This window comes from Brachyhypopomus gauderio, chromosome 4, assembly GCF_052324685.1.
Source record: "Brachyhypopomus gauderio isolate BG-103 chromosome 4, BGAUD_0.2, whole genome shotgun sequence".
NCBI classification, from domain to species: domain Eukaryota; kingdom Metazoa; phylum Chordata; class Actinopteri; order Gymnotiformes; family Hypopomidae; genus Brachyhypopomus; species Brachyhypopomus gauderio.
Genome location: NC_135214.1, coordinates 6928414 through 6999805, shown reverse-complemented (window position 1 = coordinate 6999805; position 71392 = coordinate 6928414). Strand labels below are relative to the sequence as shown.

General features: G+C 44.9%; 5 protein-coding genes and 1 long non-coding RNA gene across 15 annotated transcripts in view; 2 read left to right on the top strand and 4 right to left on the bottom strand.

Annotated features, from left to right (window-relative positions):
• Nucleotides 1-9006, bottom strand: part of nck2a (NCK adaptor protein 2a) — a 28228-nt gene extending 19222 nt beyond the window's left edge. The window contains exon 1 of one of the 2 annotated variants that reach the window (XM_077001885.1): nucleotides 8828-9006. The gene's annotated coding sequence lies outside the window, so the exon portion shown is untranslated. Of the gene's footprint in view, nucleotides 1-8297; nucleotides 8755-8827 lie in introns of those variants that run through there. The other variant, XM_077001889.1, reaches the window with a different exon arrangement.
• Nucleotides 9007-9151: 145 nt separating this feature from the next.
• Nucleotides 9152-10503, top strand: LOC143512027 (uncharacterized). Its single transcript, XR_013130339.1, has 3 exons — nucleotides 9152-9347; nucleotides 9690-9875; nucleotides 10322-10503. It is a non-coding gene; the product is annotated as an uncharacterized LOC143512027 (long non-coding RNA).
• A 13418-nt stretch (nucleotides 10504-23921) lies between these two features.
• fhl2a (four and a half LIM domains 2a) lies at nucleotides 23922-30484 on the top strand. Of its 4 annotated transcripts, XM_077001883.1 has the most exons (7): nucleotides 26821-27045; nucleotides 27130-27275; nucleotides 27630-27793; nucleotides 28254-28428; nucleotides 29408-29577; nucleotides 29911-30097; nucleotides 30264-30484. In XM_077001883.1, exons 3-7 carry the CDS (start codon nucleotides 27638-27640, stop codon nucleotides 30413-30415), a joined length of 840 nt encoding a protein of 279 aa, XP_076857998.1. In that variant the 5' UTR covers nucleotides 26821-27045; nucleotides 27130-27275; nucleotides 27630-27637; the 3' UTR covers nucleotides 30416-30484. The 4 variants fall into 4 exon arrangements, with proteins under 4 accessions (XP_076857995.1, XP_076857997.1, XP_076857996.1 ...); XM_077001880.1 differs by lacking the exons at nucleotides 26821-27045; nucleotides 27130-27275 and adding an exon at nucleotides 23922-24081; XM_077001882.1 differs by lacking the exons at nucleotides 26821-27045; nucleotides 27130-27275 and adding an exon at nucleotides 23929-24081 and having other exon boundaries at nucleotides 27576-27793.
• A 236-nt stretch (nucleotides 30485-30720) lies between these two features.
• Nucleotides 30721-36315, bottom strand: c4h2orf49 (chromosome 4 C2orf49 homolog). 2 transcript variants are annotated; one of them, XR_013130338.1, is made up of 5 exons: nucleotides 36118-36315; nucleotides 34937-35103; nucleotides 34433-34799; nucleotides 32380-32498; nucleotides 30721-31744 (listed from the first exon to the last, which is right to left on the bottom strand). XR_013130338.1 is itself a non-coding variant. In XM_077001884.1 (4 exons), the coding sequence occupies exons 1-4, from the start codon at nucleotides 36298-36300 to the stop codon at nucleotides 32445-32447; spliced, it is 771 nt and encodes a 256-aa protein (XP_076857999.1). In that variant the 5' UTR covers nucleotides 36301-36315; the 3' UTR covers nucleotides 30721-32444. The 2 variants fall into 2 exon arrangements, 1 of the variants encoding a protein (XP_076857999.1); XM_077001884.1 differs by having other exon boundaries at nucleotides 30721-32498.
• An 80-nt stretch (nucleotides 36316-36395) lies between these two features.
• On the bottom strand, nucleotides 36396-42383 carry gpr45 (G protein-coupled receptor 45). Of its 2 annotated transcripts, none has more exons than XM_077001879.1 (3): nucleotides 41242-42383; nucleotides 39500-39627; nucleotides 36396-39229 (listed from the first exon to the last, which is right to left on the bottom strand). In XM_077001879.1, exon 3 carries the CDS (start codon nucleotides 39140-39142, stop codon nucleotides 38012-38014), a length of 1131 nt encoding a protein of 376 aa, XP_076857994.1. In that variant the 5' UTR covers nucleotides 39143-39229; nucleotides 39500-39627; nucleotides 41242-42383; the 3' UTR covers nucleotides 36396-38011. The 2 variants fall into 2 exon arrangements, with proteins under 2 accessions (XP_076857994.1, XP_076857992.1); XM_077001877.1 differs by having other exon boundaries at nucleotides 42009-42383.
• Nucleotides 42384-52645: 10262 nt separating this feature from the next.
• pou3f3a (POU class 3 homeobox 3a) lies at nucleotides 52646-55867 on the bottom strand. Of its 4 annotated transcripts, XM_077001876.1 has the most exons (3): nucleotides 55739-55867; nucleotides 54007-55160; nucleotides 52647-53744 (listed from the first exon to the last, which is right to left on the bottom strand). In XM_077001876.1, exons 2-3 carry the CDS (start codon nucleotides 55123-55125, stop codon nucleotides 53637-53639), a joined length of 1227 nt encoding a protein of 408 aa, XP_076857991.1. In that variant the 5' UTR covers nucleotides 55126-55160; nucleotides 55739-55867; the 3' UTR covers nucleotides 52647-53636. The 4 variants fall into 4 exon arrangements, with proteins under 4 accessions (XP_076857990.1, XP_076857991.1, XP_076857988.1 ...); XM_077001875.1 differs by having other exon boundaries at nucleotides 52646-53744; nucleotides 53967-55851; XM_077001873.1 differs by having other exon boundaries at nucleotides 52648-53744; nucleotides 54007-55850.
• Between the last annotated feature and the right edge of the window lie 15525 nt (nucleotides 55868-71392).

Below are 71392 nucleotides of genomic sequence, written 5' to 3'. Positions count from 1 at the left end.
GTAGAAGAGGAGAAGAGCAGGAAGAGGGAGGAGAGAGAGGAGTGAAAGGTATGAGGGGTGTGAGCGAGCTGCGAGAGTGAGCAAGAGGAGTGAGAGGTATGAGGGGTGTGAGCGAGCTGCGAGAGTGAGCAAGAGGAGTGAGAAGTGAGCCAGGCAGAGAGGCAGCGTTGGCAAATCTCCGCAAAGATGACAGGAGGGTTATGTGTACACACGTGTGTGTGTGTGTGTGGGGGGGGGGGGGGGGGGGGGGGTGTCTCTGAGTCTCTATACCTGTAGCATGAGCACCAAGAGACCCAACTCCACCCCCCCACACCACCACCACCCTCCCGGATGCTGCTGGTATTAGCATGAGACTCAGAAAGATAGATCTCTTCACTTCTGGACTACCATTCCCACCACCGGTGACTACGCCTTCATTCCCAGCTCTGGCCAAACACCCAACACTCCCCTTCCAACCAAGCGCTTCAGTGCATATCACTGTAATGTTTTTCAAAATAAAAGCATACCAAAATCTTGTAATCCACACTGAAGCACATATTATTCACATAAAAACATTCTGCTGCCAACACACCACACACACACACACACACACACACACACACACACACACACACACACACACACACACACACACAGCAAAGCGCAGGGCCAGGGAGGAGTGTGAAAGTTGTCTTAATTAAGCAGAGGCAGGTCCGCCCCTCCACGGCCAGCAGCCCTGAAGCATGTCCGATAACCGTGACTGCCTCGGCCGCCAGCCAACACGGCCATGCTGCCTCATCAGCACATCTCTTCACCCGCTAATGGGCTGGAGGGCCAGGAGTGGGTCAGGAGGACGTGTCTGGGCGGAGAGGTAAAACCCTGCTTTGCCTACAGGACCCAATCAGTGACCTCTGTGCATCTGTGGAAAAAGAGAAAAGAAACCTCATGCATAAACAAGAGCTGGTCAGCACACTCAGCAGATGTGGAATTCACACGGCAGCATGTCCTCAGTAGAGCAAACACCGCAGGTACGTACCACATCGGTGGGGGGGGGGGGGGGGGGGGGGGTATACCTTCACACCCAAGACATGTACCACAGGTCATTAATGGGGAGTACATGTTCATTAGCAGGACGCTACCAGTCGACTCTTCTATAATAGCTGGTATTAAGAACTCCATAACTAAAGCCGGGTCGGCACACTCAACCTCCAAAAGGTCTGGGTCACTATGGTCCGAGACACCCTGCCATTAGCCACCTCACACATTAAAGCGAGAGTCACGCTAAACCCTCACACGCACTTGCCTGTCTGGTGAGGAGGTCTGTAGGAGCTTTAGCAATCTGGTATGCTTGAAGAACAGTAACAAAGGTATAATAAGTAGGTCTCCTTAGAAACTGTCGCACAGCAACAGTAATCTTGTAATCATAACCTCACCCATGTTCAAAGGTCATTGTGAAGAGATGGAAGGTGTCAGGTGGGTTACATCATGGTCCTCGCCGGCTGCACTAATGTGGTTCATTGGTAGATCCACTTCCTCATGTGCAACTCTCCAGTTCCAATGTGTTCCTGAAAAGTTAGTCACTGAGGGCAAAACGCGAGATTTTGGAATGAGCCTGCATTCCCTTAGGCAAGACCCCCCACCCCCACCTCCAGAAACACACACATAGACACACACACACACACACACACACACACACACACACACACACACACACACACACAGACACACCTGCATAGTTCGATAAGCACTTTTTTAGTGCAGTGCAGTTCTGGATAAGAAGCAGCCTGTATGGTGATCTTCTCTTTAGTCATATGCTGGCTCAAGAGAGGAGAGAATATGGGCTAGGCCTCCAGCACAGCACAGCACAGCACGGCATAACGCAGTATAGCACAGCATAACAGCGCAATGCAGCACAGCACAATGGAGTCCCTCAGCACTAATGTGGAAAGAGCCAAGCTTCAGCAGCCTGGGTGTCTCTAGCTCTTTGACCACCTCAATATCCATCACGAATGCCAATGTGCTTTGTGTGCGTCTTTGTCCTTTAAGAGACTCTCGAAGTCATTCTCCTCTTCTGTCTCTACGACAGTCTAAACATATGGTCATGACCTTTACCTCCAAGGCTGACTGGGAGTAGTTATGCTTTAGAATCTCTCCCTCTTTCAGTCTCTCACACACACACACACACACACACACACACACACACACACATCACAGAACTTAAACACGCACCTCCATCAAACAGACAGTTAATCATCTCCTTCTCTCTTTCTTTCTCACACACACACACACACACACACACACACACACACACACACACACACACACACACACACACACACACACACACACACACACACACACACACAAATAAAACCAAAGACTCATCTCTTCAGACGTGCCTGCACACTGATGGCCTCCGCTCACACGGACCAGCGCCCAGCTGTCCAGGCGCTCTGGGGTCATGGCGGAGTGCAGGGGACTGTGGCTGTGTGAACTCTGCTCATTTGTGGTGTGTCAAGTGCAGGGAGGATGGACCTGCGAGGCAGAACCCCTCCGGCTGGCCTCGTTCAGAGCTTTCCAAGCTGGTGTTACATTTCACTCCCCTCGGTCTCACGCCGCCCTACCCACGTGCCCCGGCTGCTGTGGAGAGGAAAGTCGAACCCAGCCAGGCAGTTTAGAGAGGGTGCGAGGCTGTGATCAACCCTTCACTGCCCTCTTAATGAGGCTTTCAGAGGGTGTTTGTAACTGCAGAATGAATGAACAAGCATCCTGTTCTCCAGAGGAAAAGGAGGACTGCTGTATCAGCCCAGACCGAAGACACACCTCAAACCACGAGAGCTCCCCTCACCTCGTGGAGCACAAGGTATGGCCCACCAAAAATGCTGTTCGCAGTACACATTTGTGTGTGTGTGTGTGTGTGTGTGTGTGTGTGTGTGTGTGTGTGTGTGTGTGTGTGTGTGTGTGTGTGTGAGGGAGAGAGAGAGAGAGAGAGAGTGATCAAGAGACGGAGGGAGAGGAATGAAGAGAGACGGGGGGAGTGGAATGAAGAGAGACGGGGGGAGAGGGAGAGAGAGAGAGAGAGTGAGAGAGAGAGGGATGAAGAGAGACGGAGAGAGAGGGGGAGAGATTACACACAACAGAGAAACATGGCAGCTTTGCTCTCAGAAGGAAGATTAGGCCCACTGCCTGCCGCAGGTATTAGGACACAAAAGCCCAGAATACTGGAGTGGGAGACGAGGAGGCAGCCCAGTTAGGGTGAGACGGGCAGACGTCTCGGGCTCGGAGACATCCGAGGGACGGAGACATCAAGAGAGGGAGAGAGCGGCAGGCAATGAGCTGAGGGGACAGAAGACGTGGGAACGGGACAGGAGTTGGACATGGCGGGACAGGACAGGAGTTGGACATGGTGGGACAGGACAGGAGTTGGACATGGGGCATCGTGCCTGAGGGTACAGAGGGGCTACAGACAGGGCCCAAATCCTCACAGCCCCATCTCCCTCCAGTGCTTATCCCCACGGCAACATTTCACAAACTTCCTTAATCGTCCCATAATGGTGATCAGTACGCGGATTAGTTGCCATGTACACAAGGAACAACCTCCGTTTTCCTTTCCCAAAGTACGACAGCAGCGGTACGAAACGAGTGGGGAAGAGAAGAACGTTCAGTCTGCAACAAGGGTGGTAAACTCACCCCTCATCTTCAGAAAAAACACTGCCATATTTAACTGCAACAAAACACCTACGATAAGACACTGCACATCGGTGACTGTGAACTGAACTGCTAACTCCAAGCAGGATGTGACTTATTACCATGCCTTGCTGATCCATTCGGCAAACAACATTAAACATTTGACATACGAGCTACACCTTGGGGTGCTGGTGCGCTCACTGGTCCATGAGCAAAACCCTCAGACATTCATGGGAAATGAACAACATACAAACCACCTACCTAGTAGCATTGACCCTGCACTTTCCCAGTACTCTCAAACAATTGAAACAATAAAGAGACGTTTCTGCTGATCTGGAAGAACGGAAGGCTCGGAAGGCGAGGGAGTCATGGTCACTGATGGCTTTAACGGGCGACCACCTCCACACGCACCAAACCCCACAGCAGAGGGACGCGTGTTCACACAGCCATTAATGTACACAGGCCCACTGGCCTGTTCCTGGATCATAATCACCCGTGTCATCCGTTAGGACCACAATCACCCGTGTCATCCGTTAGGACCACAATCACCCGTGTCATCCGTTTGGACCACAATCACCCGTGTCATCCGTTTGGACCACAATCACCCGTGTCATCCGTTTGGACCACAATCACCCGTGTCATCCGTTTGGACCACAATCACCCGTGTCATCCGTTTGGACCACAATCACCCGTGTCATCCGTTTGGACCACAATCACCCGTGTCATCCGTTAGGACCACAATCACCCGTGTCATCCGTTAGGACCACAATCACCCGTGTCATCCGTTTGGACCACAATCACCCGTGTCATCCGTTTGGACCACAATCACCCGTGTCATCCGTTAGGACCACAATCACCCGTGTCATCCGTTAGGACCACAATCACCCATGTCATCCGTTAGGACCACAATCACCCGTGTCATCTGTTAGCACCACGATCACCTGTGTCATCCGTTATGACCATAGTCACCTGTGTCATCCGTTATGACCATAGTCACCTGTGTCATCCGTTATGACCATAGTCACCTGTCATCCGTTATGACCATAGTCACCTGTGTCATCCGTTATGACCATAGTCACCTGTGTCCCTCTCTCTGGTCAGATTTACATTTACTGCACATGGAGGTGGTCACAAATAGGCAATTTCTCCACTTCAAGGCACAAAATTGGTTTTGTGATACGATACTGTGAACTCAAGCTCCACCCCCCACCATGGCACTGTCCATCTGAAACTGTGAACTGAAGCAGTGACATTTGGTTGATTCTGGTTAATTAAATCAGTCATGGTCAGACATGTCTGCGGTTTTTAATAGCATCTCACTCTTAACACAGGATTTGCAACCATCGGGAGACTTGTTTTTGTTTAGTTCTGGTTTTCTACAAGACATGCATCTTGTGATGTAAAATGCACACCCTTGGCTGCCAACATGTGATAAAATCAATACATTTACAAAATCCTGACCACAGACTGTCTGGAGCTAAAGGCATCGCCAAGCTCATAAACGCTGTAATTACAGGCTTTTCTACAGACACTGAGAGTAGTATATTTAGGCTAGGGCACATCGAGAGGCGGTCATGGAGAGAGCAAGCTAGCTGCAAAACACACAAAACACAGACCTTGCAGAATTCAGGACTGGCAGCTCTAAGAGTGGACATACACTATAATTTTACACACATGATGACACGGCATGTTAATTCACCTTTTTAATTTGTTTTTAACTTAGCCAAGGTCTTTCTTGGCTCCACCAAATGCTTACGTCTCATTCTTACTGTAATCTTTCCTACTTACTAGAATCTTCCATGAGAGCACTTGGCTGGGTTAGGGCACGTCTGTAGCGGGGGAGTGGGGGAGACCTAAGGCCCGGCTTCACACACTGTTATTTCAGGTACGGTGGGGTTACGAATTGCCCATCCTGAGATTCATACAGCTTGCGTATCATGGGTGGAGCTGAAATTACTCTACACAATGCAATCGTAGTTCACGAGGCAGGCTGGGGCGTAAAACCGTATGAGCGGCTCTTTGTCTGCACTGGGTGACTGGTACTGAGAGGCAGCAGCAGACAGAAATTCCAACGCTCGGACCCAAAACGCTAGCAACTCCAGCAGCAGGATTAAAAGCCCCAACAATGGCACCACACAGTGGGGATTTAGGACAGCTTCCTTACTGGACCAGAGCAGGAAAACAGGTTAACGTATTGGTGCTGGGAACCTCAGGTCTCCTTATGTCTCAGAGTTGAACCTCTCACCCAGTGTCAGAACACAGACTTGTCACCCGTACCATGAAATGCTCTACGAAAGATCAGTTCTTGTTCCAGTGTGTATGACTAGTGAAGAAACAAGTGCCACATGATTTTCCAGCTATTCCTACATGAGACGGCGGCTTGGAAGTTCTTTCCATACTCTTGATGTTGACCCTGGTTGGGATTTTGGCCCCATCAGTTTCTGCCTACTGTACGTGAGACTTAAACACCTCCACGCATCACAACTGGGAGATGATTCAATTTGTCATGTCCAGTAATCTTATTCACGTTTTATTTACTTTCCACTGTGCTGAAAAAGGGCTGTCATGTGATATACAGTTACAGAATATTGTTTACAGTGTGGCAACTGGAATTCTTGAGTATCCTGTTAATGGGTTATGTACAACAGATGAAATGGCGTTTTCTTGTCCGACTGAACAGGGCAGAACATGACCTGAACAGGAACTGAGAATACTATCTCCTTTCTAAAATAGTAATAATTAATCATATATAATAATTATATAATAATAATTAATCATTAGAAACACCTGTGCATTTGTCAGAAATTGACAAGATCACGTCACTCACACCAGAACAATCATGTGAGTAGTGGGAGAGGTTCAAGCAGTGAGGATGCAGGGAACCTCCACCTGCCCGCCTACAACTGGAGGAGACAGGCCACGTCGGACGGGAGCGGTCCACGCAGACAGGTCACGTCGGACGAGAGCGGTCCACGCAGGCTGGCCATGTAGGACGGGAGCGGTCCGCGCAGGCTGGCCATGTAGGACGGGAGCGGTCCGCGCAGGCTGGCCACGTCGGGCGGGAGCGGTCCACGCAGACTGGCCACGTCAGATGGGAGCAGTCCACGCAGACAGGTCACGTCTGACGGGAGCGGTCCACGCAGACAGGTCACGTCTGACGGGAGCGGTCCACGCAGACAGGTCACGTCTGACGGGAGCGGTCCACGCAGACTGGCCATGTAGGACGGGAGCGGTCCACGCGGACAGGTCACGTCGGACGGGAGCGGTCCGCGCGGACAAGCATAACCTCGCCCACAGTTCACAAGAGCTCAATTGCTAAGATGCACATCAACAACCTTTAGGCGGTATGGGATTGGCAGGAGTGAACTTGCACTCTGCAGCTTTGCTCCTGAGCAGAACTTCATGGTGGATGGCAGCACTGTGCAACGCTCACAGCAGTCAGTCGCGTCTTTGACTCCTTTTGATGGAAGTTGCCAGCAGATTTTTGTAGCCTAAGATACCCTCAACCCATACGCCATGGCAGTAAGAGTGTGTGTGTGTGTGTGTATTATATATATATATATATATATATATATATATATAAATAAAACACACACACACACACACATATGCACACATATACGCACATACACATTTTAAGTGTGTGCTTCAGCAAAGCCCCACTTCAATTCCCAATCTAGGAAGTGCTGAATTTCACTTGCACATAATACCTCCTCTCCATTTATGCACATTTAAATGCACCTTGGATACATGCAGATTTTTTACACATTTACATGCACCTTGGATACATGCAGATTACATGCAGATTTTGCACATTTACATGCATAAGATGATTGGTCCTACCAATTCTGCAAGAAAGTTTCCCAAGAAATCTAAGGAAAATGGGATTACTGTCTTCAAAGTGGTCTACTATTTGATTCACTTATAGCACATGCACTGAGCAGGTGAAATCCTAGCTGGTGCAAAATTCAGTTAGCATAAAGTGAGAACTCAGAGTGTGTTTGGGAGGGGGCGAGGGGGGGGGGGGGGGATTCAGAGGAACAAGGCAAAAAGACCAGAAGACAGCGGCTCTTTGCCTAGATCATAACTACTGAGAAAAATGGGTTACAGCTGTGACAATTAACTTAGCATTAACTACATGTGGTGCATCTACAGTGAATGCAACATTTCTGACACAATCTGGACTGACAGGCTTTCACTTGCATAAACAGATAATCATGACACTAGAAACGGTCTGTACCGGGGCACAAATCGGGCGTGTATGTGGAAAGAGGATAATTCACCCTCAAACATCTTGTTTTGAGGTGAAAGGTGTCCTGCGTTTAGTCTACCGTTAATTGAAGCGGCATCGAATCCATTTCAGCAATAAACAAATCTGAGGTTTCGCAATTTTCCGTGAGAAATTGCTCGCGCAATATGTACACAAAGTATTTACATTTCTACATCACCTTCCTAAAGTTTCGCTACTCCGTTCAGAGGAGTGATTGGCTAACATACCGATTTCCATTAGTCGAGATCTCACTACACGCTCCCTGATGCCCCGTGTAACCGAATATCTGCGAAAAGGAAAAAACGTGCGATCTGATAGACAGTCACATTCATCCGTACATGAACAGGGCAAACAAACAAACCTGGAGAGCTTCAGTCAGGTCAGTAGAGAGGCTGTGATATCAGGCGCGGGGAGATGAGTGATCATGACAATAGGCTATTGAAGATTCAGCCTGCTAATCATCCTTATTTGTAAGCTAATGTGTCATCGACACTAAACAATATGTACAAAGGGGCTATTTGTATCCACACACAAAAGAGGCTACCGTCCTGTATCGCAAAATGTGCACGTTCAGTACACTTAAAATCACTGGCAAGCGCTGCAAATCACGCTGTCTGAAACGCAACCCATTGTGATAGACTCACACAAAAGCCCAAGAACGCCAGTGGACCAGAGCCAGGCGGACACCGCGACGAGGACTCGCCGTGTAAAAGTGCCTTGTTATCAGAAGCAATAAATATGCGATTTGTTTTGGAAACAGAACGCACTTCCATTCACTTGAGTAAGTACACGGCAGAATGAACACCAAGCACCATATTTACAACAGCCCGATCTATAACACACCAGCCAACTTCAGCGACTAACTACAGTTGTTATTTCACCTCCTCTTACCTCGGAGTTCCTCCTGGTTCAGAGTCGACGAAAACGCACTAAAAAAAACAACAACCTTGTTTGAATACTTAAACGTAAGGTGAGCGGAACATAAATCCGTGTTGTGTCAGTTTTCAGCTGGTTCTGCCCGTGGGCCCAGGCAGCTCCTATCCTGCACGAGCTCGCCGCGACTCTTCCCCGTGACGTCATGGGTCAGGGAGGCAGGGCGGAGAGGCGCTGCCGGTGCGTGATACCGAGCCGGTCTGCCAACCGGGCACCAACGACTGTAACGATAACGAGAAAGTTCTTAACACTGTTCCTATTTTACCAGACCCGTTAGTATCAAAGTTTGTTATCCTTCGCCTCGTGTAATTCATTTGCACAGAACACTGAGACCTAGCCTAACTGTTTGATGTAGCAAAATACTGAAGGTGTGGCGCTGGTTTTGAAATCCTTAACTGCCAGACCAGGAAAACCAGGTTTTATGTGCCAGATTCTAATAAGGACACAACAATATGCAAAATGGCGTGGTGGTAATCAGGTTAGTGTTAGGTTATGGGCAAATGGTGTGGATGTTCACCGCTTTTGTAGCGCTGCCAGACCGCACTCGGATGTCCTCACATTGCAATAAAATATTCATTTATAGCTGCGTGAAATGTTGGTTTAAATACTTTGTCTAGATTTTTCATTGATTAACTTGGTTTTCTAAAAATTGAGAAAAATGTTTAGAAATGTAGAAATGGCACTGTCTTAGAAATGTAATGGCACTGACATGGTTTGGACTTATGAGAGGTAAATGTAACAAACTTTCTATCAGTGAAGTCGCAAAAGGGAAAATTATCAGTGCTTGCATTATTTTAATCTTATATTTTATTTATCCAAGGTCCTCATTTCCGGTCCTGAGGTCAGGGGTCATACTGGTCTGCAGTCCACACTAAACAGTTCAGCATTTGCTCCGGACAGAGCTAAGAATGAAAACATCACAGATGAATACTGTTCAGATGGAGGATGGAGACCAGTCACCTCTGGACATTTTAGCATGTGTTTCGAGACCGTTTGATGTCTTCTGGTAAGTGGCACACTGACGGTTGGTCCCAGGAGACAACGTCCAGTGTTATTCAGCTGCAGGAAAGATGCCGGTCTGACTCTTCTACCCATTCCTTTATCCATTATCTACATCTATTATTTTGTTTATTTGCATATTTTGCAGATGTAACTTTTTATTTGCTTATTTGTATACAGGTTCCTCATTCAACTACCTGAACTGTCTACATTTAAAGTGTATCAGATTAGATTTGGTCGATACGTAGATGCCCTGGGTATTGCTTATAACATTTCTTCTGTGAGTCAAATTGATTTTGACTGTACAGACATGCACATAGGGGACAGAGAGGAATATATTGACTTAAATCAGCATGGTAGTTTCAGAGTGACTGAATATCCCCACGGTTCTGCACTGTATACATGCTACACACAACAACACGGTCCATTTGTTCTCTCTTCTTCCTCTCCCAGGTCTCCTCGTGGTGTGAGTGATACTAGCAATCTGACATCATAAAATCAATTATTTCATGTCTGCGTGCTCAACATTTGGATATGGGAGTTGTGGATATTATTCACATAATGAAAAGGCAAAATTTGATACATATAAGGTGTCTTATGTTATATTCATGTATTTTATTGTAAGAATCTACACCAGGTACATAATTATCCAGGCACATAAATCACTGTGGTGCCAGTATTTGAAAACAGACACCAGAGCCTTTATGATTGTACAGAGTAAACTGATTTGCATCAATATTTCATGAATATTAACATAACCTCCCTTACAAATGACCTAAATAACAAAATCAACATCTTGTGCTATGACTTCACATAATTGTTCAAATGTTCACACTACTCTGCTTGATATTACTTTAGATAGTAATATCATTTAAATAATATCATAGTAAATTAACACCAGTGACTGGTTATTAATATTTCTACATAAACTAAGCATTTGTATTGAGAGTTTAGATTAGAATTTAAGGTCCTCATTAGAAATGGACCTTAAATTCAATTGCAGTGTCATATGCCACTAAATGGCGTGTTTAGCACAGGTTCCCTCAAAGTCCTCTCAGTGTTCCAGTTACAGATTTTCCACTGTGCTCTGAATACAGGGATGATTACCAAGTCCTAAATATAGAACAAAATCAATTGGCATAATGGAAATGGTTTGAATGTTGCCATCGCTCTAATGGGAAGAAAATAGAATCATTGAGGTCAATTAGCCTCTGTTTTCCCCTCAGTGTGATGAATGCCGTATACACGAGGCCACTGGTGTGAGCGTCCCGGTTAATTGATTAATGGGATCGTTTGTGGATTTGCAAAGAGCACATCTCTCCTCATTAAGGCTTGTTAATTGGGGTCATGAGAAACAGCCATCACTGCACTCCTCCGTAAATATTTAACAAACACTTCCCGTTGTGAGTTTGCATATCTAAATGTAGAAGTGGCGACTGGCTGTGGCTGCAGTTTGGTCAGTTCTGGTGAGATTTAATAGAGTAGGTCTGGACATCCGCACTTTCAAGCATGACATTGGTCAACAGTGGCCATGACCGGAGGTTTTGTGTGATGCTTTTATAGTGTCATTTCACAGTGAGAAGGATGTGACATCGGCCTTATCCTGTACAGCATCCCTCCCACTACCTGTTTTTATGTTGATGGAGAGCACACAGCAAAACAAAAACACACATACACATTTTGTGGTATTTGTTTATGCACTTGTTAGTCAAGGGGTAAAGGTCAGAGATCAGGGTAAAGGGCCCTCCTGCCCATACAAGGGTTGGTGAGTGAGATTATGGGAGCTGAGGAGAACAGTATGTGGGCTCTGAATCAGTCAGGCTAAACAGAACTATTACTCTGAGAACATTTTCCGACAGTGGCTCACAGCCAAGAAATATTATGATCGAACAGAGGAAGAGTGCCAATATGGAAATGTACAAGATACACGAAGGTTTGTTATTTCACACAGAGTGCTTTGAAGTAATGTTTAACGTTACAGTCAGGGTAGTGGTTGTCATGCTCTTCAAGGCAGCGGAGTGCTGGTCTGTGCTCACTGTGGAGTGTCATCTGTTCTTTATGTTCTATCTCCCTCTGCTGGTTCACTATGGCACATCTAAATCCTGACATGACTGGTCTACAAAGAGTAAAGTAGTGAAGTTCTTAGTTCTTTTCTTGGTCTAACTACACCAATTTTGTATGTATCTCTTCAGAAAATGTTCTGAGTCCTGAGTGTAATATATTGGGAGCCAATATTTTGCTGCAAAAAAAAAAAAAAAAACACAATGTGTGGTGCTTTTATTTACACATGCTCAGAACTTGTGAATTATTGAGGGTAAGAACACCCTGTATCTTAAAGTTTTTTCACAGAGTGCCTAATGAAGTCTGTCCTATGAAGGTCCAGCAGAGAAACTGCTACCATCACTAAACTGGTCCTCACAGCTGCTGTAATAGCACAGGGTAGGGGACCGTGCTTCTCGTGTCTCCTGGATGTCTGTCCCAGGGTCAAAGACCGTGCGTCTAATGTCTCCTAGATGTCTGTCCCAGGGTAGAGGACCGTGCGTCTCTTGTCTCCTAGATGTCTGTCCCAGGGTGGGGGACCGTGCCTCTCGTGTCTCCTGGATGTCTGTCCCAGGGTGGGGGACCGTGCCTCTCGTGTCTCCTGGATGTCTGTCCCAGGGTGGGGGACCGTGCCTCTCGTGTCTCCTGGATGTCTGTCCCAGGGTAGGGGACCGTGCGTCTCTTGTCTCCTGGATGTCTGTCCCAGGGTAGGGGACCGTGCGTCTCTTGTCTCCTGGATGTCTGTCCCAGGGTGGGGGACCGTGCCTCTCGTGTCTCCTGGATGTCTGTCCCAGGGTGGGGGACCGTGCCTCTCATGTCTCCTGGATGTCTGTCCCAGGGTAGGGGACCGTGCCTCTCGTGTCTCCTGGATGTCTGTACCAGGGTGGGGGACCGTGCGTCTCTTGTCTCCTGGATGTCTGTCCCAGGGTAGGGGGCCGTGCCTCTATTGTCTCCTGGCTGTCTGTACCAGGGTGGGGGACCGTGCCTCTCGTGTCTCCTGGATGTCTGTCCCAGGGTGGGGGACCGTGCCTCTCGTGTCTCCTGGATGTCTGTCCCAGGGTGGGGGACCGTGTGTCTCTTGTCTCCTGGCTGCTGGTGCAGACAGCTCATCAGATCTGAGTGATATAAGTATGATGAGCTTCTTCCGTTGCAGCTAAACAGATCAGACGGACCATTAATGAGGAGCAGGAATGGTGCTTGTATGCCTAATGGTTTATGTTTTAAACATTTTTGGAATTAAATTTGATTTAGAGCATGTGACACTCTTTTGAATGATTCTCTTTCCCCAGCTAACACTGCACCAACGTTCCTGTAGGCACCGTCTGACCAGGCTGTGCAGGGGCCCTGGGGGGCCAGTCTAATACATGTGTAAAAACAGCAGAGCCAATTCAATTATTACTCAAATACTTAATTTTAGTATTCCAGTAATTCATGTATTCTAGTTCCAGAGAGGAGGTTTGAAATACAAAATACAAAAAAAGTTTTTTCCCTGTGTGAAACTTCATCAGTTTTAAAGATGTATTCTCAGTTAAAATTATTTTCTAATAATAGAAAATTAGACATCATTTTCTGTCCTCGCTGGCAGGCAAGACACAACAGTTGCGTTTACTATGTGCAATTTGGTGAAAGTGAAGAAATTATCTTACCAAATGCAAATATGATGGTAATTGTCTCTGCATGCATTGACACATCTCAGTGCATGAGAAGCGGATGAAGGATCTCTCTAGATATGTCTACACGATACGTTGTTTCAGATGTTATTAATCCTGACTATTCTAGATATGTCTACACGATACGTTGTTTCAGATGTTATTAATCCTGACTGTTCTAGATATGTCTACAGGATACGTTGTTTCAGATGTTATTAATCCTGACTGTTCTAGATATGTCTACACGATACGTTGTTTCAGATGTTATTAATCCTGACTGTTCTAGATATGTCTACACGATACGTTGTTTCAGATGTTATTAATCCTGACTGTTCTAGATATGTCTACACGATACGTTGTTTCAGATGTTATTAATCCTGACTGTTCTAGATATGTCTACAGGATACGTTGTTTCAGATGTTATTAATCCTGACTGTTCTAGATATGTCTACACGATACGTTGTTTCAGATGTTATTAATCCTGACTGTTCTAGATATGTCTACACGATACGTTGTTTCAGATGTTATTAATCCTGACTGTTCTAGATATGTCTACACGATACGTTGTTTCAGATGTTATTAATCCTGACTGTTCTAGATATGTCTACACGATACGTTGTTTCAGATGTTATTAATCCTGACTGTTCTAGATATGTCTACACGATACGTTGTTTCAGATGTTCTTGATCCTGGCCCTTGCTGAGCCTTACAGTTCAATTTGCTGTTTACTGAAGACTTTCATGGACAAATTCAGTTCTCATATTCAGTAGCTGCATAATTGAAGTGGTCCCAGAGTTCAGTACTAGAGAAGAGGATATTCAGCAGTGCATATGGGGCTAAAACAGACCACACTTATAAACCAACCCGCCTACATGAACACACTACTCTCAGTAGCAGACCATGCTAATCTAGACCATTTCAACATTGAATGCATCCACTGTAGAATAATAGTTTAAACAAATATCACAAGTATACTCCCCTGTCTCCAAATTGTTAGCAGGAGCTTCCTAAATGATATAAATACTCTTAATTAATTTTCACTCTCATCGAGTAATACCATGGCCTAATTCCTGTTCACACCCACCAATTACCCGAAAGACAATCTGAGGCTGGAGAATGAGTATCGGGATGACTGGGATAGTGTGAACTGTTTTCTCAAATGACCCGTGCCCCCCCCCAGTGGCTGTCATAAGAAGGCCCCTCCCCTCAACTGCACCTGCTCCTCTTTGCCATTACAGGAAATCCTCCCAGGACCATCAGTGCATTCTCCTTCAGAGCCTGGGGAAGCCCTTGGGGGGGGGGGGGTGTTATCTGGAACTAAATCCAAAGCCCACACTCATTCCATGGCTGACATCTCATTTGCTGCAGGTCAAGGTTATAATCTCGCAGCAGTGAAACGCTGCCTTCGGGTGTACATACACACACACACACACACACACAAACAGAAACACACACCACCTCAGCTCAACTAGCCTAAATGTTTGTTACTAATTAGACATTCTTTACTGCTCTTGCAAATAGTATTACCCATAACAGCTGTTTTCTGTTGCTTTCTGATAGATTGCCTGTGGCCTTGAGAATCAAACACCACGGTTAACATACCACACAGTGCAATTTATATACGCTTGGATGGCATGATGTGTGCTTCTATGTCTATACCATTAGTTAGAGGTTAAAAGGCAGATTGTTAACTTTAATGAGATTAAATACACGTGTACTGGGTGAACCTTATAAGAATCATAGCCATATTGAAAATTATGCCCTCATGTTAGGGCACCACAAGACATCAGATCAACATAATATTGAATTTCAATGGTCATTAACATAACATTGAATTTAGATGGTAATTAACATAATATTGAATTTAACTGGTCATACTTGGTTGCAAATCTTATGTACCGATGACTGGCCGAGCTTTACAATGCAGATGTGTGTGATCTCCTGGTGTGTGTGATCTCGTGGTGTGTGATCTGGTGTGTGATTTCCTGGTGTATGATGTGTGATCTCCTGATATGTGATCTCCTGATATGTGATCTCCTGGTGTGTGATCTCTGGTGTGGTGTTCTCCCTGGTGAGTCACTGCCATACACTGCAGCTACTTTCACTTGGTCTTTTTGCTTTTAATCTTAAACAACACTAGACTTGGAGAAAAACACTTCTTCATTCGGTGGATTTTGACTGGATCAGATCAGATGCTTCCGTACAGCTCATCCTGTTGCTGATGTAACAACTCCAATAAAGACCAGAGAGGCAGGTCTGCTTGCAGCCCTACACTGTCTCATACACTTCTATCACCCCATCCTTCTTGTACAGGTCCATGTCTATTACACTCAACATAAGACTCACCATGTCCAGAAGCAACCAAAAAAACTCTGCAACCCACATTTTTTTTCTGTAAGGTAGAGCAAAGCTGCAAACTTCAAAAGCAATTCACAGTGGCACAGCAGGAGACGTGGAGACCCAGAGGGAGAGAGTAAGAGTAAGGTAAAGTTGACAAGTTCTGCTTCATCTCTACTCATCTCCAGAGCCAGATCAAACTGCAGAGTAAGCACGAGTGCTACCTGGAGCACCTGGCCAGCACTCTGCCTCGTTCTCTGGTCTCCCAGGTGAAGATCTGTGGGAGCTTCGTGTTCCAGTTGACACTGGTCCCCGGTTAACACCACTTCAGCACTGCCTGCTTTAGAATACTGGACACGGGCAGGGAAAGCTCTCCGGCGTTTTCATCAAGAGTCAGATCACAGAGGTCAGATCTCAGAGGTCAGATCACAATGCTGAATCTGTACTGTCCTGTGGGAGCAGCAGCAGGATGGACAAGTCAGCCTGCACGCTATGGACTAATGTGAAGGTCTTACAGCACGCTATGTACAGCGCAAGAGAATCCTGATGAAATGTTGTCTTAACTCCCACGATCTTTGGCTAATCAGTATTGCATTATGTTTATGTAGGAGGGACCTTTGTTGTCAACAGAGACCAGAAATTTTGCTGTCTATTTGTGCACTGTTTACACCAGATCGGTCCTCACTAGCCCACGTTGGTCCTCACTAGCCTACATTGGTCCTCACTAGCCCACGTTGGTCCTCACTAGCCCACGTTGGTCCTCACTAGCCCACATTGGTCCTCACTAACCTACACTTTGTCCTCACTAGCCCACATCAGTCCTCATTCAACCCAGTTCTTTGGGACAAAGCCCATATTTTTACTTCAGTGCGGCCCTCAACACACCTGCACTGCAAACTAGGAGAGAGCCAAAACTCAGATCATCAGGGGCCCCTGGGCCTGGGCTGAGACTCAATGACCTAACAGCCATCAGCCATGCAGTACAAAAAGACAAAATACTTACAGCATTGCAGCCCTTGAAGGGCATTAAAAAAGAGTCCCCAAACACACCCGCATAAGTAGAGCTGAGCTGCCACACAGTGGGAATCCACTGAGACTGGACTGGAAATAACTCGGGAGGTACTGGAGTGGTGACTCTAATAGCATGCAGAGGAACCCTGTGTACGTCCAGCACGTATACAGCTGTAGTTTGCTGAGCTGCAGAGTGCTACACGCAGTACATTCACTTTTCAAGACGTGTTTTGTGACATAACCCCATTCAAGTTTATGGATTTGAATGTCAAGTTTATTGGATTTGTGTGAGTGACTTGACTCAGCTTTGAGTGTGCAGAGGCGGGGAGTGGTCAGTCTAGAGTCTAGACTACACGCTTCTCCACGCGACTTTTCAGTTGGTCCACACAGGGCCAGGGCAGTAGGCAACTTTGACCAGTCAACTGAAGAGGGTAAGAGTGTGTAGGCTGCAGGGGCATTATTGACCACTCTGGGGGGATAGAGGGCCTCTGGGTAAAAGATATCATGAAGCTCACCAAACATAATAATGTAAGTCTACAGAATGAAGTGAGTGGTGAAGCTATTCTTAGACCACACTCACATAAAGCTCACGTAAAACTCACATAAAGCTTGCATAAAGCTTACCACAGCAAATCAGGTTCAGGTTCTGCCCTTATGCAGAGACAGTCCTTCAAAAATAATGTACAATCCTCTTTTCAAGAAGTTTATTTTCATGCTCCAATTCCATTATGCTGTGGTCCAGGCAGGGTTCATGTGTGTGTGTGTGTGTGTGTGTGTGGCTGTGTGTGTGTGGTGGGGTGGGGCTTTAGAGATCTTTTGAAACCTTATCTCATGCCTGTTTAGCCCTTCTACCCCCTGGTGTGGAATGAGATGGCATAAATAGATCCATCAGCGCAAGGAGCCATCGGAGAAGAACATCTTGTTACGCAATGGCAGTTTGTATTATTTACAACGAAGGGCAGCAGAAGCCTCGGGTGAGGGCAGAAGCCTCGGGTGAGGGCAGAAGCCTCGGGTGAGGGCAGAAGCCTCGGGTGAGGGCAGAAGCCTCGGGTGAGGGCTGTGAGCATGGAGACCTCTAGATTTGATGAGATGATTTGAGGGAACCGGAGCAGAAGCTACAGCACTGGAGAGGAGGCATTGCTGGAGTGCAGGGGGTGGAGGGGAGTGGGGGGGGGGGGGGGGTGAGAGGGAGTGGGGGGGGGGGGGTGAGAGGGGAGTGGGGGGAGCAGAGGCAGAGGGGAATAAGGGGTGAGTGAATGGGAGTGAAAGGGGAGTGAGTGGGAGTGAAGGTGGTGAGAGGAGAGTGAGGGGTGAGCAGAGGTGGGTAGAGTATTCAACAATTTTACTTAAGTAAAAGTACTGTTACTTGAACCAAATTTTACTCAAGTAAAAGTAAAAGTATACATCCAAAAATTTACTTGAGTAAAAGTAAAAAAGTACTTTGATTATAAACTACTCAAGTAGTGAGTATGCAGAGTACTGTCTTGTGTCAGTAAATTACATCAAGGAAAACATGTAATTTAGAAATCAATGACTTTTAATGATAGCAAAAATAATGTATTATAAATAAATATAATATATAAATATTTTTATTATAAATAATATGTATTTTTGTTTGTTCCTAATTATTAGGCCTGTGCAACTTCAATGTGTTCTACAAAGGCACTAACTGAGGTCAGCCAATACGTGTAGCTAAAACTTGATGCCAACTGAATCAATTTGTAGCAAACTTTGGTTCAACTTAATCATCATATATTGCTAGTGTGATGAACTTGTTTTCAGAGGTGGAAAGAGTACTGAAAAATTGTAATTTAGTAAAAGTATCATTACTTTGCCTAAAATCTACTCAGAGTAAAAGTAAAATTACCCATCTCAAAATTTACTCGAGTAAAAGTACAAAATTACTTAATTTAAAATGTAATTTGAGTAAAAGTTACTTAGTTACTTTCAGTTATTTAATGCATGAATGAATCATGAACAAAATTCAGGACAAGTTGTTTTAATCGATTTCAAAGCGTATTAAAGTGCACATCCACACTTGCAAAAAGATCAGCTGGGCTCAGCTCACCTTCCTCACAGCACAAGGACAGTCACAACCTGTACCGTAAAGTGCAAACTATTTTCAGTCCTATTGTCCAACGGACAACACTATGATAAGAATAAAGAAATTTAAATTACAAATTATTCAAAAAACAAAATAGTTTTTAGTTGTGGGCACAAAATTAAGTGCCCACAAGATGCCACAAATCAAACTAAAATGCAACAGGATTCCACTACTCAAAATAAAATGCCCACAGGATCCCACATCAAAAATAAAAAAATGCTCATAGGATCCCACAATTTAAAAGTAAGTGCTCACAGGATCCAACAATTCAAAATACAGTGCCCACCGGATCCCACTATTCACAATAAAATGCCCACAGGTTGCCACAACTCAAAATAAAATATAAAATGACCACAGGATCCCACATCTCAAAATAAAATTTCCACTATTTAAAACGCTCACAGGATCCAACTATTCAAAATACAGTTCCCACAGGATTCCACTTTTCACAATAAAATGTCCACAGGATCCCACAGAACCTGATAGATAGAAGATTTAAAGATAGAACAATCTCATCCTTTTGGAAAAAAAAGTGCACCAGATTACGACCTGATTATGAGACAATGGAAAGGGCGCGCGCAAGGCAAGGTCACGCAATTGGCCTTCAGTTCTGGGACTCAGAAGTTTAAATTTCTGCCCGCATTTAATTTTTCACCATCAATATTTTTTTACTCAGTAATGTGAGGGCGTTCAAATGTAGTGAAGTAAAACTACTTGGGTCAAAATGTACTCAAGTAAAAGTAAAAATTACATATTTCAAAAACTACTCAGAAAATTACAAATTACTCATAAAAAGTACTCAATTACAGTAATGTGAGTAAATGTAATTAGTTACTTTCCACCCCTGCTGGTTTTTAGTATTGCACTGTGTTACATTTAATAATTACATCATACAGAATTATGCCTCCAGTTGTAACAGAGATATAGCATTACACAAAGAAGGCAAAATTATACAAATTTCCTCAAATTTGATTTCTTGTAGGCTGAAATGTCCATACGTTTTGGCAGACACAACTGACAGCGCATTATATAACTGTCCTTTTCACACATTTGTAATGTAAACATTGGCTGTATGTGAGGTCAGGGATGCTCGGTAGGTTTTTCTGTCATCATACTGTCTTGCTACCAGTGGAGAAAGTTTACGTATGCGATCACGTGACTGACCGGCTTCATTTGATTGGTCACAAATACACAAGACGTTAGTGAGTGTTCTCACTGAAATAATGAATTATTTACAAAATTATAGAAACGGTAGCGCGGCACAAATCCGATTGAAACGGAGTAAAAGTCACGTTTTTCTCACCACATATTTACTCAAGTAAAAGTAGAAGTCCTTCATTAAAACTATTAAAACTACTCTCACAAGTAATTTTTTTCCAAAAAGGTACTTGAGTGTAGGGGTGACCTGCAATAGTCGCTGATTCGACTATAGTCGACTATACCCCCTAATCGACTATGAACGTCATAGTCGAATGTACCATTCTAACTGCATGGGGATGCCCAACGATGCTGCTAAGATTTAGTTGTTACATGAAATGTCTTGGTTTTCGTTATAGATAGCCTTTTGTCAAATAAAATCATCCTAATTTCTGTTAATAAATATTTTTAAATGATGTGTGCGCATTAACAATAGGCATCTTCCTTACTACACATTAATAAATCACACCCTGCTGTTGCACAATCCAAATGAGCGGAGCTGAACACGCTACAGAATAGGCAGCATCTGCCGAGATTATAATGGCTACTAAAAAAACTTCATAAGTGTTGGAGTATTTTGAAAAAGATAAAGATGAATCAAACAAAGTAAAGTGCAAGTTATGTCATCAACGTCTTTCATTTCACACGACAACAACCAAAATGGCATACCATTTAAAACGCGTAAGGCGAAAATAAAAACATTTCAGCCGTTTGTAGTTTTTGTTGTTGTTTGCTTTTTGTTACTTGAACCTTTCCTTATATTTTTTTGCTGTTGTGTGGCAATTTTTTTTATATTTTCAGGCAGGCATATTTTATTTAAAATGTTTTTGACATTTTGCAGTGCCTGTTCGATATGCGCACTGCGCACTGACGGTGACTTTTTTTTGTTAATGTTCTCTAACGTTTCATTAAAAAATACATAAGTGAATAAATGAAAGCTGAATAAAGCCAACCTACCATGTTTATTCAATTATCTGAGGTTTAGGTTTTTACTTTGAAGTGGAAAAAAGAATGAATGAGAATGGGATCCCGTTTAAGGTGCTCTAGACTATTAGTCGACTAAAGGGAAAATCTGACGAATCAGATTCGACTATGAAAATCCTTAGTTAAAGACACCTCTACTTGAGTGTAACCCACCTCTGGGGGTGAGTGAGTGAGAGTGAAAGGGGAGTGGGGGGAGCAGAGGGGAGTGAGGGGAGTGAAGGGGGTGAGAGGGGAGTGGGGGGAGCAGAGGAGAGTGAGGGTTGAGAGGGGAGTGAAGGAGGTGAGTGAAGGGGGGCAAACTTAAGGAACCCAGCACAGCAGCAGCTCCCTGCTGAGCATGTGAGAAAACATCTCCCTAAATGACTTTCCCCCCCTGACACATCACTCTGCACATCGGCCCAAACGTCACCCCACAGATTAACCCGGCATTCACAAAGCAGGAAGAGACGACTCGCTGCATCGTCGTTTCCTCTTAACTGGGTCGTCCCACTTGTGAAATCAGTGTGGACAGATGAGGGACAGGTGGGGTCGTGCAGAAGTGTAGTCAACGCGTTCATTTTGTGTAGCGCTCATCACCGATCATGAACTGAGCTCTAACGGCTTCCTGGAAGACTGAGGACACAAGTTCTGGACACTTTCGCTCCCTTTACAATTCAGATTGGACACTAACACCTAAAAATGTCACAGATAACATCCTTCATCTCGAGCACCCAGTTCTGCTACGCCCCTTACCCCTGTGTTTTCAACAGGGCACTGGGGGGGCAGGGTCCTTTCTCAGCAGCCAGCATAACTTAGCCGCTGTTGCCAAGTGTTAATTGCTGGTGGTAACCAAGCCACGAAGCTTTCATGACTCTCTGTGGGGAGCGCTGGCTGTCCCTTTTCATCGACATGACACTGGGCGACTGGTAATAAATTAAGCCCTGAGCTGACAAGAGGATGGCGTGTGATGCACAGGGCAGAGTTGCCTTCATTTGCCCATCTGTTGCTCTGCTGATGACAGCAGTTCCCAGACTGCACGATAGCGCCGTGCTGGACGCCGTCTCTCTCTGCGTCGGCTGCTTCTTCCAGGAAGGGCAGTCCCATCTGACAGAGCCACGCGGGGACAACAGGGACGCGTGTCCACAACAGACCACTCGTGCCTGCGTCAGCCAGCAACCCCCAACCCCCCCCCAACCAGTGGCCACATTCATTTGCAGCCCACGTTAGAAGAAAAAAAGGCACATCACTGCCAGAAATGACACAGGAGGGTTGGCCAAGGATCCAGGGACAGGAGGCCCCCTTCACTGAGAGAGAGAGAGAGAGAGAGAGAGAGAGAAGGTGATGAGGAAGGTGAGAAAAGCTGGTGTGAGATATATGTGGTATGGGGGACATGAAGGTGCAGAAAATAGCACCAGAATATGAGTTTGCTGGACAATCTGCCAGCAGCTGGCCTGGGGGACATCTGAAACAGCTCTCAAAATGGACAGAGTGTGGGGAGAGGGGACAGTGTGGGGGGGGAGAGATCGAGAGAGGGGGAGAGGGAAGAGAGTGGTGAGGGAGAGGGAGGGACAGGGGTAGAGAGTGGGGAGAGAGAAGATAAAACCTGGGGGACACAGTGGGAGAGACAGAGGACACTTGTAGATGTTGAGAAGGAGGTTTCTCGATGAGAGTGGAGCTCCTCGGACATCTCAGGCCAGTGTCATACGATCTGTGCACTAAAAAAGCTCATTTCATTCTAGGCCTAGATATATAGGATTGAACAGGCCCTAACAAAGTTATCAGTATGGGCACTAACTGAAACAGAGTTTATTCTCATTATCAGATATTAGAACAACCATCTCCAAATGCTACGATTAAAGGTCTACATTTCAAATGACAGTTCCCTAAGCAACAATAAACCAACTCAGTGGAATTAATAAATGAAAATCCAGAGGAGATAGTGTTTCCTCTCTCCAAAGGGCATGGCTTACTACAAGCATTCCTCATTTACAAAATATCTGGAACGTTCCTTCTAACAATAACATGGGAGCGGGGTGGGGGGTGCTGTAGACATTTGCCAAATGTTTATTGTTCCTAAAGGCTAATGCCTCCTGGTTTTTTTCTCCGTGTGTGGTCAGAAAACAGTACAAATATGAACACAGTGAGAATGTGATCGGTAAAAGCATGTGCACTTAGGATGGAGTGTAGGAATGGGAATGGTTTGGTAAAAAGGTGAATTTCGTTAAAATGTGAAGAAAGCAAGAACATGGTGAGAATGTGAACGGTTCGATATGCGAATGCAGAGTGAACACGAACCGTTCGTACACACCTCATCTCCAGACTGTCATTCATGTCCCCCATCAGCCCCCAAATTGCGAGTAATTATTTGTAATTGCAGTCTTCAGCACTTGTGCCACAATCAAACTGCGTAGAGTCAAGACTCCTCCACCTCTCGCCCAATCAAATGGACACTATTCACCAGATATAATCTGATGGCAATGAAGAAGCACAGTAACCTAGAACAATCACTCTTTACACACGGAACATAGCTGACATGATTCATTTACATCAGGACAGTATACATTAAGGACAGGTATATTTATAAGCATCAACTTTATACAACAGAACACCTATACTACGCTACAAACGAAGACCCTTAAAAGGCCAGAGAACTGGTGTGTGTGTGTGTGTGTGTGTGTGTGTGTGTGCATGCAAGTGGGCTTTATCTTTGGTGCTGCTGCATGGTATTTATAGCTCATCTAGATAAAGGGTGCCTGTTCATCCAGTACCACCTCAATTAGCCACCCCGCGAGTAGAGTCGTCCAATCAGGAGGGTCTAGAGCTGCTCCCCAGAGCACCCCTGCTCAGTCCGACCAGACTCACCCCAGAGACAGGCTGCTCTAGCGCAGAGGTGAGGACCACTGCTCACACAGGTAAGCTGCCAACACCATCACTCACACCGTAATCGCTATTTTATACATGAGAGAGCAATTCTGTACTGCCTCACATGCAAATCAGCAATAAGCAGACTTAAACACAAGAGCGAATTCACTGAAAAGATTATACCATATTATAATGATAATCTGAATCCAAAACATGCAAGATTGCTTCAGATTTTCATACAGCCATAATTTTGCATGATACTGAAATCTGAAGTTCGAAAAATCCCTCTCCTCATTACAGCCTGTGTCTTACTCATCACTTCCCTCTCATGTTCAGACAGGTAATCAAATTTACACAAGAAAGAAACACACATGCACACACGTACATGTATCATACATGGGTATTTTATGTCTCGTAAGGCTAACTAAAAGCATCTGGGTAGTCGACCTGTTGTCTTCCGCATTGTTTTTGGAATGCCACAATGTTCATTCCAAAAAATTAAAGTGGTTAAAGAAGCCGGAGAGTTTTGGGACACTGCAGCCACAGCACAGTCCACTGATATTTTTTCTAGACTAAATTCATTCTTTCATGAGGTCAAATTGCATTTGGCATACACTGAACATAAGATTACTTGTTTATGTTGAATTTTTGAGTGTATCAGAAAGTCAGGGAGGGGTCAAGAGCATTGTTTGAAAGGCAGGGAGGGGTTGGGTTAAGGATAAACAGAATATGCATGTATATGTGCATGTTGGATTAAGGGGTGGGGTTAAGGATAAAGAGAATAAATATGCATATGTGCATGCTCAGTTAAGGGGCGAGGTTAAGGATACAGCATTAAGCATTCATGCACATGGCGAGATGTACTCTAGTAGTTTTGAGATGCACAATCACAGTGGCCTGTTACATTGTTAACAGGCAGACATTCCCATTGGTATGTGACACCATATACTTTACATGATGACTCTCAGCTATGGTATAGACAATAAATAGGCCCACAACTGGAGGGTGTATATTTTTGTTCATACTCTCTTTGCATACAGATAGTGAAGAGGAGAGAGTATGTGTGGGGTTTGGGTGAGAACGCAGGTTTAATCTCGGGGGTTTACTGTCCACCTGTCTTCTTGAGGTTTTGTTTTTCTCTGGCCACTGAAGGCTTTTTAGCATGCAGGCCAGCTTGACTGTTTGGTGAGTGGCGCTGTGTGAAGTGTCTCAGTGGTCACAGAGCAGCTAAACATAGCCAGAGAGAGAGAGAGAGAGAGAGAGAGAAGGAGAAAAGGAGAGAAAGGTAACAGACGACGAGACGGTGCCCGAGAGGAACTGGTGTCAGGAGCACAGTCCCTATTAGAGCAGCCAGACCCAGGGAGACTAGCCTGGATGTCAGCAGGATGAACGCAGCCCTGAACGCAGAGTTCCTGGAGAAAATATCTCCTGGAGTATATTACAGAGGGTAAATACATTAAATAACCATCAAATTATACACTTTGATCGTTTGTTCTCCAGCAATAAATCAACCATGATTTTGTTATACTGAAAACCACGAGACAGGAGTCAGGGCTCATGAGCTGTAGGTCACTGTGCTGTCTGGGTCGAAGGTGAACAGAGATACAACAACCAACAGTCTGAGTTTCCATGCACACCGATAACCTGTGATCCCTTTATCGGTGACAACTGATGCCCAAAGTCAGCACCACATTACAGATGATGATAAAAACAGACCACCATTTCATCCTAACAGCAGCTGCAAAACGTCATCTTGCACTGATACTCGTCAGCTGGTTAATCTGTTTTATTTGGGGAAGCAGACAAAGCTTTATTTAATCCTGTGGAGTGAACGAGAGAGGAGCTGGCCTGGGAAATCACAGATCTGGAGCAATGCAAAGCATAAAATGACTATGGAGGAGAGAAAACAAACAGCGTATTTTAATTGGACATTTTAGGTAGTCATGGATACCATACGTGGATCATAACTGACAAAATTGAAACCATGGCAGCAGTGTGCAATGGCCACACAATAGGTGGGTTCAGCAGACAGAGCCACATGATAGGTGGGTTCAGCAGACAGAGCCACATGATAGGTGGGTTCAGCAGACAGAGCCACATGATAGGTGGGTTCAGTATACAGACACCTGATGCAAAACAAACGGCTTAGTGGCTGAGCATCTGAGCCACATACAGGCCTCTGTAATTCCACCCGCCAGCCTCTTGTGTGTGTGTGTGTGTGTGTGTGTGTGTGTATGTGTGTGTGTGTAGACAGGTCACAGAGCATGCAGGAGTGTGTGCTATTCTGATCGAATAGAGAATTGTGAAACACACAAATGGAAAAAACAGCAAAATCTTTCCAGAACGTGGACAAACACTTTGGACGAAGTACTGCAAAAGAAAGACAAAACAAGACAAACAGGAAGGAGTGAGAGAGAAAGTGAAAGGAGGAGGAGGGGGGGTGGCAGTGAGACTGAATGAGAGAAGAAATTTAGAGAGGGAGGTTAAGCAAGAGTGCTTCTCCACGGGTCTGCGGCATTTGCTGCCTTATATGGTAAAACTGTGGATGGGCATCTGGTAGAGGAGACGTGCGTGAGGCGCGAGACTTCAGTCAGCCACGCTCCGTGAGCGAAAGCAGGGGCCCGAGGAGCATGCACACACCGCAGGACGCACGGCGGGACCCGCGGCAGGACGGTCGGGACAGCTGAGGTGGCACTGGGCACTGCGCTCATGGGCGGAGCTTAAGGGCAGAAGGGCTAGACGCCGTCCGGACCAGGACAGCCGCAGCTGTGAGTAGACGTTAATCCAGAATGCCGGCACAGTCCTGTCATTCCGCAGGAATCAGCCTCGGTAATCTCTCTCTCTCCGGCTCTGTGGCCGCCCGCCGTCTCTGGGAACTTTTGGGAGAGTGTTTGACAGCATCTTTAACACAGCGTGAGGTCACATTTTGGATTTGTCCAGGGCCACACAGGTTTCTTTAGCGCTTCAGCAGGCCTTGTGTCTCATGTGGATCATGTAAAAAAGACATTAAACAGGTACATAAAATTGTCACATCCACTCATCTGATTCAGTGCTAAAATTAGACTCACACACATGATCTATCTTCTCCTTGTTGACAGCTGGAGGTTATGAACTGCTGGCGATGGTGATGATAGCGTGGTCCAGGGACACACGGCTTGGTCCACTGTTTTACCGGGGCGCTTTGTAGCGATACAGGACTGGTTCTCCTGTGCTGTGGAGTTTGACTGATAGACAGACGGAACTGGTGCGCTGCTGAGAGCATGTCTGGCTAACAGTCTGGCACTACCGCACACACCTGATGACCACACAAAGCTGACACTGAATTGCTCTACCTCAACTTTTTACTTGACAGCATCCAGAACCACACCCACACATGCTACATATCAACTATGTTGCCATTTCATGAGTATGTAGCATTTGCAAAAGTCACATGACAGGGCTGATCCAACGTGAGAAGAAAACTGAGTAGTGTACTATTGTGTCGTGCTATTTAGTAAGCCAGCCTGCTGTTTGGGACGCAGCCCTCCTGTTACTTCTCCAACAGTTCAGTCCACACTTCACTCGACCCTTGAGACACACAGTGCCCCCTGTTGCGCAGGAGGAAGGATGACAGAGCGATACGACTGCCACTACTGTAAGGAGTCTCTGTTCGGGAAGAAGTATGTCCTGCGTGAGGAGAACCCGTACTGCGTGAAGTGCTATGAGAGTCTGTACTCCAACACCTGTGAGGACTGCAAAAAGCCAATTGGCTGTAACAGCAGGGTAAGGCGGGGCCTGAACACACACAGCCCCAATCACACGATAATAACGTTTCGATCTTACACGAACGCTGAGTGTTACATGCAGCACACATAGACTACACTGCCCTAGACTGGTCAGACATGATGACATGGACACAGTTACATAGGCAGTCTTAGGAAACATGTAAAAATGTATTAGTGACTATATAAATAAAGCGGGATATACTGGCCACTGTGCTCCAGTGGTGTGTTCTGGCGAGGGACAGAAGAACAGTCTGGTTATGATGTTTGAGGGGGGGGCCAAAGAAAGCCACGCGGCCGAGCGCACACACGTACCCGCTCGATACTGTAAACAAGCATGGCACGTTTGAGTCATGACACTAACACTTCTGAATCATTTCCCCATAGTCTTAAACCTCGTTAACATGGAGACTGCAGCGTCTGTAGTTTGAGTGTGTTTGTCTCTGGCCCCGTGACTGCAGGACCTGTCCTACAAGGATCGTCACTGGCATGAGGACTGTTTCCACTGCTCCCAGTGTCAGCGCTCCCTGGTGGACAAACCGTTCTCCACCAAAGATGAGCAGCTGCTGTGTACGGAGTGCTACTCCAACATGTACTCCTCCAAGTGCCACGAGTGCAAGAAGACCATCATGCCTGGTGAGACAGCATGGGACTCACACACACACACACACGACCCCCTGTCTAACCTCGCTTTTGTTTAAATACCCCTCCTTTCCATAAATGACAGACGCTCCCTCATTGAGGCCGTAAAACAAAAACAAACAACAATCATTCATCCGCAGCTACAGCTCCTTCAGAGAAGATGAATTACTCTGCAGTTCTGTAACACAGCCTAGCTCTTACAGTTGAGTGGGGACTGTTCAGACGTAGACGTACAACAAATAAAACCGTACTCCCAGCACTTGAAATATTGGACATTAGCAACAAATCCTAACTCGGCTAAAACCATTCCAAAATAAAGTAACATCCAATCTCTGACACAATAACTATTACAAAAAATATAGATTTCAAAGACCTGAAGACAATTTCGGGTAAAGTGGACTATTACTAGCAGATGTGAGCAAAATCTCGCAGTAATCGCATATGAAAGAACACAATATGAAAGAACGTGTAGATTGTATTTTTGGAGCTGTTTTAGGCATCTTAATATCATCAATCTGCAATCTCTCCCTGTCCTGGGATGAACACTCCAAGTGTAGCAACAGGAAAGACCAGAAACCCAAGCCAGCCTTCTCTCTCTCTCTCTTTAATAATGCATCTCTGTCCTGTGTGTGTTTACACAGCGGTAGCCGGATTTTTCTATGTTTTTTTAGTGCTTTATTCTGGACTGTCTGAGTCAGGGAGGCTCAGGACATGAGGGGAATGTGATTTGGTCGGGTGCCTTAGCAGTGCTCTCCAGAACTCATATTTCATTTCCATGCTGTTGTGTATTAAGCACTGCCTCAGGGTCACACCGGAGGACGACTGCGCCAAGTATCTACTTAGCCAAGGCTGCTCTTTCATGAAATATACACACGAAAACTATGTTTAATGCATGACATTAAGCTATAGTTTGCCCTCCGCCCCCTCTGCATTCGGTGACACTTTGGTGCGGCGCTTTTCCGCGTTTCTCCAGGCTCCAGGAAGATGGAACACAAGGGAAACAGCTGGCACGAGACCTGCTTCACCTGCCAACGCTGCCAGCAGCCCATCGGCACCAAGAGCTTCATCCCCAAGGAGAGCAGCAACTTCTGCGTGGCCTGCTATGAGAAGCAGTTCGCCATGCAGTGTGTTCACTGCAAGAAGGTAGCGGCTGCTTGGAAACCACTTAGATTCATTCACTGGGAGTTCGGCACCCGTGTACACGCCTGTTCATGGGTAACCTGAACGCAGGGCATTCTGGGAACACCTCAAGAGGGCAGTTTAGAGAGGGTTTCTCACTTAGTCAGATAACTGGAGTCCAATGTGTGTGAAAGGGAGAGACGTAGAACACACTTCTGTAGGATCATCACTTAATCATAACAGTGACAGACTGAACAGAAGTTTATAGTTTCAAATGTGGGGCAGCTGGTGTTAGCAGGTAAGCGTGTTAAACACCACGCGGGCATCATCCCGTCCTGCTCTGGTTCCTCTGCCCAGCCCATCACCACCGGGGGTGTGACCTACCACGACCAGCCCTGGCATAAGGACTGCTTCCTGTGCACTGGCTGTAAGCAGCAGCTGTCTGGCCAGCGTTTCACGTCTCGTGACGACTTCCCCTACTGCCTGAGCTGCTTCTGCAACCTGTATGCCAAGAAGTGCGCCTCATGTACAACCCCCATCAGCGGTACGCATGCACCCGCTCCACCCGCACCCGCATCCACCCGCTCCACCCAGCCTACAGGCAACCCAGAGAAAACCAGCCAGTCCCTACAGCCATGCACTTTCACACACCCACACACACGCACACAGTGGTGAGCTGTGGTCTCCTCACTCATACCTGTGCTCCACAGGCCTCGGGGGGAGCAAGTACATCTCCTTTGAGGAGCGTCAGTGGCACAACGACTGCTTCAACTGTAAGAAGTGTTCCGTGTCTCTGGTGGGCCGTGGCTTCCTCACCGAGAGAGACGACATCCTGTGTCCCGAGTGTGGCAAAGACATCTAAGACCGGGAATTCGGCCTCAACAGACACAACCGCACGACATGGCAACACGAACAAAAAAACGATAACGCTGGATAATATATACACATACACACACACACACTTATTATAACATAATAGCCAATGAACAGCACATTCAAACATACTCTCTATTAATAGCTAGAGTAGTTGAAAATGACACACATTTTATCTCCACAAATATTTATTTTCTCTATAGCATGAGTAATGAGAGCATACTGATTAGATGGATACTTACACAATAATTATGTGAAAATTAACTTTAAGAAAAATTATTTTACGAAACATGGTGCAGTGTATTTAAGTGTTAACCTATTTAAAATTAATGACTCAATGCTCACCAAAATGTTCAGTTAAATTAATTTAAAGCACTGTTCTTGGCTTCCCTGTCAGTGGATTTGCTAAGACACAACACATCGCAACTAACAGAAAACAAATAAGTAATATCTGTAAAGACATCCCAGTGCTTGTCTGCACCAAATTATATCAATAAAGCAAATTATTACAATTAAACTGTATATTTTCATTCATTCTATACTGGAAAATCAATGTTACTTCATTTTACAATACACAAGGTTCTCATCAAAAGTTCATATTGCAGCCAGGAAAAAAAAACATAACTGCCCTCTACTAATGAAACCGGGGAAACACCGCCACCTAATGCTCCTGCCTGGTATGGAACAATGAATAGATTAGATGTTTGGAAATACTGCTAAATTTGGTTGAAATGATGGTGAAAACAGGTGCCTCATGGAATAGCAGTAGCAGTTTAGCAGTAGTAATTGTAGTTTGGCACAATGCAACCCATCAAGGTGCTTAGGAAACAACAAAAACTGTAGAAGAGTGAAACCAACAACCATGATGACTAGAAGACATAAATGCCACTTTATTTATCCCACACATTTCACCTCGTAGGCCTTCATCAGAGAGGAAGAGAACTGAGACTGCATTCTTGATTAAATACTCAAAGAACAGGAAGTGTCATCTAAATCAGCCAATTCCAAACAGCTGCAACTTCCATGTCTTAATAGTGTCTTCCTGTCAGAACAAATTAAATGGAGACAAACATAATGGAGCATATGGATCTGAAATGAACAGTTCTTATCGATTACCAACACAAATGAGATTTTTTTTCAAGGCTGTGTGAACACACAAATCAGATTTTTTTCTAATCAGATTTGAGGCACGGCGTTATATGGTCATAGAGCGTACTTGTATCGGATTCATGGCCATGTGATTGAGTGAGTAGTCAGATCGGAGTCCGTGTGGCTTTGCTCCTGTTCTCATTAACTTAAGTGTTGTCGGCATCCAAACCTTTGGAGAACAGAGACAACAGTAGTAAAAACAGAAAAACTGTCCAACTCTCGTCTTCTGGACCAGAACGTATGATGAGATGGACCAGAGCAAAACACAACGCACACATTAGCTACCAGTGTGTTCATTTCACGGCTTTAATTACGTCTCCAAAATATGCCGAAAACATGCTGGTTAAAATTAGAGGATGGATTTGAGTTCTCCATCATGGAGTGTTGCTGGATCCCTTCTCTCCTCATGGAAGAGGAGTAAAATGATAAAATGGTAAAGTGGCAACACTACTATTTGATATTCTATGTGACTACAGTTGAAAATAGAAAATAACCAAGACTCAAGACAGACACACTTCATCACTGGTTTCACACAAACAAATTCTTACACGCTGAAAGGAAGTTTTATTTAAAGTTTAAAAAAACAACACAGAAAACAGATGACCCAAGGGAAGCCAGACCCCTCGTCTTCCACATCCAAAGTCCTGTTTCACACATAGTAATTATGCTCAGGAGAAAGGTCCCGTCACCACTGCAGTCCGGCGGCCCCTCTGAGAGGACGTCCGTTAGCAAGTGCTGCTCCTGTGTGTCCGACTCCAGGAGCGGCTCGTGTCGAGGACCCCATGGGGGAGGCACCACACACACCTTCGGGAAGGGAACGGTCGCCCTGGTAGGGCTGTAGGGCTGCTACAGGGGCGGGGCATCTGACATCATGGCCACGTGACATGCTGGATCTTTTTCTTCATTTCTGGTGACTTGAGCTCCTGTGGCAAGAGGAAAAGATATTTTTGAACGGTGTACACAAAGGCTCTGTTCGAAATAGCCTACTATATACTGGATACTGCATACTGGACTCAGTATATACTGGATACTGCATACTGGTCCTCATAGTAGTATGCAGTACAGTTTCCAGTATGCGACAAAAGCAAAGCACACTGGGGGTCACGTGAACGTAGCATTGCATGATGGGATGCAGTACACCACGAAGATAGCTCTGTTTGCGTACTGGAATATTTTGCGGAAGTAGTAGGTCATCCGGGTATGTTTCGCGTACTGGAAAATGTCATTTTGGTCACATACTGCATACGGCATACTGATTTGGGGCTCGATCAGTATGCCAGTAGTATGTAGTAGGCTATTTTGAACAGAGCCAAAGATGAAAAGATGAAAGATGGATATTTTTTTATATTTAGATTTAAAATTCAAACTCGGCACACTTCAGCACACTGCAGGGACCACGGCATATTTAATGAGAGACCAACCCCATTGTTCAAGTGAATTGGCAGTATTGGGGATCTGCTGCATACTGCCATCTATAGGTGAGGATTAGTGCTGCAGGTCTGGCTAGCTACAGAAATAACCACAGCAGCAAACTGATGGCGTGCAGGAACTGCCTGCAAACTGGGCGAAACCAGCGCTACATATTTATAGTGTTAATTATGATCTCAGCATTAGCTCTACAATACAGACATCACAGAGGGCTACAATATGGAAATTAGTGCTCTAACAAACCATCGATTCAATTCAGCAGTGGACCACCTGCCCAATAACGGATGCTTCAGGCAGTAATAATCTCATCAAATGTTACAGCTTAATAAAATGCTCACTGACAAAAGGTTTTTTTATTTCATCTGCAGTAAGACAAAAATTGAGCCCAATCTCCACATTAAGTTAATTTAATTTCCTCCTGGGAAAAAATAAACACAATGAAAGACAGTAGAAAGCAGAAACAATCCAGTCATGATCTGTGTGGAAATAGGAAATGCAGGCTCCGCCCCCTTAGTGCTGGGGAACACCTGCTCTGCCAGCAACGCTCATTTGCATAAGAAATGGGCAGAGCTTCAAACACTAAAACTATGACCATAAAGTGTGAAAACCTCACAGGTTCTAGATGACTGTTCTGTTATGTGGGTGTTTCAGTCAATCACAGCTTTCATCTGGCCAACAAATTTCGCGTCATTACAATAAGGGCCAATCTTTAACAATACTACACAAAGGCTTCACAATACGTGTCAAACGTCACAAAGCACATCATAATCTCAATGTGTGGCACTATAACTGCAATATGGATTTTTTGTCCACCGTCTCGCACTTAATTAACTGCAGAAGATCTGAGAACGTTGCTACAGCGCACTAGCCTTCTGAACCTCCAACACATCTCACATCTCTCACCATACAGATCAGCACTGACAGGAGCCTGCAGCCAACTTCCTCCACTAGAGACAGCAGCACAGCTAATAAGGTGGTGTTAGAACGTAGTAAATAGTTATAATAGTTAAACACGTTATATCATGAGAAGAAACCTGTGTCTGATGCATTCTATGCAGTCCAAATAGAAAACTATTAGTGTTTTAATGTGAATATGCCATTCACCTATAAAATACTGTCACTTTCAAGGGCAGATTGAAAATCTTATATGTCAAAAATGATCATGCCAGCAAAGTTTTGGAAACATTCAATAACCAATTAAGTTTCCACATTTTTGTCAATTGTGATTTTCACCCCAATCGTAATTTGTCCTGCACACATGCCCAGAGCAGTAGTGTAACGATAATCTCTGTTTCCATACATCTTTTATCGTATGATCACTGGGCTACAACACCCATGCAGTGGGGACCATGAGTGTAACAGGTCTGCACAGAGGTACAGCAGCACAAGAGAATCACATCAAACCCCTGCGAGCTCTGTCTGTACTCACAGGGCTGCCGGGCGCCTCCGTGGGTCCTGGAGCTTCACGCTTCAGCTTTGAGCTCACGCTGCCGGAGGTTCCTGAGGAGATGCTGAGGTTCCCGTTACCTGTAGGACTCTTCGGACTGGCCCCCGAGGGTGGAGCAGGGGCCTGGGTGGAGGACGCCAAAGACGGGGAGGGAGAGCAGTTCGTGGAGGACCCTGAAAGTTTACGTATGGGGTTGGTGAGATCGATGGCGGAAGGCGGCGGCTTTAGGCGATCCGTGAGTGGCGGCGTGGGGTGATCGTGGTCTTTCTTTAGCTTAACGCCACCCGTCCTGGTGGAGCTGCCGTCAAACTCGATCAGAGGCCTCTTCCTGTTGCCATCTGCACTTGATCTGTCGGGAGTGGAAGAAGAAACGCAGTGTTTAGTAGCAACACAGGAATGGCCTCTGCAGCACTGCATGGGCAGAAAACTGTCAAGAACCAGAATACTGAGAGAAATAAGCCGGTCCCGCTCCACCGCCCTGCTCACCTTGGCCCACTGCTCGATCTCTGTCGTACTTTCGTATTCTCCATTCGCTTCCCCCACCTAGTGTTGGGGAGCTCTCGTTGTGGTAGAGGAATAACGTGCCGTATATATAAATCTGTAAGCTGGTCAGGGTCTTCCTCATCATCATCATCATCTGTTCTTATCTTCCTCTGAAAAATGAATTCAGCACTTAGTAATTAAAAACATATCCTTTGAGCAAAATATACTTTGTCATGAAGTTAACAAGCTGCAACGCAAGCTTCTAAGGGTAAAACCTGGTTGGAAATAAGTTAATCGACTGTCGGCTATAAGGCATAAAGAATAAGTCAATATCCACTGTCAGCTCTTTAGACATATTAGCATACTGTGAAATTATGGCAATGTTATCTAGCTTGTGTTTGTTTAGCTACACAAAGTAGCCTCGATTTCCAGGTGATTAATGAGGGAATCCTCCTTCTACGTGAATGCTGGTGTTACGCCAGAATCTGTGACTGTCAAATTCAGTGACCGCAGACTGCTGTCACACGTTCTGTCTGTGTGGTCCAGGAAAGGCATGAAGAGCATTTACACAAACAATTCATACTGCATGTCCAAGCTTGTGATAGCTGGACAATAGCTGCTCCATTTTGGGAAAAGAGGCAACGTCTGTCAGTAGTCCTAACCATCCTAGGCATTCAACGTTTTTATTTTCATTCTTTCTACGTTACGTGAAATTAAAGTTAATCTTCAAAAATGATTATCCATGTCTGCATGCATGAGGTACGCATCATTAGATTGACCCAATCTTTTAGGCTTACATTAACTTCTCTACTGCATTAAATGATTGAACACCCATCAGAGTATGTCAACACTGGATCTGATCTCTCCACAACACACAGCAGAAATGTGCAGGAACTGTCACAGAATTCGGTGTAACACCGGTCATTTTGTCCTACTGACATACAGAACAGCTAGATAAACGTTACTGGCTGTAGTATAACCAGCTGTTAGTTAACGACACTCATACTCGTGTCAAACAATCCGCTTGGGGAAATAAATTAAGGCGTCGAATCGTTGAGGCCGTTAAAAATAAACCAGCGAACTGAATGTCCTGTGGCTAGCCAAGATAGCTGGTTAGCTAGCTAGCGCTTCGGCCGCTTGACAAAACTGGCTACCTACAGGGAAAACGAAACTTTTTAGCTGACCTCGTGCAACAAGAGCTTGATAAAATCTCGAGACAGAAGTTCAGGATGAAGCATCAGGTCGGTTTCAACCACATTTGCATCAGCTCGCTTTGATTTCGCGTCTCGTCTACTCCTGTAGGACGCCATCTTTCTCTTCTCACTTCCGCCAAACACGGAAGTGCGACACATTTTCAGATACGACATATTGCTATTGGTAACACGCCTCCGTGCGGCTCGGAAGAAAGTGATACTCTAAAAAGAGATGTTCTCACTTTAGACAAACGAGTAAACAAAAATAGTTCAATTCAAGCAGATTTCACATTTTGTATTTATTGGAGATTCTGAAAGGAAGAGTCATCCAAAGGTAAAAGGCATGTTGATAACACACATTCAGTGCTGCACATAAATAATGACACCTATGAGACTCTGATGAAATGTCAACCAATACATCACTTAGTCAGTAACTAGATTACCTTTCAATTATGTTTAAGGGATACTGGAATTTCCATGACATTACAATTTCATTACATTTCTATCATTTGGCAGACAATGTTATACAGAGCAGCTTACGGTTTTGTCAGACGATGTGTGTACTTACTGAAAATCAGATTGATACAAGCCGTACAAAAGGCGTTTTCTTAAGACAGGTTAAAAAATGATTTCACAGATTTATCAGATGTTACCCCAGTTATTTTTCCTACCTTGTCATCTTCTTTGTCTATTTCAATGTTGCCATTTAGTTCAGAGTTTACGAGTGAATAAGGTGAGGAAAAGAGGAGTGAACATCATCTAGTTGTTTTTCTTTTTTATGAAAGAAAGAGAACACATTCTTTATATGGAAACTGGATTGCTTTCAGATGCAATCTTCACACATTTATATCACCCAAGGATGCAATTCTCTTCTGCTAACAATACACTTGAGAAACCAGTCGTGCCCCTGCCAAAGACGACATCTGAGTGAAACATTCAGTTCCTTCACAAGTCTTCTTAGGCCAGTAGTTAACACGGAGACAGAGACAAGCTGCACAGAGACATCAGACAAGTTGCGAAAACAAAATAACACTGTTGGGAATGTTCACATACATGTGCTGTGTGCATACATCTGTTTTAGTTTGTCTCTGTTAAGACTGGGACCATCGGCTTATTTAATCCAGTTAACCACAGAGTTCAATGGCACTATATCAGCTTTAAAAAAGGGTATTTTAAAAACAAATATTTTCTATTCACTAATATAACCAACAGCTTGCAGTCAAGTGCTGTATTTGTCTGGTTATATAACAGGAAATGTCCAGAAAGAATTATTTGGCTTAGAAATATCTGCCTGTATTGGAGAACAGTGCGAAATGTCATGTCATGTCATGAAATATGAATATTTGCTGTGTGTCATTTCCTGATCTGAAACAGATGGATATTCTTGCCAGTAGTTCTGGCTATTGCTGCTTCCGTCAGTAATTCACTATTTCAAATTCACAGTCACTGTTTAAACTACACAGACTACACATCCTGATTAATAACTGTAAATGTAAATGTGCCACATTTTGTCAAATGTGATTTTTTACACCACAATCGAAATTTGTCCTCCGCTTTTAACCCATCTGTGCAATTAGAACACACACACACTAGTGATTACTAGGGGGCTGTGGATCACACGTGCCCAGAGCGGTGGGCAACCCTAGCCCGGCGCCCGGGGAGCAGTTGGGGTTAGGTGCCTTGCTCAAGGGCACCTCAGTCATGGCCTCAGGTCTGGAAATCGAACCCACGACCCTCCGGTCACAAGACCAGTTCCCTACCACCAGGCCATGACTGCCCAGCTCAGAGCCCAGCATATCTGCAAAGCACAGAGCAACTGCCAAATGTGTCATTAGGCAGATTAATAAATTATGACAGATTGGACATCCATGTATATACACATATCCTAAACTGAAGACTGAGTCTCACTGCCACACACGTAAATATTGCTGGGCCTTATGCGTCTATGACTACGACCCGGAACCTTAGGACAGAACCTGCACGTCTTGGGCATGAAGTCCAAACAGGCCTCCCGAAACTTGCGGATCCTCCAGCAGTAGATGATGGGGTTGAAAACAGCCTTCAGGTAGCTGAGCCATAGTGTCCCCACGCTCACAGGGTAAAAGGCCGGGCTGAAGCAGAACTGGCGGCTGAAGACAGCCAGCAAGCTCACCACGGTGTGGGGCAGCCAGCACACCGAAAAGCCCACAAACAGAATGAGGATGGTGGTGAAGGCCCTGGTCTTGAAGCTCATGTCCACGTTGACCTGCAGCGGACGCTGCAGGCCCGTCAGCCCCAGCTTGTTGGTGCGATCGGGTCCGGTGCTGCCTTCGGCGGCGTGGTTGTGGATGCGCAGTGCGTTCCTCCGCACCGTGTTCAGGATGCACACGTAGGAGTACAGCATGACACTAAAAGGCACAAAGAACACAGCCACAGCTAGCAGTACCGCGTAGCCCCGGTCTGCCAGAGAGTCACTGTATCCCAGAATGCACTGGGGAGCCCGATCTACCAGCCTGGCTGTCCTCCAGCCCAACAGGGACGGGAGGGACACGCAGAAAGACAACGCCCAGGATGCGGCGATCAGAACTTTGGCCCGATGGGGTGTGAGCTTGTCCTGCCTCTGTACGATGATGAGAAAGCGGTCCACGCTGATGATCAGCAGAATGGACACACCTTCCAAGACGAACAGCCAGTACAGCATGACCGAGGCGCGGCAGAAACCCAGCCCGAAGCTCCAGTCCGTGGTCGCCACAGTGACAGCCGTGAAAGGCATGCACAGCAAGGACAGCATGATGTCAGAGAAGGCCAGCGTGGCCAGGAGCAGGTTGATGGCTGATCTCATCGCCGGCTTCTGGTAGACTATCAGACACACGATGGCGTTGCCCAGAAAACCAATTGTGATCATGAAGATCATGACAGCAGCTAATGTCACCCTGAGCACGGCGGGCATGAGACTGCCCTCAACCTCCTGAAGCTCCACCTCCAACGGCTCCAGCAGGCCACACCCTTCCAGTGTGCTAGCATTACACACAGACATGGCAACTCCAATATCAGTCCACGCTTCTAACCCTCTACCATGGTGATCTTAGCAGGCAAGCCTGTGTTTCCTTTATGCTGAAACAACCTAAAAACAAGAGTGTGTAAGCAAGAGTGTGTTAAGATGTTTCATTAGTAAATAATATTTGATCTGGTAAATAATTTGCAGCTATCATGTCACCCAATAATGAACATTTAAATGTAACTTATCTTACAATTTCTGCATTTGTAACAACAATGCGTTCTACATGCACATAAACACTGGGAACGATAATCAGGAGCATAATATCCCAAACAGATAAACAGGGTCCTGATTTCACATTTTTACATGCAAGACAAATGTTCAAAGTACACTCACCCACTGGATGTTCCAGTTGCCATGGTTACCGAAGTTTGTGGTTTGCTGGGGACAGTTTGCATGTTTAATACTGCAGAGAAGTTCATCAGAACCCTTCTTGATTCGTGTGTGTGTCATTATCCCACAGCCTGTAAAACACACACGTGCAAAGCACATTTTGATTTATTTTTTTATCCTTGTCTGTGGCAACAGTCTTTTTATGGTTTTCAGCTGCGGTGAAATCAGACACAGGAAGTTAGCCTCTCACAGTGGAGTATGAAGAATATTCACTATTCTTTCATCAGACTCTCACACAGAAGGCAGTCAATATGAATTATATTCTCCACAGTGGCACAATCTCATAATTTCAGAGGTTGCAGTGAAATTTGCTATGGTGAAAATGGCTTTGGGGCTTTAAAATATGGCAAAGACACCGTCAGGAACTCCCATGTACTCCCTCTTGAATCTCTACACTCTGTTCACTCTCTACACTCTTTACTTTCAACACTATTCACTCTTCACTTCCAACACTCTGTTCACTCTCTGCAATCTCTTCTGGGGACCTTGTGAGGCAGCAAAATCCTCCATACACCACTACCTTAGCAACTAGGCTAGGAGTCCCATAGCAACAGCACAGTATCTTCTGCCAGGGTGAACGTGACTAAGTGCACCTCGCATGGCAACCATGACCTGTCATAAACAATCACTTCAATGCAAAGTTTGCCCTTAACATGGTTATTCGCTAGAATACTGGGAGGCAAGTCACTCCTCATTAACTGTTGGTGAAAAAGAAAAACCTCAGCAGAGGGATCCTCCCCAAACATGTGCCTTATGTGTATTTTTGGAAACAGGTGTTTTTCATTCAGTGAACTGGTCTGCTGGTTGGACGACCGTGTTGCAGTGTTTCCCAACCAAAGCACAGAATTTACCCTTCCAAATGACGACTTGTTTGAAGAAACGGTTTGTATGAGTGTCTGCTCGATACAGCCTCCAGACGGCCAGATGCCCCTGTGCCAGTGATTACACAGCTCGAGAGCTCTCCAGACACACGTCAAGGGTGCTGATTAGCATAATGCATACATACATCCATCTAGAAACAGGAATAATTATCTGTACTACCCTATTAAAATTTGCACACACCTATACATGCACTGATGTTGGAGCACCCCGATACACACCCATACTCACAATGTTCGTACAACACCCCAACACACACACTTCCCCACTGAGGTACGTTGCATTAATACACACACATGCACACACACACACACACGCACAAAAGCAGTCATAAACAACCTCATATCAGTTTTCATCATGCCTAATCTCTTTTCATAGGTCCACAGATTTTTACATGATCTAAAAGAAGAAACTGGCTTCAAGTGTGTTTACTTGTCAATAGGACACGCATGAGAACCCAGTCACCCTGCCACTCATCTACAGTTTACAGATGTTAGAAGTTCACCATCGGAGTTCTTACATTCTTACACCTTTGAGGAGCTAACCAATGTGTAGCTTTATTACGCCTCAAACCCTTCATAACATGTAAGGTTTTCTACACACACACACACACACACACACACACACACACACACACACACACACACACACACACTCTCTCTCTCTCTCTCTCTCTCTCTCTCGAACATCAGGATCCACTTAGACATCATTCAACAGGCCACTTGAATATTTGCTTCATCACATTATGAGCTTGTTACCAAGATACCAGAGGCACTTTTGACTGCATGACTGAAGTGACCAATCACCCGGCTCTGTGGAGAGGAAAGGCGGAACATGAGATCCAGCTGCAGTTTCACGGCTTCTCGTTGGACGTCATTTCAGGCAGGTATCCTTCTCATTGGATGTCATTTCAGGCAGGGATCCTTCTGCAGGTTGATGGTGCTCACACACTCACCCATGGGGTGGAGCTCATGTTTGTGCTCCATCTGGTGATCCTGCTCTCATTTCCTTCACTGACGACCGATGATATATTTAAATGTTTTAAAAAAGAGCATGGCAGAATATGGTGTACCATAAACACTTGAGTTGCCCATCATACTGGAGCTGTCGTGTGAGAACAGTAAGAGAGCAGTGTTAAGTCTCTATCTTCTACACAGCTTCCTTTCTACATAAGAAGATCTCTCGAGTTCTCTCCTTCTGTAAACCGTTGCAAAGGGCTTCTGGGGGCAACACAGCAACACAACTTGCTCAAGAGAGAGGACACATTACGGTGACTAGATCATTATTAGTAAAAAGCAACATGACTCATTAAAGATGCAATGACAAGTGGTTCCCCATCAGAACGTCGGTAATTAGGCCAAATGACAGCATCCCAATTAAGAAAATCTCGTAAAACAGTCTTCCAGTGAAATTGTGCGATCTTGGCCATGCATCATTAAATTATATTTTTGAGTCGTATGCGTAACCAACACACAGCACGCCACAAAATCAATTGCAGGAATCACGGTTTGTGTTCATCTGCCTCATACTTCAACACATTTAACGCTATGCAAAGAAATGAAGCACCCGTTACCTCTTTTGTCAGCGGAGTGAGAAACGTACACACCGTCGCCTGTACGACAGACTCCTGCCACTTCAAATCCAGTACAAAGCCGAAAAGTCGTCCTCCATCTCTGTGAGATCGATCTCACTCATACTGCGACAGTTCATGTAGCATATAACAGCGAGATTGTAAGAGCACCTCTCGTTCCTGCTGTTAGCTGCAGATAGACACACGTGCCGTCCTTAAAGATGAAAGTCCCTAAATGATCTTTTTAAGCGCAAATGGGGGAAACGCGCAATGTCCAAAGAGCTCGCATTACGCCTGTCAGGATTCACTGGGTTATGAATGGGACAAATTCAGACATTGATTGCTGCAAATAATAAATGCGTGTCTTATGCAGCAAGGTTTACCCAAACATGGGTAAATGACTGTCACGGATTTATGGCATTATGGAAACGGACAGTTCCATTGGCCCTCCTTAGGATGGCCGTTACCTGGGCAACCATTGATCTCCTATCGATCTGATGTGTCAATAACAGGGCACTCTGTACTTCCTATGAAGAAACACTGTAACTTACTAACTGTGACCAAATAGCACAAGTCATTTACATTTATTATGGAGTTTAGCTGACGCTCGTATCCAGAAGGACTTATAAAAGTACTTCAGCGAGCTGGGTTGTAGTAAGGCTACCCTACACTGACCCTTAACCGAGGCACTGCCAGACCAAGTCAGTGTTAATGAGATACAATTCGGGATTAATTACTAAATAAGACAGATCACGCGCAAAAATCTCACAAGTGACTTTCAAAGAGCGGAGCCTCGAGTCGGTTAGCGCGAGTCTCTGCTGAACGACCAGTATACATTCATGGTACCAACTGGGTTTGAGGACGGAGATGAGTCTTAAGATTTGTCCTCCATGAATCCGTAAGGATGGTAAATCAAGTAGGACTGTATTTATACTCGAGGTATTGGGTTTTGACCAGTGTCATCAAGTAGGACCATTCAGGTCCAATTTTATCCTTGCATTAAACTAGTTTTAGATCTATACAGCCGGACAGCGTTGTGAACGGAACATTTACTAACATTGAAACATTTAGGATCGTGGATTGACGTGTGTCCACACACATGCACCATCAAACTCTGATTCAGAAATCTGCTTGCTGCTTTCATAGGTTTCATGTGTGCGTTACACGTTTGCATACCGCTGGTAGAGGATCGGCCGTCATTAAACGTGTTTAACAGGTGTGTTGTGTAGTTATGGTGCCACCTGCTGTTTGTCGCGACAGTCTTCCTGGGTGACGGTGAGCACGTCTTTACGTCGGATTTCGAAAATCTGAGCAGTCCCATAAACAGAACTGGCGTGTAAGGAGGAAGAAGGAAGTCAGGACGATTCTAAACATTTTTCAGACTATTAGGTTTTGTGGCCTAACGTGGCATGTTTTCATGAGGCCTTCTGTTGCTGCATGCAGCAAAACCCTCTCTGGTGTGAACATCATACATACAACAGCAATTACGGACAGAGAGAGGGGCAAGATGCATCAGATTTGGGGTAAAATTCATTTTGAATTTTTGCATTTCTGAACCTTTGATTACTATGCGTATTGTCGTGCCATTCCATTTATATCCAGTAGAGGGCGATGTTGTCAAAGAATAGAATAGCCTTACTCTAAATGACACTCGGGGGTGTCAGACCACAAAATCAGGCTTGTGATCCTAGAATGTTGTTGGTCAGAGACCTTTGGGAATGTCTTAAAGCAGTACACAGGGTTCATGCATTGTTTCTCTAGCATCATTTGGACCAATGTTCGAAAGTGTCCGCAAGGTAGCCTTGCAAAACTATCTACCTCAGCAAAGTGTTTAAACCAAGTGTTTCCAGTTACGATCGAAGCGAAAGGCCACGAATGAAATATTATTTCTTGAAGCACAGTAAAGGTACGGTGCTTGTATGCAAACTGATCCGTGTGGGATAATGGCCCAGGGCGAGGTGGCACACAGCTTTGCATAAACTGGCACCGACGCTCCTGTGTGCATCGAGCGCCGTGCAACACTTGCTATAAGACTCGAATATGTAGATATGATGATCATGTCGGGAGACAGTGAGACAGAACAGAGGAATCATCTCCCTGGCTGGTCATCCTCGGATGTTTGCTCCAATTCCGTCTCACTGACGTACCTCTGATCCCCATCTCTCTCTCTTTTTTTTAAATAAGTCCCAATCTTTTATACTGGCTAGTTACAGGTGGAGCACGATCGATATTGCAGTGGATACAATATATGCAATTTTAATTTTGGACCGAGATTAAATGAAAGACTAGGATTATAAATCCCTGGAGTGTCATACCAGGATTGTTGACATGTACTAGAAATAACAACCTCATGAGAGTGTCTCTTAAACAGTTCAGTGCCTGTGAAATGACTGCAGTTCGCAAAGTTAAAGAGGAATAGTTCTTAGAATGCACCTTACTACAACGAATGAGTTTCCACCAGAGTAAACCCAGTCAAACAAAACGAAATTCTATCAAGATCAACTTTCAATCGGTTTTCAGAAATTATAACTTTATTTGGATAAATACATGTTCACAGTACAACAGTAGAATTAAATCCATGACTATCTGGATAATTGCCCCTAGGTGTCTGTTGCATTCTTCTTTAAATGCCTTACCTATAAACTAAAAAGCATTGTGATCTACCTGGCTTCCTCTAAACCAGTCTCAGCAGGGTATTACACTCCCATAGGATTTACCCAGGAGATTGTTGGACCTATTTAGGAGGGAGGAATAGTGTTACACACGCACAGTTATGCCACTATCGCACACATACTGCAGGCCCAGGTGACTGAAGAGCCCTAAAATGGAAAGAGTGGTGTAAAAAAAGAACAGGTCAGACTTTTAGACTTCACGAGTGCACGTGTTCAGAGTATACAAGTGTGTCCAAACACCAACACGCCATCTACCGCTTTATCGTTACTCTCAGTCTCCACGTTTGCACATTACACTGGAGAAGTGCAAAAAGTGCACAGAGGTCCGGCGCCATTAACCGAGCTGCTGTTGCGTCTTTCTTCATCTGTTGTGCAGTTTTGTTCAGTACACCCCCCTACAGCTGCAGCTGTCCCTACGAAACTCCACCGTGACCAGGCCACTTATCTCCTCCATCCATAGTGGGGCTTAATGGACAGGTGCCCACTCTCCTGCCTGCCTCGCCAGTACTGCCGTGCCCATTACACTGCCTGCTGTTTTAACATTCGGCCTTCTCTCTGCCACCACGCATCTGGCAGAGGCACGCGCAGAGTCAGCTTCGCTTAGGCACGCCCCCTCCTAACGAGTCCATTCATTAGCAGCCGGTGGGTAGAGAGGATAAACGACTCGAGGTAACGAGAAATCGAAACAAATCGGCAGGCCAGATCAATTAGGAGCGATATTTCGGCTCTGTAATTGAATGGTTGATTAAAGGCTGATAAGCGAATGCGTGCTGATTCCTTCATGCTGAGCCTAATTCACCATTCAACAAACACCGTGGCAGCCCAGGTTGAATGTTCTTCCGTCCTGTGTGTTTGTTGGGTTAGACGCGTTACTGACTGCCTTCCACCGAGTTGCATTTTACCAGTGACCACAGGAAAGAAAGCCACTCCTGAAACAGAAACATTTGTATACATAACTTAGATTGTGCTTTTTATGCCCTTAGCATGTTTGAAAGTTTTTATTTCTCCATCATATTTCACATCAATAATGAAAATGAAGTGGCTAAACAGTTGACTTACTTTTTATAATCAGTGACAAGTAACCATAAAGTGGTGAATGAAACACTTCAGTGTGGATGTCATAGGAAAAGATAATGATATTACATCAGACTCACGCGGCCGGGCAAATGAGCAAGCGGAGCACGTGCACGGCCGCCTTTATTGGAGGGGGAGCACGTGCTCATTTGGCTCACGCTTTTATTTGAATAGAAGAAACGACTTAAAATGAATCGAATGCTAGAGGTGAGCTTGTAACTATAATATATTTATATCAAATTCAAACAAAGCATCCACGTGAGTTTAGTGAGGATGTCTGTCTCTTTGGCCCAAGTATATGATTTTGTGATTTAGCAGGTGAACCGAAACGGTGGCAGGAATATATGTGCTATATGTGTCCTATAGCGTCTCCTCCCACTGCATGTTATAACCAGCCTCCATTGTTTAGACCATAAACAACTCCAGTGTGTTGCAGTCGATCCAAATCCCAACGTGTTGGCTGGCTAGAAACGCTAGTGCGGTTGTGTAACTAGTTCGAGGAGACCAATCCCAGTTCTTTTAGCCAGAGTCCAGGACAATTTGATTTTCCTGCAATAGCATGTCATTATGTATGTTATGAATTTGTCCAAGTCCACATACTAATAGCTGCCAGTAAGTAGCTCTCTAGTTCAGCTTGGAGCTTTAGTGTTGGCACCACGGAAATTTCAGTGTCCGCACAAGGTACATTTCTGCAGAAATGATGAGATAGGGACATTTAAAACAAGAAGATGGAGATCTCACAAGCAGACATTGGTTTCTAGCCTGATAATCGCTGAAATTAGTGGTTAATTGTGTTTACTTGAAGGAGATGAAGCCCAGTGTCTGAGGGGGTGTGAAACACTGGTAGAAGTGTCCCAGTCGCTGAAACGTTTTGATTCTTGTTAATGTACTACTCAGAACTACAGGTTTGTTGCGACAGTGTTTTAATGGAAACACAATTTTAACGAACTTTAATTCATGAAAAACAAATTATTTTAATATTTAAAATTGCTTGAAAAAAATCAAAATAAACTTGTATTGAAATCTGATGTATTGTATTTCTTTATTTCTGCAGGATACTTCTTTGGTAAGAATTCTAGAGTCTGCGATGTAAGGTAAAACGTGCCTGAGAAATAAGAAATATTTAACATTTCTATTGCAGTACTATTAGTTGAATAATTATAAAGGATGGCAGACTCTGATTAGCCATGACGGACACAGTACCTTTTGACTAGAGACTCATTCAGTAATGTATTGCTTCCTAAACACTGCAGCTTTTATTGAGTGTGTCAACAGCCAAGAAAGTCTGGTCAACTCTACATTCTCAACCTGTTGCTGATCAGTTTGTGTATCTAGTGCAGCTGTGTGGTAAATGTGATCATTTGCTCTTGGAGACCTTTTTGATACATCCATGATACGTGGGCTGTGCTGTGTGGGTGTTTATAGCAGAAGACACCGCATAAAATGAGCTGCTGTGGAAACATTGGGGGGGGGCTAAAAGAAATTCCATTGGACCTCAGTGACCTCAAATTTGCTTTCATACCAAATCGGATGCCCATGATCTCAGACATGGAATATTGTGGCAAAACAGTGGGGAAAAAAAAGAAATATAGTGTAATCTCAGTCAAGGCACTTGAGTGGTACATGCGTGTGTTCGGAGGTGCCGTGCAGTCCGGACTGAACTCTTAAGCTGTTGATAAATGCAGCTTCTGCTCCGATTCCCCCAGCTTAGTGAACATTATCCACTTTACTGGGCATTGCACTCACTCTTATTTACTTAAAGATGCTGGGGCTGGAGGCATGTATAAATAGATAGTTCTGAACACCACTGTCATGCCTAAATGTGATTTATTCCGTATGGACTCAACTATAAACCCCAGCGTAGACAGCATTGTTGAACGGGTTGAAGGAGGCTGTGATTTAGCCAAGTAGTGCTGGAAATACTGTTTGAAGTCCAGAAGAAGCTTAAAGTTTCATGGAGTCCTCTGGCAAAGACATGCGTGCGTCACCTGAACCCCGGTCATGCAGATCCATGCACCCTCTCCTCGCCCACAAACCTGCAGTTCATCGACTTGATGACTGACTCTCTAAACTGTGTCAGAGAAATCCACCAGCACTGAAAGCAGAGGGCGATGTCTTCAATTCTCACATCGATCGACGTTTGTGAAAGAATGGATTACAGCTGAGAGGCCAGTGGGGTGCAGCGCTAATTAGCATGAAAGCAATGTGTACACAATGCATCTTACAGCAGGAATGTGCACATTGCAAATTATCCACCATTGTCTTCTGTCCAGTTATATGACACTGACATAATGACAGTGACACGTGTGGCACCAATGATCTTGTACCGATGTGGAGGTAGTACTGACCTGCTTCACAATGCATGGAGGGCAAGGGGGTGAAACTGTTGGGGTAAGAGGGTGAGAACCGTTTAGTCATCAACACACTTCAACTGGACTCTATTTCTCAGCAGGCCCAATCACGTTAATCAGTGTTTGTTTCCTGTGGCGCTCAAAGCCCGGTCTTGCAATGTGGCAATAATTAACAGCACACACAGGACCCCACTGGTATGAATATGCCAAATGACTTTGTATACACACCAGTGTGTGTATGGGTGTGTTTGTTAGTCATGAGTGCGCTTTACATTATGTTTTTGTTTATCCATATGTGTGGGGACATTTTAGAGCCACACTTGAGCGTGCGTGTATATGTAGAGATGCATTTTTCAGCAAGTATACTATATATCTGCACATGTTATTTTGTCCTTCTCAGAGATTTTATTGCAGGGCATTGATTCATACTTTAATGACTGAGTCTAAATAACAGGATTAGCACATGATGCACAATAACCATCCAGTGTTCATCACTTCTGCACAAGGTTTGTAGAACAATTACCAGCAATTAAACCACCGCCAGTTATTCAAAGAGATAATTATGTCCTTGGTGTATTGCACCAATTAACTACTTTTATTTCAGCCTCCAAACTCTCTGCTTTGCAGTGTGTGTGTCGTTTGGAAAAGCTTGAACAACAGGAATTCCTGCACTTAGCCTTTTAAAATGCAGATAAGTACATGGGATTATGACAGCAGAGAAACTGAAAAGTATCCTCTTATTTGTTAAAGGTTTTTGTTGATTTTGTTACAGTGCCATTTTGTTGTTGTCTAATTACGATAATTATGTTGTCTCAGGAAAAATAAAGGCATCAATGAAGTGATATTTTCAGTCTGGCACCCTAATGGAATCCTTCATTTTACGAAGAAAGTTAAAGAGCACCCTGGCATATTTTGAGTCCATTTTGTCTGTGGGTCAGTATTGTATTACAGAATATCAGTAAGTTAAAGTTATGATGTAATTCGAATTTCATAATCAGGTTTTATGCTTTTTCTTGCTGTTTTTCAGTAGGGGAGGAGCTTGCCACTTCGCCTGAGAGGAAATGTAAACCTCTCCCAAATGTAAGTGCTGAGAACCAATGACCGTGCCTCCAGTGATCTCAGCCAAAGATCTGACCTTTGTCCTAACAAACACCAAAGGGATTTCACTAAAACAAACATGCAAGCATTTCAGTGTTTGTTTCCGATGGTTTATGGATTGACCCAAGACACTGTAAGCCCATGTTTGACACCGTAACATTTTTATTGCAACATTTTTTATCACACATCAGGAATTTTATTTTACGAGAGTATTTCCTTTTGCCATAAGCAAGAGTAGAGTCCATGTGTTTCACTAGACATGTGATACAAATGCATACCCATTTCTTTTTTCTGAGGGCCTCGAGGGTATAATGGCTAACTCCAAATACCTGTGTCCAATTGTAAGTAATCTATTAAACCACAGAGCCCACAGACTCTTTCTGCATCCAGTCCGCTAGTTAATGTGATGGCAACAGTAAAGGCAGAAAAGCCTTTCACCTCCTGTTCTTTACTTATCTGTTCCCCTCTCTCTCTCTCTCTCTCTCTCTCTCTCTCTCCCTCCCTCCCCCTCCCTCCCTCATATGTATAACACATGCACATGTATGTGCATTTTGGCCTGTAGAATCCACTTGAGTTCAAAGCCCAGCCATAACGAGAATCTGAAATTAAATATTTTAAAATAGAAGCCTGAAGCGGTGAGGTTATGCGCGTGGTCTTCACAGGTTTGTGTGTGTGTGTGTGTGTGTGTGTGTGTGTGTGTGTGTGTGTGTGTGTGTGTGTGTGTGTGTGTAGAATGAGTTGGCTGCTAAGGGTCTTGTGTGTGAGTTGTCCCCCTCTCCCTGCACTGGTGCGTTTGGCCCTCAGCTCCCAAACTCTAGGCAGGCTCTGACACACTGTCACCTTGGCAACTGCTGCCGGGGTGAGGTGCCTGCTGGGCCAGCTGACCTGTCCGGGCCCTGTGCCATGTGCTCGGGGCAGGTGTGTGACAGAGGTCCCCTGGCCACTGAGAGAGTCAGCTTCACCAGCCCCGCTAGCCTGTCCCTATACACACACATATACGCACACTGACTAATACAAATGAAACGGGGAAAAATGGCAAAGTTGCAAACATAACACCACCCTTGTAGACAAATACATTTCATAAAAATCCACTCCCTTCTAATGTGACATTACTGTGTTGTTGACGGTCATAGTTAGAAATTCCAGGGATATTAAGATGTAGACCTAATTTTAAAAAATTGTATATTAAGTTAATTTATTTTATATTATATTTTTATTATTATTTAGTTTCGTTTTCTTTTTATATTACAGGAACTACTGCCTATATAGACTACACACAAAGCCTTTGTTAATACAGATCAATAAATACTCATTTTCTTTAGGAAATGCGATTTCAAACACAGCACCAATAAGTCTATACCCAGATTCCACACATTTTAAAAGGAAACCTTCGCTTATGACCAAAAGATGGCGCTAAATAAATAAGTGCAGTAACTTTACATACTTTCAGCAATTATATAATCCATTATAAAATACATTTCCATATGATAAAGTAGTTTGCACTAGAATATTTTAGATTTAGTAGCTTTTGTACCTTAAAGTAAGGGCCCACAAGTATCGATTTCAGAGTTATAATGAGCGCCATCCTTTTCAAATATGAATTCGAATATCGAGCTTAAAATAGACGAGCTTAAATAGAAGGAACACATGATTTTCAAACAGGCTGGGTTACTCTGCCATTACTTGCGTGTTAAATTTGCATTTAAAAGTAGTAACGTGTGTTTACAGGTCCGTGAACATCGCAAATACAACTTGAAGTTTAATTTTAAGGTTTGTTTTCCTTTAACAAATTAGCAGGCCTAACGCGTCTGCTATTATAAATATATAATAATAGTAGTAATAATAAAAGGAGGAGGAAAAATAATAATTGTCGTCGCTGTTTTTGCTGTAGTTGTTGCATGCATTTGTATGCATATATAGCATGAGTTTTCGATCCGGGCGCTTTTCGAATAAAGTTTCTTGAATGCAACTCGGTTCATTCGTTTTTATTAATGGGAATATGCTGCTTCTTGGGGTGTGGGGTGCACTGTCTTGAGCACAGGTTGAATTTCGTTGCCGCGCAACCGGTTTATAGTAAATCATCCGCGAAATTTAAATTTGCAAGAAAGGGACCGTGCGTTTGGCTGAATAGTCGGGTGCAAACAAAAGTTCCTAAAAAAATGGCCCGTTCGCTCAGGCCAGTGTTGGAGCGTTGTTCAGCCGGAAGGTTAGGCGCACCTACGCAGAAAGAGCGCGAGCCAGCTATTCCTAGCAAAGGAGAATAATACAAATAGGGGAAAAATGACAAAACTTGTCTGACGAAATAAAGAGCCAACAGTCCGTCGTATCTACCCAGCACAAACGGTGGATTTAAAATAATGGCAATTCATTCAGTCCTTTGGCACAGCTTTCTCGTCGCAATCTGATAGAAGGATCTCGGCCCTCTTGCACCCAGTGAGCTACGTGGCACGCATACGAATTTCCATGCATACAAATTCACTCCTGCATTAGCGCGCGCGTGAAATAGCGTCGAAATGACGTCATCGAGATGTGCAGGAACGTATGTTCTTTTATTCTGATGCAATGTCTTTTTCGGACAGTAAATAGGCCGTTGTGTGCTCAGTGCAGCATGAAATGATAAAACACCACTTATTATACGATATTGTAGGCTATTTCGTGGTGTAACGTGACACAAAATTAGTCCACGCGTAGGCTAGAATCAGATAAGCTGAACACTGGACTCGAATATGTCTGCTTTATCAGCTTTACCTGTCAGTTATGTTAAAGTTAATGCTGTAGATCAACACATTTGTTTTAAGAAAATTAACAACTAATGCGAGAGTACAAACAAACACGATGACAGGTGGAAAATGCAAGAGGTGTTTGGGGGAGGGGGGGTGACCTGTTCCAACGACAGCAGCGATAGGTCACATTGATAACGGACTATTGCCAGCACAGCAATAACCAAAATACATAAAAAAAAATAAAAGTAGAGATAACAATTAAGCAGTAGTTATATTGCAATTAAGCAATGTTTATACTAAAAAGGTGCTTTGTCAACCACTGAATGTCTACAAATGAGCGCTAGTACAAAACATTTCTAAAGTTTGACGGTGCCTACTCTTGAAACAAAATAATCGTATAAAGATACGCAGTGCTGACAGCTAAAGGGTCCCTTTAGCCTTTAAAACAATGTGTCATTCTTGAAAATAATGTTGCGCAGTTTGCGTAAGGACTGTTATTAAACTAGACAACTACATTGAATCTATATGCGCTTTTTAAAATAAGGTAAACACAAAAGAAACTGCTAATAAAATACCAGTTTCGAGCAGAGATAAACTGGCTTTCTAACGTATCATTCCATTAAAATACACTGGATATTTAGCTTTTTTCTGTTTGCGTCTTTTATTTTTCCTTTGCATTCTTGAACATCAGAGGAATATTTATATATTAATATTTATATAGGCCAAGGGTCAACATAAGAAAATGCATTATTTTAAATTACTGTAGGAAGTTGCCTCCATTTTCATATAGATAAAAACTTAATCTGTGTCAGGTATTTTGCATCGAATGAATTAAATTAATTTTATTCGTATCTGTTATTTTATACATATTGAGACCTGGGTCAAAAAAACACAAAGCTTTATTTTGTCAGATCTATGAAATTTATTGTTCTCAATCACCTCGAACTGACTCAATACTGAACTTAAATAACAACCACAAAAAAATAATAAAATTTGTTTGACAATGATTTGTCCGCCTATCAGATTTGATCAATGTGCTGTCTTGTAGGCATATTTAATAACAATTGTGGTGGCCCACTGACTGTATAGAATAGGACCCAGAATTAGCGGGAAACGATGTACAAGAAATGCTACTTCTACGAGAAACGCCACAGCTCGCAACATCTCAGTGACTCCGTAAAATATTCCAAAGTGTCATTTCATTGAAAAATATAAAGCAAGTTAATCACCACTGAGAATTCATATTGCCAAATTTACACAGAATTATCAAAATCCGCCAAAACTACTGCGTGGAAATAGCAGTAAGAAAAGGGACAAAATCCACAATTATTTAGCCAAACTAACAACAAAAAAAGTGTTCACGAGAGGGCAGGCAAAATGAGGAATAAGTGCCGTTTTAGAATCCTTTTCCCCTAGTGTAGTCCCTGTGTGAAAACTATTCACAGAAGTGCGGTCCACGAAAAAAAAAAACTATGAAATAGAAAAGCTGTAGTTTGAAGCACAGCGTCCTCAGGAATTGCTCCTGCCAATACTTGAGGCAAAAAGACAATTCCCTTTTTAAATGATCACCATTATTCCTCCGCGAACATGGCGACAAGTCCTGAAGTTTCTTTTGTTATGTCCATTGGTGTTTATGCCCATGACAACAATTTCCCTCATTTCTCTTGGTGGCAATCCATAAATCTACTTTTAATTTTTCTTATTGTTGCAGTGTCAATGCGCCAGAATCACCTGGCGATATGAGCTTGGAGTTGTCCCCACCTGGTCGTCCGGTTCATCTTTCAAACTTGCATCTTTTAAGTAATCTACCACAAAACTCTCCTGAAAGACAGAGCAAAGACAGTCATTTAAAACGAGGGACATTGGAGTGCAGAAGGCAGGTTAGATTTATGATTGGGTTTGACGTGAGGATTCTTTTCTCGTAAACGCACATATCTGCGGGAGTCATAACGGTAGTAAGAAAACTCATGCGTTGTAGATAATGATCGTCCATTTAACTGAACTGTGCATTAAAATATCAGTTCTATGTCTCAGTGAACATACGTTTGCAGTCCATGGACGAAGGCGGTGTGTCTGCACTCACGTTGCCGACCTGAGAGTACACGTCCTCCGGTGTCTGGGGAACTCCTGGCGGTGTCATCCTCTTCTCTTTCTGCCTTCGATTGCAGAACCAAACCCGAACGACTTCCTTTTCCAACTGCAGGTTGTCCGCCAGAGAGGAGATCTCCTGCGCCGAGGGCTTGGGGCATTTCAAAAAGTGACTTTCCAGGGCCCCTTTCACGCTCACCTCGATGGAGGTTCGCTTTTTGCGCTTCCTGCCCTGCGCTGCGATCTTGTCGATACTGGTGGGGCTGCCGGTGGTGGAGTCCGCCTCCTCCAGCCACTTGTTCAAAAGAGGCTTCAGCTTGCACATGTTTTTGAAGCTCAGCTGCAGCGCCTCGAACCTGCAGATCGTGGTCTGTGAGAAGACGTTCCCATAAAGAGTCCCCAAGGCCAAACCGACGTCGGCTTGCGTGAAGCCGAGCTTGATGCGACGCTGCTTGAACTGCTTGGCGAACTGCTCCAGGTCGTCGGAGGTCGGCGTGTCCTCGTCCGAGTGCGAGTCGTGGCTGCTTACTCCCCCGTGGTGCTGCTGGTGATGATGATGGGGATGCGGGTGGTGGTGATGATGGTGGTGGCTGCCGTGGTCCATCTCTGGCGATTCCCCACGCATCAGACCCGGGTGAACCAAACTCCCGGGAGGGTTTAACATCCCGTTGACCGTGAAGCCCCTCGGTTGTGAGTAAATAAGGGACTGCTGCGATTGTTGCTGCGCTCCGGTAATTGTACTGATGTGCGCCGCGGTGGTAGCGCCCCACGCACCCTGGTGTGTCTGGTGAGCTCCTATATGCGGAGATCTGTGGTGTAACGAGCTACCAACATGCATGTCTTCTCTATTCGAATTGCTCTTGACGTCTTGCTGCTGCGGGCTGCCGGCCATTCCGACCGGGCTCGACGACCAAGGCGACCCCGCCTCGGCTGTCGCCACGGCGGCCGCGACGTGGGGCAGCGAGGTGACCCATTGGTGGGCATGACTTAACATGTGCCCCCCGTTACTAGCCGCCATGGTCCCGTGCATAAAGTCGCTCTGCACCATTTTCACCGCAGGGTCTCCTCTGTATCCACCTGACACCGAAGTAACGGCGGCACTTCCCGGCTGCATGCCACCACCTCCGGACTCCGAGTGCACCGTCGAACCTGACGAGAGAATACTGGTGCTGGTCAGGTAGGGACTGGATGTCGCCGTGGCCATCCCCCCTAACCACTCCGAACAAGTGTACCCCCTCCCCGGACTGCCCTAACTTTTTCCACCCTTTGAAGGGGCACTCTATGTCATGAATTATTCACACTGGAAAACTAAAACTATGCTTGGTATTTCGGTTTGATCCACCGACAACTCGGAACGATAAATATCCATCAAATATTGAAGGAAATCCACACGGGCCGTTAAAACACTTTTACATCATGTTTAACTCTGCGCTCCGTTCGCAATGAAGGTCTTATAATAAGAGAACCGAAAAAAAAGCCCACACAGACGAAAAGACTTGTCCTGTATACTTTGAAGGTAACGATTACGTAAATCCCACACGCAGGACCATTATCGTCTGTTATCTTTACATCAGGACAATCTTTCCTTTGTAAACTTCCCGCTGGTCCTGTGCGCGGTGAGCTTCCACGGCGCTTTCTTATTTCAACTCGGTCCTCATATTTCATTCACAGACGGGTTCTGTTTGATTTAACCTCCGAATCCATCTCATTACGTCTAACACACGCACCTCTGGTAATGAAGGCGCGATTGATGAGAAATCCCACACTTGGTGCTCTTTATTCCCCCTGTCCTCGCTTTCCTCGCTCGTCTTCTGACAGTTTTATCCGTCCCTCCCTCCGTGCCAGAGACTCTACGCGAATGTTTACGGTCAGTCGGGCGTGCGCAAACCTTCCACATCCTTCATCCAATCACGAGGCGGAGGTCTGTATAAGACCGACGCTGATTGGCTGTCCGCTCGGCGAGTGGCAGGTCTCCGACGTCTTTAAGACCGAGCAGAAGCGTCACGTCAAAACAATTTTTAAACGTTCGTTTGAGCTTAAGGACCAACAAAATCTTGTGGCGCGTGGAGATTTGTTATTAAGACGCACAAACAACTGGGTTGTAAACCGATGTATGCCATTAGTTTGTTTACACGGTGGTGCTGTTTGTGTCGAATTAATAACTTCGAACTCGCACCTAACTATCACATTGTTAAAACAGACTTACAGAAAAGAGAAGATACCAGATGTTTATTATAGTTTTATTGTGTTTATTGTGACAATTGTAAACTTTACACCTAAAACTACACATACAAAATTATTACATTTATATACATTTTAGGTAATTTCAAATAAAAGCAATAGAGTCACATGCAATAGCCTACACAGTTTATACAGTTTAGAGCTTCATAAAAGCAACCTTATTGCATTTCTCACGCCTGAAACAACATATTTGTGGGTTACTTTGAGAATTTAGATAGTAATGCAAAAATATCATAATTATATCAATATTGTAATAATGTACAATTAGCTTGTGAAATTAGCCAGGTATATAACCCAGCCACAGAAGGGCCTGTCATTGTAAAATTTCCCTGTCATTTAGGTTATTTAATGCACGAAAAGTTAGAGTGGTTTCAAATCGCAAAGTTCAAAGAACACTGCTCGAACGTATAATAAATCTTATTAAAATGAAAATGATCAATTTGAGCGATTATTTACGCTCATGTCCGTTTGTGTTTTCTGGGATATGTGGGATGCGGTATATCCGCCGGTACAATGTTGTGGGGGGGCTATTGTTTCCAGAGCAGCTAGCAGAGAGGGACTCTCCTGCATAACAACTAACAGTTAGTGCTGCTTTTCATTAGCATAAATTTTCATATGTTTAAGAGAAAATAATAGGAGAGTAGTGAAGAGCGAGACTCAGTTGAGACAGAGAGGAGAGCTGCGATGTAGCAGACACCGAGGAACGAAACGCTCGGATCCATTGTCGTCGCGGTAAGAGAAGATGTGCTCACCAACTACGTTGTTCTTATCGAAGTATAACCTTGTAGTCTCTCTCTCTCTCTCTCTCTCTCTCTCTCTCTCTCTCTCTCTCTCTCTCTCTCGCTCGCTCGCTCGCTCCCTCGCTCCCTCGCTCTCTCTCGCTTTCGCTCTATATCCCTATCTATATATAAATATATATCTGCATTAACAAGGTGAGTGCTTTGATGGCAAACAATATAGTGGAACTTATAAACTACTCTAATTACATAGATGTTATAAAAGCGTATAAAGCGCGAGCTTGTGGCGTAATTCAGACGCGATTCCGTGAGTTAAGGCTGTGTTGTATGTGTCGGATAAAGCCACCAGGTTAACTGAACACCAACAGGATTATTCAAATGAAACATATATACCGATGTATCACAGTGAATAAGAGTGAATGTGGTTCTTATTAGATCAATGTGGTATTAGATTGATCATGATTGCAAATATTGTCATCTTTAGAAAAATTCGTAAGACCCTCAACTTCACTGAACACAAACCCATATAATGTTTCAAACTATTCATCTAAATGAGGTATAATATAGTGGCCATGCTATCAAAGTTACAGGAATCCGTCATTTGAGACATGGTGTCGGTCAGTTTGGTTACTTGACGTAGAACTGCACTTGACAAAATCCTTGATACAACTTAAGGCGACGATTCGATAGCGCGCGCGCGAATACTAGACAGGCTAGTCAAGCCATGATGGATAACCCAAAGATATGTGCAGTTTAGTTTGATCACTGTGCGCACGTGGCCTACTTTTTAAAATATGCAAATGAATAGCATTGACATTCTTGAGTATTGAGAAACATAAAACATGTATTATTTATTTATTGTGCAATTGTGTTTATTTGGGTGTTTATTGCAATTTAAAATTTTTGTCACGTTTTATTTTTTGAGAGAGTTTAATTGTGATAAAGTTTTTTTTAATTATTATTTCCAAATAAAACCGATCAGGTATTGTACCGAAGGGCAAAGAGTTCACTGTCACTATTCTGTTTTTATTGTTCACTTAAACAGTCGATATTAAATCGTTCGTCTCAACGCCATAATTCATCCTGTGTAGGCGGTTATCTTGTGGTAGATATAATTAAAATGAATTATATGAGTTCCGTCAATCTTGAAGCGTTCAAAATAATGATTAACAGAAAATGTAGAATACATCTGTCAGCAGAACTATGATACATCTTTGACTTGATAACGTCTTTGCAGGTGAAAATATTACTGTGTCCTTTCTTAATTTCATGTTACTAAATTTTCTCCTAAATGCTGGCATCTGCACAGTGTGGCCAAGCAAAGGACTTACAGAAAGTCTGTCCTTTAACAAACAGAGCACTGCTCCCGCTTTACTCAGTGGAATGCCTGTAAAACATGATGCACCCAGAGCTTTGTGAGTTTATTTATTTGTCTGTATATAGCAGACTTACCTCTGTAGGTGAAAAGGAAAAGCAGTCACAGTTTAGTTAGTCCCAAAAAAGCCTTCAGGTGGGCGAAGGCGTGGTGGTCCGCTGTGACTTAAAGCCTCACACTGGACACGCAGGAGCCAGAGCTCCGTGAGGAAACAGTCAGCCAACCGGACAGCAGTACAGCCATTAAGCAGCCTTACTCAGACAGACTGGAGTGGGTAAAAAAAGAAGTGTGCAACATGTAATCTAGTTCCTCGAGCTTCGAGTTAAGTGTTCATTGCTTGTTTTGTGTGTCCACGTTTTCCCCTAATGATTCTATCAGCACTGTCCTTCCTTCCACACACACACACACACACACACACACACACACACACACACACACACACACACACACACCTAATTCACCCATTCTGTGGGATTACATTAATCAAAGTATATATTTCCCAAGGGAGTCTACACATGGATCACAGCAAATCCGAGTGAAATTGAATCACACATATGCGTAGCTGTGTAACGTAACCCTTATCTTCTATACATGTTTGTGAGAGATTTCCACCATATGAACACAAAATATATTCAAAGCATATGATGAGCAAAAAATGACCAACATGGACCTGGTGATTGTGTCTGCACTGTGATCAGGCCACGCATGGTTATTAGTGCAGCCAGACCAACAGTTAAGCAATGCCGAACACTGAGATGCCTCAGACTGGAAATATTTAGGTTCTGGAATAGAAGCGTGCTATTCTAGTGAGGAACAGACTAAAACACTTCCCTATTTGAATTAAGTATAACATCTACAAAAGTTTTATATATGTTTCTTTTATCCTATGCTGAGAAAGTTTTTTTTTTTTATTATTGTGACTTGCCCTCTTTTGTAAGTGATTACGATTTAAATCTCTTTCTCTCTTGCAGATGAGAGCTAGTGCTTCTGTTAAACAAGGGCCTTCTTTCATCCTGTACGGGCCAGAATGGCTAGGGTTATCTGTCCTTTGTGTTCTTCTCTCCCTCACTGGCTTTCTAACCCTCCATGCAATATCAGACACTGAAGGCTTAGTCAGGAAGGTTTATGGACAGAGAGCATACTAGGCTGGTGTGGTGGGGACATTCTACTGTTACTACTCATCAGGACTGCGTGATGCTTCACCAAAACCCATCGTGTCAGGAGCACGTCACGGCCCTGAAGAAATTAGGATTCTGGCTTCTAGATGCTATTTGTGTGAAACTGTAATGAAGCACCTGTTTCATTCATTCATTCTTTGGTTGATTGATTCATTCATTCATTCATTCATTCAACTGTACACTCAATTTATGCATTTAGACACATTCAGGAATTGTGAAATAACAAGGTTGCAGTTCAGGAAGAGCTGGGAGTCTTGTTTCTCTCAAAACATTCATTGTTCTGAAGTCTAAATGCAAATTTTGAGTTCTGAGCAAAAGAACTGCCAGTGAATAACATCCATTTTAAAGCTCTGACTGGTTTACTTAAACTCGGAGTGTCTGGAAATACTAAATTCAAAATTCTATGTTTTAAAGATACTCTAAAAATATAAAGACATTTTCTACATTTGACGTCTACGAAATTGGTTTTACAAAAAAAATAAATAAAATAAAATAAAATAAAATCGTTCTGTCTTTAATTTTGGAAGGTACCGTGGTTTGGATCTGCTATAATTAGAAGGCAAGAATGTATGGATTATATATGCATCCCAAACAGTATGTGGCTGCTTTATAAAGATAGCGTAAGTGTTATTTAGACATATTCAAGCTTTTCTGCGAATGCAGCTCATACTGACAGGAACAAAACCAGAGAACGGTCCTTCACCCCTTTCATTCTCATCGGGTGCATTTGCATTTTATTCAGCTTACCAAAGGAAATAGCCTTCAGCGAGAAAACTCAAACCACTGTGCACATATAAGAGAGAGAGAGAGAGAGAGAGAGAGAGAGAGAGAGAGAGAGAGAATGAAAGAACAGGAGTAAAAGGCAGAGTGACAGAGCGGCCTGAAAGGAAATGACAGATTATGTGAAAGGCTCTGTCCGTTTCCACTGTAGTCATAAGCCAATCAGCAAAAGGGTAAAAACTGCATCAGCATGCGCACAGCTATATGAAGTGCAATCCACTCATCCTTTGTCACTTAACGATGGATATCTTTACTCGAAAGCTTTAAAAAGTCCTTTGATACTATCTAGAGACCAATTTACAAAAATCTCCATGCTATTATTACTAGAGAGCAGCACAATACCGGCCTGTCTGTGAGGACTGGGTCATTCTTAGAGGAAGGAGAGAGGAGAATATCCCCAGTCGTTACCTAAGGACAAACCACAGGCGAGTTAGCGTCATCAGACCTCACTAACTGCATGTGGTCTCAGCTCGTCTGACAACTAAAGGGACCCATCAGTGTTTCAGTCCACAGAGAGTGCCTCAAAAAGGGCCTTTAAAGTGAGTAAAACCCATTCTCTTTAATTCTGATTACACTCTGAAAGAGTCTTTAGCATGTGGCGGCTAAATTGGGCTATCAGCGCTAAGTAGCGGCAGGGAAGAAAAGAGCCAATTATGCCAGTCACAGCCAGATGATGATTCTCATCTTCACTGTCTCTCTCTCATGCGCACACACTGAACGTGCGAGAGGAATATTACTCCTTTTATGCTGAGATAAAGAGACCACACACACACACACACACACACACACACACACACACATCAGCTGACACACTTTCATACACAATCTCTCTCACACACACACACACACACACACACACAAATCAGCTGACACACGCTTCACACACACACACACACACACATGCTGTACGTTACTGTATTGTTCACTTACAGCCTTGCTTGCTATGTCTCTCCCGCATCAGAAAGCCTTTTTATTTAATGAGAGAGTAAGTTTTCTTTCACCCCTGATCCCTTGGGCTCTCAGTAATCATAGGGCACTGTTCGATTATGCTCCATGTACACTTTGCTGAAAATATCAACAAAAGGTTGAGAAGACGGGGCAACAAGGGACAAGGGTGTTGGGGGGGTATGTCCAAAAAAGACATCCCTCTCAGAGAAAAAAACAGTGAGTGAGGAGTATAAATAATGTCAACAATGTCAACAGTGTCCGTGTTTTCATCTGTTTGAGCAGTGGGCATGTGCTCTAGTATGGGCTGTTCTCACCTCACCTTCCCTGGGCCAGTCGGGCTGTTCACCGCAGGAAGGCTCTCCGCACCGCAGCAGCTGTTTGTGTTCATTTACCGTACACTGGACCAGGGGAGGGAGACTGCTCCAGCCAGGAGCACGCACCACAGGAGGAAGCACTGAGACAGACAGACAGACAGACAGACAGACAGATGAAAACAGAGAGAGGGAAAGAGACAATTACAATAAAGAAGGACATGGATGGATGCAGATACAGAGAATGGAATGTGTTGCTTCATACACACACACACACACACACACACACACACTATATATATATATATATATATATATATATATATATATATATATATATATATATATATATATATATATATATATATCCCCTTCTGCATGCATTACAGCTTCAAAAAATAATGCTGTATGCTGTAAGACAGAGATGAAGGTAAAGAGGACCCTCTCACCCCTACCTTAGTCTGGAGAAGAGAGAGAGGAGAGGCTTTCAGCTAGCCTGTTACACTAAACCCTCCTCAGGCACTCGGTGTAACTGAGCTGCTCGCATCTCCAGTGCTCTCGCTTATATCCTCACCTATAGGAATTACAGCTGACATACATTATCCTGCCTGCACACCTTCTAACCTGCAGTTTAAGTGAACACTGTACCTTTCAGTGTATGGAACCATTATCCCAATCCTTATGCCACAGAACCTTGGAATTCCTCCAGGGACGGGCTTCTGTTCATCTGCTCAAGCTGAACTAAACCTTCCCAGTATCTCCAGTTAGCCTGCTCAAGCTGAACTAAACCTTCCCAGTATCTCCAGTTAGCCTGCTCAAGCTGAACTAAACCTTCCCAGTATCTCCAGTTAGCCTGCTCAAGCTGAACTAAACCCTTCCAGTATCTCCCCCTATGCCCTCCTCTCTCTCTCTCTCTCTCTCTCTCTCTCTCTCTCTCTCTCTCTCTCTCTCTCTCTGTCCCTCTCTCTCATGGGCTTCATTCTCTGTCATCACTTTCTCAGGGTCTCTCTCTTTTCTTATCTCTCTTTCACAAGAGCCTCTCCTGCCTGTGGTGTTTAACACACTGTCTCTGCTCAAATGCTCCTTCAGAAACATACCCAGTCTGCAGCGTTGAACTGACTCTGGTCAAAACCTGCATCAGAAACATCTCCTTAGTGACCTACAGACACAGAAACTCAAAAAACTCAAATGTATACTGCATAAGCACAAGTACCCCCACAAAACACTGATTTTCACATTTTTTTTATTAAATGTTTAAATAATTTTTCAACAATAACCATCTGACACTAACAGTTATGACAGAATGACAAGAAAAATAATCTAGACATAAAACTATTCATGCCATCTATTCTTTACCTTCCTCTATCCTCCCTTCTTCTCTCTCGCTCTCACTCGAACAGCCTGTGTGTGAGTGTGAGCTGTGTGTGAGTGTGAGCTGTCTTTAGGCAGAGGATGTGCCTTTCAACCCTGAACCCAGAGCACCCGCTGCTGAACATGAAAGGCGTGTAAGGAGTAACCTCGGTGATCCATATCGACAGGAGCAAGGGGAACTGAAGTTCAGGCATGAAACACACCCCTCACTCCCAGCTACACACACCCCTCACTCCCAGCTACACACCCCTCACTCACAGCTACACACACCCCTCACTCCCAGCTACACACCCCTCACTCCCAGGTACACACACCTCTCACTCCCAGCTACACACACCCCTCACTCCCAGCTACACACACCCCTCACTCCCAGCTACACACCCCTCACTCCCAGCTACACACCCCTCACTCCCAGCTACACACACCCCTCACTCCCAGCTACACACCCCTCACTCCCAGCTACACACCCCTCACTCCCAGCTACACACACCCCTCACTCCCAGCTACACACCCCTCACTCCCAGCTACACACCCCTCACTCCCAGCTACACACCCCTCACTCCCAGCTACACACACCCCTCACTCCCAGCTACACACCCCTCACTCACAGCTACACACACCCCTCACTCACAGCTACACACCCCTCAATCCCAGGTACACACACCTCTCACTCCCAGCTACACACACCCCTCACTCACAGCTACACACCCCTCAATCCCAGGTACACACACCTCTCACTCCCAGCTACACACACCCTTCACTAACAGCTACACACACCCTTCACTAACAGCTACAAACACCCCTCACTCACAGCTACACACCCCTCACTCACAGCTACACACCCTCACTCACAGCTACACACCCTCACTCACAGCTACACACCCCTCACTCCCAGCTACACACACCCTTCACTCACAGCTACACACCCCTCACTCCCAGCTACACACACCCTTCACTAACAGCTACACACACCCTTCACTAACAGCTACAAACACCCCTCACTCACAGCTACACACCCCTCACTCACAGCTACACACCCTCACTCACAGCTACACACCCTCACTCACAGCTACACACCCCTCACTCACAGCTACACACAATCACTCCCAGCTACACACCCTCACTCACAGCTACACACAATCACTCCCAGCTACACACCCTCACTCACAGCTACACACCCCTCACTCACAGCTACACACACCCTTCACTAACAGCTACAAACACCCCTCACTCACAGCTACACACCCCTCACTCACAGCTACACACCCCTCACTCACAGTTACACACCCCTCACTCCCAGCTACACACACCCCTCACTCACAGCTACACACCCCTCACTCACAGCTACACACCCCTCACTCACAGCTACACACCCCTCACTCACAGCTGCACACACCCCTCACTCACAGCTACACACCCCTCACTCACAGCTACACACACCCCTCACTCACAGCTACACACACCCCTCACTCACAGCTGCACACACCCCTCACTCACAGCTACACCCCCCCTCACTAACAGCTACACACACCCCTCACTCCCAGCTACACACACCCCTCACTAACAGCTACACACACCCCTCACTAACAGCTACACACACCCTTCACTAACAGCTACACACACCCTTCACTAACAGCTACACACACCCCTCACTCACAGCTACACACCCCTCACTCCCAGCTACACACACCTCACTCACAGTTACACACCCCTCACTCACAGCTACACACCCCTCACTCACAGCTACACACACCCCTCACTCACAGCTACACCCCCCTCACTAACAGCTACACACACCCCTCACTCACAGCTACACCCCCCCTCACTAACAGCTACACACAGCCCTCACTCCCAGCTACACACACCTCTCACTCACAGTTACACACCCCTCACTCACAGCTACACACCCCTCACTCACAGCTACACACACCCCTCACTCACAGCTACACCCCCCCTCACTCACAGCTACACACACCCCTCACTCACAGCTACACCCCCCCTCACTAACAGCTACACACACCCCTCACTCACAGCTACACCCCCCCTCACTAACAGCTACACACCCCTCACTCACAGCTACACACACCTCTCACTCACAGTTACACACACCTCACTCACAGCTACACCCCCCCCCCCCTCACTAACAGCTACACACACCCCTCACTCTCAGCTACACACCCCTGTGCTTGCCTAATGTAGAAGCTACATAGATCCAAAGGTTGTCCTATTGCCACTCCAATGCTGAAGTCCCTCCAACTCTGCCTTTAAATACCAATTTCAAATCAGCTTTTGCTGGTGGTGAAGTGGGTATTAGTTACATGTTCCACATACATGTTCCTCTGAAGTAAAAGTATATGCGTGAAGGTATATGCACTACGATAGCTGAGTTTTTAAAACACCAAAATGTTTAGATAGTAAAAACAGACTCAGTTCAGCAGTAGGAAATAAGGTATGATAACATTTGAAAGGTGTCACTGTGAGCTGTATACGACAGTGAAATGTTTATGTCCATGGGACTCCTTGAACACTCCCTTTTAACACTTATCACATGTGACACCCCAAGGATGTGCAGCGAAAGTACATGGAAGTCTTTCACAATGGCGTGTGTGTATATGTGTGTGTGTGTGTGTGTGTGTGTGTGTGTGTGTGTGTGTGTGTGTGCGTGTGTGTGTGTATGCATACAAACTCCCCCTGCTCCTCTCTCCTTCGCTGCCAGTGCTGGCGGTGTATTAAACTTTGATAAGCTGTGGACACAGGGTGTTCTTTCATCTCTCTCCCTCTCCCTGCACAGGAGACTTGGGGTCACCTCAAAACTCCTCCGCACACAGTGCAGACTACACCACCAGCCTGTTTGAAAGCGCTATCTTAAATTCACCCGCCTGCAAACGCCTTTATACACTAACTCGTCATCTTTATTCAAACCAGAGGGGAGGATCAATCAGCTTGCCAGCATTAACGAGATGAACTGCCTCCACCAGTGCTGAAATGCTGAGGAGTGGCTGATATTTTTATTCCATACAGACTACTCAGAATGTTCAGTACATTCAGTACACTCAGGCACAGGGTACAGACCGCATAAGAATCCAGAAGCACGGGACACCTGCAATGTTGACCATTGCAACTCCGGCCTGCACCCGAGCACTACACAGTAGGTCTGCTGAAGTTGCTGAATGGGTTGCCAAGTCTTTCCCAGTAATCCTCAATTATATGCCACTGGATCCTGAATGGTAAATGCCAGCCACACAGAGTGCCTGGCATCGTGGGGTTGTGCTGTGGAAAACCCTATGTAGGAATGTTAATCTTCCTCGCTGTGAGCATTACAAAAATATGTGCATGATCAAACATAAAAATATTTGCTTGAGTAAAAGTGCCAGTGGAAGATGGATGAGGGCACAATAAATGTGCTCCGTAGAGAGCTAAAGTGGAAGCCATCATTGTTTTGAAAGGCTGTTTACAGGAAGGGCTGAGGATATGTGGAATATGTGTGTGTGTGTGTTTGTAGCGGTGTGTGAGTGAGTGTGTGTGAGTGGATGTGTGTTTGTGTTTCTCACAGAAATTACCACTGAAAACCCCTCTCTGTGGACCCCGGCATCCAGCTGGCCGTGGTAGGCACCGCTGTCCAGGGAGTGCAGAGAGCCAGACTGGCAGAGGGTGGGCGGCTCTGGGGCACAGAGTGCTGGCAGCTCCAGGCCCCTAGGGGGGGCAGAGGTGCGGTGAGCCCATGGAGCAGTCACCTCCACTGGGGGAGGAGGAGCACTCGGTTGGGGCGGCCTGGCTCTCGGGGGGCACCTCACTGTTCTTGCCCCACCGCTGTCATCTTGACCCACTGACTCCCTGTAGATCCTGGCACCACGCCAAGCCGTAATGGCAGACTGCACACAAAGGCACTCTGCCAGTGTCCTGCAGCAAGTCTGTGACTGGCAATGAATATAAATCATCTGCGTGTGTACGTGTGTGTGTGTGTGTGTGTGTGTGTGTGTGTGTGTGTGTGTGTGTGTGTGTGTGTGTGTGTGTGTGTGTGTGTGTCCGCGCACTTCTGAGCTGTTTGTGTCTTAGTCTATTAATCCAGTGAAACTAGATATGTGTGTATATCATTGTGGATGCCGGTGTGAGTCACTATTGAGTAGCTTTAAATGGTGCAGGGGTAGATGTGGGCAGACTTGCCAGACCTTCACAAAGGTAAAGTAAAGCTTTTTAATAAAATACCAATCACTCAAGTACACTCACTCAGGTAAAGAAAAAAGAAACTGGGGGAAAATAAAAGTCCTAAATGAATTCAATCGTTCGTTTTATTCCAACTCTTCAAAAGTGTAACACCATAACCTACACAGCACCTATTAACATAAACTGAAGAAAATAAAGCCATTTTCCTCCTTCAGTAGGACTACAGTTCCCAGCAGTACAATTACAGTCACCAGCAGCATGCAATCAAAGCTGATTAAGCATGAAAGGATGTGTAAAGATGTAAAGATATGACACTTGAAACTCTTTTCATTACAAAGATACTTAAAGCTCTTGAAATACACTGGAAATGTATACATGTATACATTCCAAAATATAAATTCTAATGATTATATTTCTTCCCATTTTCATTTGTATGTTTGTGTTTATCATCCTTTCATCCCATCCTTTCCTCCCGTGGATGACATGCACAAATGCACACATAAGTAAAAGGATTATGATTCCGTACTGCCTCTGTATATGATTCAATACTACCTCTATATATGATTCAGTACTATCCCTATATATGATTCAGCAGTATCCCTGTATATGATTTAGTAATATCCCTATATATGATTCAGCACTATCCCTGTATATGATTCAATAATATCACTGTATATGATTCAGTACTGTTCCTATATTTGATTCAGTACTATCCCTATTTTGAATTCAGTACTATCCCTATATTTGATTTCTGTACTATTCCTGCATATGATTCAGCACTATCCCTGTATGATTCAGTACTATCCCTATTATATGAACAGCACTATCCCTGTATATGATTCAGTACTATCCCTGTATGATTCAGTACTATCCTTATATATGATTCAGCACTATCCCTATATATAATTCAGTACTACCTATGTATATGATTAAATACAAGGTATGATTACATCCACGGAGTGTGTACATTGCTCCCCCATACAGCAAGACCTCCTTCCACATTCTTGTTTGCTCCCTCTCTCTCCCTCTCCTGTCCTTTTCTCTCCTTCTCTCTCTCCTTCTCTCCTCCTCTCTCTCATTCCCCTTCTCTCATTTGCGTGTGACTAGATTCCCTCCAGCATGTTTCTTGGTTCCACAGAGCTGTTGCTCTAACACAACATTAACTCTCACCTTCAACATTCCCAACACTGAGGATATTGATATTGTGGAGAATTAAAACAGAGTAAGGATAAAATGTTCACCAAGGCTTTATGAACCACAGAACCAAAACTACTCTTTCTCTTGTCAATAAAGCCTTTTCTCGATACTGTGATTTGCCCTGATGTGGTGGGGGTATGTGTGTAGTGTGTGAGACACTACGGTTCTATGGGGAATATGCTTGATATTAAATTAATTGTGTGCATGTTTGTGTTCTTTGTCTGTGGAGCGTGTGCACGCATTTGTGTGTGTGTGTCTGTGTTCCTGGAGTGTTGGCCCGAGGCCCAATGCTGCGTCTCACAGATAAAGCCGCCAAACTTCTGAAAGCCATGCTGTGAGTGGGCCCTCTCTATCACCGTGGCAACCCCGGAACATTCCCTTGGTTTTCCTTTGCCACCTCTTTTGGGCTTTCATCATGCCTGCCCCATCCCCCTATACACACACACACACACACACACACACACACACACACACACACACACACACACACACACACACACACACACCATTTCCTCCCCCCCTTCTCCATCAAAACTCCTCAATATGAAAATAAAGCCTCTGTTTGCCCGATCCAGAGAAGCAGGAGCTTTTTAAAGTGCAGCTTAGCAGCTCAGCGTGACCTCACACACACCAGCGCTCCTCAGCTCCAATCAAGTGTTTTCACATTCATTCTCCTCCATTTCAACTCCACACGGTCTGTTGCTGATACTCCGTAAAAGCAAAATGTGTGGGTGTGTGTGTGCATGTGCGTGTGTGTATGCATGTGTGTGTGTGCATATGTATGTGGATCCTTGTAATCATTTGTCATAAATTCCCCCCTTAAAACAAGCAGAGGTCTAATGTGTGTGTGCAGTCTGTATGAGGAAGCGTTACAAGTGTGAAATGGTGTCTCCGACTGTGTGCGGTTTGTGGTCACAGGGGGAGTAATTGCATTGTGTTCCTCCGAGCTGTCCCTAATGGCTCGTCATTGTGTGCGAGCTTGCCTTTCCCCGATCTTTCAACTCGTGGGGGGGGGGGCTTTCTCTGCAGAACAGGAGCCCCCTGTATTCAGCGTGGCTGACCCCTGCGCCCTCTCCTTACGCCCCTCTCCCAACCACACCGTCTCTCTCCCAGGTGCCGTGTCGCCGGTCTCTGGATGTCTGACTCTCTCCTTGAACCCTGCACGCCTGATGTGTGAGTGGCTGCTCCATAACAGCCCAACGCTCTGTAACGCGCAGCTCTGCCCAGCACAGCTCTGCCCAGCGCCCACACCCGTCCGTGAGCGCCGGCCGCCAACCCCGCGGCCCCTCCGGCCCATTCCACGGTCGGGGGAGACAGTAGGCGGGGTGACCTATTGTTCGGAGGCCCGCGCCTTTGACCCCGCCATTGAACGGGGGGGCAGTCCGTGCTTTGTCCCCTCGTTATAGCGAGCCCCTCTTTGAGCAAGGCCGCAGCACTGCTCCGTTCCCACGGCAACCCCCTGCACCCCCCCCCCCACCATCCTGCCAGGGGAAATATGAGGTAATGTTTACCGAGCAAACCCCAATCACTCTGACAGCCTCTCCTCAGTCCCTAATTAAAAGCTCCTCCAGGAGCTAGCAGCCAGAATGACAAGCTAAGCTCTGTCTGATGTTCAAAGTAGAAAGAGTGAGAACTACAGTAGATAAAGGGGAGGGGTGAAGGATTAAGAGATAGAAAGAGTGAGAGATACAGAGAAAAGGAACGAGAGTAGCGTGAGCGAGAGAAGGGGAGAGAGGGAGAGAGAGAGATCTCTCTGAAGAGAAGTGCAGGTGGTGAGTTTGTTACAAAAACATTTGGTAGGGTGTCTCAGAATAGTCTTTATAGGGTTTTCACCATGCTGCTTACTACATATCAGAATAGTGTGAACCAGAAGTATTGCAGCTTTTGAAAGCAGTACCTCACACTCACGTTAATATACAGAAAACAAAGACTCGCAAACACGCTTACTATCTCGCATACGCATACACGCACACACACACACGCACGCACACACACACACACGCACACACACACACACACACACACTCACAGACACACAATATTCCCTGGAGGAGATGTGATAAAGATGAGATGAGAGCAGAAAACAGGCGTGTGGCGGCGAGACGGAGGAGAGACGGAGGAGAGACGGAGGAGAGACGCCACTGACACCGCTCTCCCCGCCGTTCTCCCCACCGTTCTCCCCGCCGCCTGCTGGATATTTTTAAAATGTTGATGCCTGAAGCCTGGAGTCACTCTGCGTTTCAGCGGGAAAGCACACAAACGTCTTCCAGCCGCCACGACGACACTGAGCACAAAGATACAAAACATGTTAATGTGTCTTATATATGCAGCACACATCTACTGTATAATACACTCCAGAAATGTACACACACACACAATTCATTAGTACATTGTTTATTCAGTTTTAATATAGTACGTTTCAACTTATCGATAAAACAGATCGATAAAAGTCACTGAAGCATCAGAGCTGGGTTGTTGCTTAGAGGAGGAGAACAGGGACTGTCAGAGGACTGTGTTCAGGACTGACAGAGGACTGTCTTCAGGACTGTCAGAGGACTGTCTTCAGGACTGACAGAGGACTGTCTTCAGGACTGTCTTCAGGACTGACAGAGGACTGTCTTCAGGACTGTCAGAGGACTGTCTTCAGGACTGACAGAGGACTGTCTTCAGGACTGTCAGAGGACTGTCTTCAGGATTGACAGAGGACTGTTTTCAGGACTGTCTTCAGGACTGACAGAGGACTGTCTTGCTGAGAAAAAAGAAAGGTCCCAGTGAGGATGGGTGTAAGAGGAAGGATGTCACTCACAGTATGTACAAGAGTTCTGGTTATACACACGCCATCTTGCCCTTACTCAAATCCTAAATATGATCATATTCTAAAAAAATAACAAGGAGGAGGAGGTGTGGAGAAGCAAAACACAATGTCAGAAGTGAGGAGTGTCTGGTGCAAGACATAGCATGCCTAGAGACCGAGCAGACATCAGGACCTCAGTCTCTCCCTCTCTCCTCTCCCTCTCTCCATCTCGTCTCCCTCTCTCCATCTCGTCTCCCTCTCTCCTCTCCCTCTCTCCATCTCCTC

Coding starts and splice junctions, on each gene's coding strand:
- fhl2a (XM_077001880.1), top strand. CDS start 27,638: ATGACAGAGCGATACGACTGCCACTACTGTAAGGAGTCTCTGTTCGGG. Junction 27,794..28,253: donor CAATTGGCTGTAACAGCAGG/GTAAGGCGGGGC, acceptor CCGTGACTGCAG/GACCTGTCCTACAAGGATCG. Junction 28,429..29,407: donor CAAGAAGACCATCATGCCTG/GTGAGACAGCAT, acceptor GCGTTTCTCCAG/GCTCCAGGAAGATGGAACAC.
- c4h2orf49 (XM_077001884.1), bottom strand. CDS start 36,300: ATGTCGTATCTGAAAATGTGTCGCACTTCCGTGTTTGGCGGAAGTGAG. Junction 34,800..34,936: donor AGATCGAGCAGTGGGCCAAG/GTGAGCAGGGCG, acceptor CACTCCCGACAG/ATCAAGTGCAGATGGCAACA. Junction 32,499..34,432: donor CGGAGGCGCCCGGCAGCCCT/GTGAGTACAGAC, acceptor CTCTTGCCACAG/GAGCTCAAGTCACCAGAAAT.
- gpr45 (XM_077001879.1), bottom strand. CDS start 39,142: ATGTCTGTGTGTAATGCTAGCACACTGGAAGGGTGTGGCCTGCTGGAG.
- pou3f3a (XM_077001873.1), bottom strand. CDS start 55,215: ATGGCCACGGCGACATCCAGTCCCTACCTGACCAGCACCAGTATTCTC. Junction 53,745..54,006: donor TGTACTCTCAGGTCGGCAAC/GTGAGTGCAGAC, acceptor TCTGTCTTTCAG/GAGAGTTTTGTGGTAGATTA.